At 25.0% G+C, this 72,089-nt stretch overlaps 3 protein-coding genes across 4 annotated transcripts in view; 1 reads left to right on the top strand and 2 right to left on the bottom strand.

The window, feature by feature from the left end:
* The window catches only part of LOC145849949 (ufm1-specific protease 2-like), a 12,001-nt gene extending 1,968 nt beyond the window's left edge, over positions 1 to 10,033 (bottom strand). Inside the window, exons 1-8 of the mRNA XM_082955077.1 lie at positions 9,926 to 10,033; positions 9,218 to 9,347; positions 7,850 to 8,083; positions 6,945 to 7,245; positions 5,856 to 6,063; positions 5,179 to 5,322; positions 1,965 to 2,129; positions 1,360 to 1,561 (exon numbers count right to left, since the gene is read on the bottom strand). Coding sequence (XP_082811203.1) covers positions 1,360 to 1,561; positions 1,965 to 2,129; positions 5,179 to 5,322; positions 5,856 to 6,063; positions 6,945 to 7,245; positions 7,850 to 8,083; positions 9,218 to 9,347; positions 9,926 to 9,958 — 1,417 coding nt within the window. The 5' untranslated portion in view covers positions 9,959 to 10,033. The remainder of the gene's footprint in view (positions 1 to 1,359; positions 1,562 to 1,964; positions 2,130 to 5,178; positions 5,323 to 5,855; positions 6,064 to 6,944; positions 7,246 to 7,849; positions 8,084 to 9,217; positions 9,348 to 9,925) is intronic.
* Positions 10,034 to 20,369: 10,336 nt separating this feature from the next.
* LOC145829301 (uncharacterized) lies at positions 20,370 to 29,366 on the top strand. Of its 2 annotated transcripts, none has more exons than XM_082937064.1 (11): positions 20,370 to 20,608; positions 21,334 to 21,465; positions 21,719 to 21,930; positions 22,146 to 22,383; positions 22,715 to 22,806; positions 23,242 to 23,488; positions 24,128 to 24,177; positions 26,817 to 26,906; positions 27,457 to 27,705; positions 28,454 to 28,588; positions 28,965 to 29,366. In XM_082937064.1, the coding sequence occupies exons 1-10, from the start codon at positions 20,403 to 20,405 to the stop codon at positions 28,582 to 28,584; spliced, it is 1,647 nt and encodes a 548-aa protein (XP_082793190.1). In that variant the 5' UTR covers positions 20,370 to 20,402; the 3' UTR covers positions 28,585 to 28,588; positions 28,965 to 29,366. The 2 variants fall into 2 exon arrangements, with proteins under 2 accessions (XP_082793190.1, XP_082793189.1); XM_082937063.1 differs by having other exon boundaries at positions 28,973 to 29,365.
* A 23,608-nt stretch (positions 29,367 to 52,974) lies between these two features.
* LOC145829185 (aly/REF export factor 2-like) lies at positions 52,975 to 55,779 on the bottom strand. The gene has a single exon (XM_082936911.1). It carries the CDS (start codon positions 55,756 to 55,758, stop codon positions 54,895 to 54,897), a length of 864 nt encoding a protein of 287 aa, XP_082793037.1. The 5' UTR covers positions 55,759 to 55,779; the 3' UTR covers positions 52,975 to 54,894.
* Between the last annotated feature and the right edge of the window lie 16,310 nt (positions 55,780 to 72,089).

Raw genomic sequence — 72,089 nt, 5'->3', positions numbered from 1 at the left:
TATAAATCATTTGGCGATGGTTCTCTGTAGTTTGTCAGATTTCTGAAAAATGTAAGTACGTACTTCGAAGTACGAAGAACAGAACATAAAGATATATTGAGAACTCTAAACAATTGTGCCAGCAAGATAGTATTTTATTGTTTGTGAAATATTTTGTGTGGCTTAAGTAAAGTATTTCATGTGGTACACGTATAAGAATGCTACGTTTAAAATGTTTTGTAAGCTTGATTATTAAATTATTTGAAAATTTATTTACTTTTGATAGTATTAGATGTAAGCAGTTTAAAAATTAATAAATTTTCAACTAATGTTTAAGATCTATAGAAACATCAAACTTACTCAGTAATAAAAAAATGTATTTTAAAATAAAAGAGTATTAATATCTTATGCACGTATTTTTGTTTTATAATGTTTGTTTTTATTGACAACACATTAACGTTTTTTTATTATTGGTTATAAATATTATTGTTTATACTTAAGGAAACTTTATTTAAACATTATTTTAATTTTTAAACTTTTTAAATAATAACAGGATATGTTGAAATAACAGATAAATTACCGGTTTTTAAAGTTTCTTTCTATATCTTTGATTTGTATGATTAGATAATGTGGATAGTTTGAAATTTGTTATTACTAAATTAAAATCTAAATATTCCCAGTGGAAACACAAATAACTTATTGCTTACGTAAGTAAAAAATAATTTATGATAAACAAAATTAGGTACCTTGTATACTTGTAGAAAAAAAATACAATAATGAATATTTTCCTAGAGATAAATTACTAAATTATTTAAAGCTGAAGATCAGTTAAATGAATGTAAATGTTCAAATTTAATCTGGTTAATAAAACGTCACACATTTACGTAATCAATTAAACAAAACCAAAAAAGTTATGAAAGCACTTTTTGAACTATCTAAACTCTAACACCTATAAATTAATGTTCTAATACCATATATTTTTATCTAATAAACATATTACATCACAAACAACTAAATTTAAAAACAACTACAATACCTAGTTTGAAACAACATTAAGTAAAAATTTTATTTATAAAACTTTTACAAATTACAACCAAACCTCTTCTTTACTTTTTTGGCTCTTTATTAACAAACGTAAAACTATTTTTAGTGTGAATAATAAAAAACGCAACTTAAGATTAATGTTTTTTTTTCAATTGTAATAAAGTGTAGGAACTGTAGTTTAAGCTTTATTTTTATAGATTAAAATAAACTGTTAAAATTAAAATGCAAATACTTTGAACTAAAAAAATAGTTTACTTTAAGGGTTTAAATTTTATACAATAGTTTGAAACAACAAAAGTTATAAAATAACTTAAAATAACTATAAAAAATACTAACCAATCATAATAGGGGTCCCCTCAGTTCTGAAGTGCATGAGTATTTCGCGCGCTTTTTCGCTAATCTGCGAACCAGAATTGAGAGTGATTATACGTGACTGCATTCCTGCCCATTCGTCTAGAACTCTCTGAACCTCAATGCTACCGATCCAAGACGATGATTGGATGAAACGCCTTGGTTTGTCTCCGATTGAAACCAATGTCTGTATTGGTGTTTAAAATGTTGATCAAAGCTTATACTTTGAAGTATTTTAAGTCAATCTTTTTTTTATAGATTTTTGTATATACATAGCTTTAAATTTGATACTAAAACAAAGTGCAGCTTAAAACTTAAAGGTTGCAAGATCTTGGTCCATCTAGTTTGTTATATAAAACTTTTTTTATACCAAAGAAGTTTTTATACCATTTGAAACACAGTTTATTCTTATAATTTTACTATTAAAGCAGCCCTCTATTTACGTAAGAACACATAGCAGGATTCTTAAACCTTCTGCCAATCGTGTTCATGTTATAAAAAATCGTAAAAAAGTGGAATTATTATGTATTGTATTACAGCTTCTAAAAAAAGTCATGTATAGTAAAAAAATGCAAAATTTAATTACTTGCCTGCTGTATTTCCGTGTGGTTAGGAACTTTTTTGTTGCAGTATCCATGGTAACACGCCCATGAAACAATGGTCTGAAGACTTCTGTAGGCACAACCCCAACCAGTATCGTCCATTCTGTCTTGTTTGTAGTGGTAATACAAATATTTTCCATCCACAAATGCTTGCTGTTATAAAAATAATTATATTTAATAATTGCTTTCAATCATAACTTTCAATTCTCGTACACAAAAAAGTAAACGAATACAAAAACTTATAAAACATTTAGATATGCTCTTTAACTAAATTAAGAGACAAATAATTACTTTATACCAGTGGCGTAGCGTGGTATTTTGGTCAGGGAGTGCGCAAATTTTTTTCTCAAAAAATCCCATAAATTAAAACTTATGTAATTAGCTATTTAATGATCTTTTATTAAGTAATATAATTAAAATAAATTCATTAAGTAAAACAAGTTCGAAGTAAATGTTTTAAAAATACTTATTTATTACAAAATTAAAGAATTGAAAAAAAATATAAATTTCATTAGAATTACTTATACTTGCACAAATGTAAATTTACTAAATAAAAATTGTTTTTACTACTTACAGTAAACTTTATATCTTTAAAAATGAGTATAAACAATAAAATGAAAGTATCTGTTTCATTTAAGAAAAAAATTTCAATCTCTTTAATATACAATACAACATTGATAACAACACCTCATTGCACATAATTTAAATAAAGTTACACAGAAGTTAAAATACACCAATTTTATAACTATTATTACAATTTATTACAACTTTGTAAAATAGTCAAAAGCATACTTTTTAAATTAAAAATATCTAATTGTTTTTGTTTAAAATAAAAATCACAAACAAAGTTAATTTCTCATAGACCGACACGCTTTTTCTTGTATGTTTAAAAAAATAAAGATCAGAAAACTAGCAGTAGTCTTAACATTATTGAAGCATAAAAAAAACTTGTAAAATTGTTTAATTTTCCTTTAGGCGTGACGTATTTTTGTAAATGTTTTGTAGAAAAATCCGTCATAAGGTTATACTACTGTGGTGCACTAATTAGTTGCGTGCTTTTTGAGTCTAAATTCTTATGAAGTTAATGAAGTTATAAAATTTTTCCTTACGGAGTTTTTCATCGACATCGGTGCGCACTTTCGCTTGCGCACCGAATCAGTATATTGGTTAATTTCCCTAACTTGTCACTAATTGGTATTCAAAATTTCATTTAATTTTTCGAATACTAGATAAACATAGTTGAAAAAAGGCAAATTAAGCAGAAAAAATAAACAATAAAGGATAGAGATTTTACATTCTTTTTTTTACTTCTTTTATTTTTTTTGGGTGGCACGCATGCGTCAGTGTCCCTCCCCACGCTACGCCCCTGCTTTATACTACTTTTATTAACTTTGTACAAATGTGTTATGTTCTATAAACAATGCTTCAGAAATATCATCCTTTTAGTTTTACTTTATACGTTTTTAAATAAATAATTTCCTTTTTGTGTGTACTAAGTTATCGCTTTTTGTTTTAAATACAAAAGTTTAAAATTTAGTTCATGATAAATTCAATTTTGTTTATGTTTATTTTTTATTGCTGAATGTGAATTGACTAATTTTTTTTTAGTCGTTTCTTTTTGTGTGTCCTATTTATGTTGCTCAGGCTTTGAACCTGAGTTCAACATTGCACATTAAACGATAAGATATTAATATCTAATAATTATTAATTAAAATTAATTAATTAAATTAATTAAAAATATATTTTTTTATATATAGACCTATTTTAAAATGTTCTCACTTTTAGATGTTTAGTACGGAGATATCACATATCAATAAGACAATTAAAAATTCATAAAAGTTTTAAAAACTTCATAACATAAATAAAACTATGAAATGTTTATTCTAGCTAATATAAATAATTAATTCATCAGATTTATACATTGTAACAGAATTAAATTCAAATAAAGTTTTAAACAAAACAACATAAACAAATGGAAGTAATTGCAATATGTTTAAATAGGGTAGCAGTCAAATTTGTACGAGCTTACAAAATTGCACAAAGACATTTTGGCACGAGGGGATGAAATTGCACGAAGACACTTTTTCACAGGCTGAATTTTTTAATTTTTCATTTCAATTTATTATTTTTTTTGTTAATTTTGTTTTTTTTTTTAGTTTTTTTACTATCACTGTTACCCCTAGCCCTTACTCTCGGTCAGTAACTTTATCTTAATTTTTTATTAATTATTATTTTTTGACTATCACTGTTACCCCTAACCCTTACCCACGGTCGGTAACTTTATTTTATTAAATTTTTATTAATCTATCTTTTAGTTTTTTTTCTTTTGTTTTTTTTTACTCTCGTGCAAAAATGACCCTCAGTGCAAAATTGTCTTCGTGCAATTTTGGCCCCTCGTGTAGTTTTGTCTTCGTGCAATTTTGACCCGTTCCCGTTTTGATGAGCATGAGTTGTGAAAACAAAGGAAATTTGATTACAAAATTATTTTAATATTTAATTTAAATGCCATTCTGTTATCTAAAGAATATTTTGTTAACCTGAACAAACCTGAAAGTTTGTTATAACAGTAAAGTATATACTTCAGGTTTTTCTCATTAATTAATTACAGGTTAAAAATTAGTTTTAGTTTTAGGATTTAAATAAAACTTCAATTACATTTTACTTTATTTTATAGTAAGTCTCTGATGAAATTAAGTTGAAATATATTAGATTGTTCTAACACTTGAAAGCTTTAATTATTTATGATATGTTTATTATATAGTTAACATTTAAATTGAAAAAAAAAATTGTAATGACGCTTAAAATTTAAAAAACGTTTATTTTAATAATTAAAAAAGACAAATTATATAAGTATCTTAAAGATATAATGCTTTAATGGTCAAACTATTAAATTATAAAACTCTTAAAATTAGTTTAAGTTTGTTTTAGCTGTGATAAGTTTATATACATTTAGTTAAGTAAGTACATTAAAGTTAAAAATTCAATCAGTCAAAATATTTTAAGTGAGTATTCAAAGGAAACTGTAATTTAAGTAATAAAAAACTATCACAATTAAAATTTCTAACAATAGCCAAATTATATACCAATAAAAGATCAAAAACTTTAAATAACTTTATGTTTTTTTTTTCTATCTAACTAGTTTTTTTAATTACATTAAAAGTATTCATCGCAAGAATCACAAGAAAAGCGAATGTCGACTTACTTGATAACCTTCAAAATCTTTTAAACCTAAATGAGGGGTAACTATTTTATTTCCAGCCTCAACCAATTGAGAATTGTTAGTATAAGCGAGATTTCTTCTGAATGTTGGCACTTCTTCTTGCATGAACAACTTATGGAGTGTATCCTAAAACAGAAGTAACTCATAATTGAAAAAAAAATTATATTCATAAAACATTTTTCTAAAAACTAGACATAACGTTTTCTTTTTAACTTAGCTAAACATTGCAATAACAAAAGTATTAAAATATTATACAAACTTTACAAAACTTATACTTTTATAGTCTTAGTATTAAAAAAGAATGAAAAGTATTATACTTTAAAATAAACCTGAACTTTTTTTTGTTACTTTATTACAACTAGTATAAGAAAAAATGTATGTATCACATACTCATTACTATTTGTTTCTATTAAGACCATTATTTATATTGTTAAGAGCTTTTACTATGGTAAGCACAAAATTAAACCAAAATTAATTACAAAATTAAATATCTGAAAAGGTTTATCTCAAACTTTAGACATATTAATTAGATAGATCTGCAAAACCATAAAAAGTTTTAATCCCTATCTTATTATACAATTGGTATTGTAAAATTTAAAACTAAATATGCATTTTACTTCTGTAAATTTGTGAGTAATTAAAAAATTAAGAATACTAACTTTTCTGTATTCAAGAAGATCATCCTCATTTTTGTTTTTAGGATAGCAAACAGTTATAGGATGAAGCCAAGAAGGTAATAAGTATTCAAAATACTCAGGTTTTCCTACTAACTGTGCTTTTCCAGCATTAACAGAAGTGATTAGTTGAGAAGTTTGCTCCAGCATTATCTTTTGTCTAGAGTATGATTCTAGTAACTGCTCGTACAATCTGTAATGCAAAACAAAGTTGTTGTGAACTATATTCATAATATTGAAGAAAAAGTTATGTATTATTACTAAACTAGCTTTTATATTTAAGACTAAAATTTATTTAAATATACAACTATAAAGGCGTATGCAATTATAAAAAACTAATTTTAAATTTAGTTTTAAGAAGAGTATTTAAAAAAAAAGTGTTTGCCAAAAAATAATTTGAATACAGGCTTGCCTATAAACATAGTGTTAAAGATTAAAAAATACAAGTAAGTATGATATTGAAATGGTAATTTTAAGCAATCAAACATTAATAATGATTAAGATTCAGTATTAAAACTATTCTTAACTAAAAAACATTCATTACATTTTGAAGTAACATATTAAAAATCATAAATAGTTTTCAACCCTTTAGTATGCTTTATATTTTCAATTAAGTACACAGTTAAAAATAACAGTTGTGCTTTATGCAAGTTATTAAAGCAAACATTAAAAGGAAAATAGAAAAATTTAAATTTAATATTTCGCTTTGTATGCTGAATAAACTTACAAATATAGTTCAACAAAACGAGAAGTTAAGTAAAATTAAATACAATTTACATTACCTATAAGTTAATCATTAGTACATTTATTAGCAGTGGACCAAAAAATAAAAATAAAATCCACATGATTTAAGTCCACTGTGAGATTCTAAATTAAATTTTTGTTATTTTAACTGAAGTAAAATTTAGAAATAATTTACCAATAAAATATAGTTATCTACTAAAGCAATATGATCACAAAATTTTTGATAAGTTACTTTTACTAATTAGCCATTTACATCTAGAATAAGTTGTAAAAGTATTCTTATTCTAACTAAGATAGAGTTAAATAAATTGACAAAATAAAAGTGCAAACTTTTTTAAGGAGAAATTTTTGTCAACATATAACTTTAAAGTTGATTCTACAGTTGACTGAAAACTTGTTTTGTTTTCTGATAACTTCATAATAGGAACAACCACATCATTATCACAACTGCAATACTCAAATACCTCTATTGCAATAGGTTTATCCAAGTCTCTTTTAAAAATCTCTCCAACATTTTTGTTTGAATATTTAGTTTCAACTGATCCTCTGCTTAAAATAGTTTTATATTCAGGAACATAGTATATGCTTTTTGTTGGTTTAGTCAAACTATTCGCTTCAAGTAGTTGCTCACCTGTTAATTTTACTTTATTATACTAAAAATATTTTACTTAAAAAGTGAAAATTGATGTAAGTATACAATTTTACTATAGAAACTTTAAACAAACTGTTTTTACTTTCTTTGTAATATTTAATTAACTTTATTCGTAAGTTTAAAAGTTTTTTTTTTCAATACAAACAATCAAACAAAATTTCAAACATCCTTAAACACTGATTTTTTATATTTTTTAACATCTATTCAGTGTTATATTAGCCTGTTTAACAATAGATAATAGACTGTAGTGATATTTAGTATTTTTACAGGAAATGTTTAGATAAAATTAATTTATCTATATACAAATTTTTTTATTGATATACTTGAATAAAGTTTCAACCTAAAATCAGTATTTATGTACTAAAAGCTTATGTACACAATAACTAACTTAAAATAGGTTAAAAGTATTGCAAATCTAACAATCTTATTAAAAAATTTAGTCAATCTTAGTTTTAAAGAATTAATTATATTGTCTTAACAATATGTCCATAATTACAACTTTTGTGAATAGAAGAAACTGCTACACTAAAAATTTAATAAATAACTACACTAAAAATCTATATTAACTTATTAATAAGTCAACCTGAAGAATCGTGAAGATTGAGACTTATTCTTGAAGTAATCTTAAAAGAAATAAAAGTTTTAGTTAAAATTTGTTTGGCTTCTTCCTCCTTTAAAGTATTAACAGGTAGTTCTTGAACACTCCCATTTACATATTTAAACCCAGTAGCTTTTATATTCTCATCTACAAGCTCAACTATAATATGAAACTTTGAAAAACTTGTTTTAGTATTCAATGAGAAAATAACATTGACACCTGTGCAAAAATCTTAATTAGATTACTTTTAATATTAGACTTAAAACTAACTAATAACTTATTAAGAAAAATAAATAAAAGTTCTAAAATAGGCAGCAAATATACTTATGTTACAGCTAAAATTAACATACAAACAAATTATATTTAACCGCAAACATTTAAGGACTAACTTAAGATTGTTACTAATCACATTAGCAGAAGTAATACAACAGTAAAAACTTTATTTTAATGCAAAAATAACAAAAATTTAGTGTTTATTGAAAAATCAACTTTTTTTTAATTTTCAAAATTCTAAAAGGTTAAAATAGAATAGTATTTAAAGATTATTTCTGGAGTTTAAGGTCTCTAACAAATAAGAAAGTATATAAATTTATTTGTATTTTTTATAACTTCAAAAAAATGTAATAAAATAATTTAGGACTATACAGTTGTATCAGAAACTTTTTTACAAATGTAACTTTATTTCAAACATTAATTGATGTTTTTTTTAATTCTATAAAACAGCTTTATTCTTATAGTTTGTATTTTTAGCTTTGATCCCCTCTATGGCCTAAAACTAGTTTTTTCCTTATAAAATAAAGATAGTACTAATAACTGTTATTTATGTTTTTTTTGTAAAAGTATTACCAGGTCCAGGGTTTCCAAATGTTTTTGGTAAATTTTCTCAAGGTTCTTAAAATTTCCTGCAGGTTTTCAAAAGTACACATTTTTGGGTCTATTTTTAGTTTAAAGTTAAGTTTAAGGTAAGAAACTGTAATAAATAGTAAAAAAACATTGAGAAGATACTATAAAGGTACTTTAAATGTGTTCTTTTAATAAATAAAAAATGTGATGAAGACAAAAAGTTTTTGTCTATATGATAAATTTTTTGTGTCAAATCAAAATTTTACTACCTAACATCTTAAGATTGATAAAAATTCTAGGTTTTTCCAGGTTTTTTAATGATTTTTGTTCAAAACTTCAAATTTTTTTTTCTTCAAATTTCAGGTTGTTTAACCTAAATTGTTAAATTCCAGGTTTCCAAGGTTTTTGGCAACCCTGTATTACATACAATAAAATCTTATTATACAGTTCCAACTGCTAACAAAAAAAATATGTAAAGCTAAAGCAGTGATCTACTGTACTAAAATTAACCTGTTGGAAGAAATGCTTCTAGATTTTTTACTTCTTCTGCATTATCAGGTGAAGACAAGTAACCAGTTAGCAAAAAATTATTTTCATGTTCTAGTCCACATAAAACCCCACTCGAATTTGATAGACATTTCTAAAAGAAAAACATTGTAATTGTATATTTTTTAAAAAATAAATATTAAATTTATTATCTAGAACATTTAATTACATACTTTGTGTTGTCTCTGCCATTTTAAACTTTTTGCTCATCATTAGACACAAAAGTTCTACACACATAAATAGTATAAGTACTAGCTTACTGTAATATTTTAAGAAATTAAAGTTCTTTTAAATAAAAAATGTAGAAATAACTACTTAGTAAAAAGATATGATTTAGAATTAATATATACCTATAATTAATAAAAGTTACTTTTAATTGGTGGTATTGAAAATCATTAGTTGTTGTTGTAAGTGATATAGCTATTATAGTTTATTGAAAGACAAAAAAAAAAAGCTCAAAAAATTTGGTCCTACGACAAATAAAGCTTTCAGTTATCGAGTCACACACCACAGATACCTTTTAAAGTCTTGTCCAGGACATAGTATTACCTTATAAATTTTAATTTAAATTTGAAATAAACATTTATTTTACTAAAAAGTGTGAAGCTATTGAAAAAAACAATTTAATATTAATTATCAATATATTTTGACAATTTCAATTTAATTTCAAACCTGTAGAAGGGGTTTAGTAATTAGTACAGCCATTTAAAAAGTTTTAACTTGTAACTTTATAATTTTTAAATTTCAATCAAGCATGTTTACGTATGTTTTTCTACTTTTGGGACTTTTGGTACTTTTATAATTAGTTTTCACAAAAAGAAAAAACTGTAAACAGTTTTACTGGTTTCAAACAATGTTTTTCTATAATTTGTTTTATTGAAGAAGTTGACCTTATATATATCGATAGATAAAAAAACAGTTTTTTCTTCTTAAAAGGACAATTTTAGTATTTATAAATGGCATGTATAAGTTTAAATAAAAAATTTCTACTGCATATACACATTTGAAACAAAATGCTTGGAATTTTTCATAAAATTTTATCACTTTTTTTTATTGATGAATACTTTTTACTATAAAGTACATTCACTTTCATATCTAAAAATATATAAAAAAAATTAAAAAAAAAACTCAAAGTTTACTAATTGGTAAAAAATTAAAAATTGAATGCTTTTTAAGCAATTTAAGATTAAGTTGTGTAATTTACTTACCAAACTAAATACAGAGTAACTTTTAAACAACTTAGCTAAATTTAATTATAACATATTTTTAGAAATTAAAATGAACTTTCCAATATATTTTTTTATGTATGTAATGTGTAAAGAAAGTTGCAGTTTTACGGAACTACTCGCTACGCTAAAGTAATTGTGTGGCGATTTTCCTAAAAAAAATTAGCAACTATGTTGTTCAAAAAAAGCGGTGAGTGATGGCGTCATTAAAAGTGATAAAAAAATCTATAATCTAGTCAGTCAAATTTTATAGTAACTATATTTAATAATATAGTTAATGTTTTAAACTGCAAAATTGTTAAAATGAACAATCGGGCATAACAAATATGTTTTTTTTATTATTTAAATTGTTTGAAACTCCATATGACTTAATCACACCTCGCCACTAATGTATACTAGACAGCAGGATAGTTTTATTTTTACTAAAGAAAACAAAATGTTGCTACTTTGGACGAATAGTTTATTTTACCGGCGATCTATGTTACAAAATATTTTTGCAAGTTTATGAAACGGGATTAGTCAATATAAATTTTCTAAAAATTTTAATGCTAAATTGCAGTTTGGTTGTTGTTTTATTTTAATAAAACTTTTTACTCTTTAATAATGTATATTAGTGCTGACAAGCAGACATTTACTTTTTTGATGTATGAAAAGCTAAATCGATTATTTGGATAGTTAGATAAACTAGATTTGTTGATTTTTTTATATTTTATGCAATAACAGTTTTAAAGTAAGGTTTGTTAACTTTTTCTGTTATTTGTTTTTAAAAAAGTCAAAAATTTACTTTATAATTAATACCTAAATAAATTACATAGAACTAACTACTTTTTTATTTATTTTACTATTTTTTTGTACATGGCTAATAAGTTTAAACAATTAAATAAGTTTTTTTGTAAATCAATAACTTTTGACTCTGCTTCTATTTAATTTTGTTTTTTCTTTTTCAATAAATTGACATTAGTTTTAGGGCAACTTAAGAGTATATTGAGGATCATGTGACTCTTAAAACTTCATTAGAAACCTCACCGCCTTTTCTCATATACTGAAAGATAAAATAAGTATATAATAAATAATTTGTAGTTGTTTTATGCCATTTTTTCAGAACTCTTTTTAAGAGTTTTACGTTATCTTTAAACTAAAAAAAAGTAAAAACTGATTTCATTTAATTTTAATAACTTTTGAAATACTTGAAGCAGAAAAAAACTTTGAAAAACAAAAAATTCAGTTCTATCCAGCTGTGTATAAAACTGTATTTCATTAAAAAGATATAAAGTCTTTTCAAGCCACTGTTTATGGGTAATTTTTGTAACGACGGGTCAGATTTGTTCGAAATGTTTTTCCCCAGCCTGGTATATGAAAAAGTATATTTTGGCGGGCCGCATTGTTTCAGAAAATTGTACTATAGAACTTATTTCTAACTAGTTATATAAAAACTAATTTTCAATAAGCAATTTTGTATTCTGAAAATAAAATTAACTTCTCATTTAAAAAGTTTTGTTACGAAAAAGGTAAACTTTAATTGCTTTAAAAAAGTTGTCTATAAGATATTTAGTTTTCTTTCATGGGGTGTATTGTGCTTGCTTAACCTCTAGCTACGTTCTAGCTGATAATTAACTAAAGCAATATGAAAATTCAAATTTATTAATTTTTGATTTAATCAATTATTTAAAAGAATTGGGTCGAAACATAGGGCCTGCGTGAATTGCAAATATTATCTAATAAGCGATTGAATTTTTATGGTAAAAGTTTGTATTAAAAAATAAAACTTAAAAGTATAATATAAACTAAAAAGAGGTTGTAATTACATGGTTATATTTTAGAATCTAGTGCTTAGACACACTAAAAATTGTTTTTAGTAAAACCTATCTACGATCGGTTCTGTCCACAATAGGACTCATCATAGGTAGACACGGTTGCAAGAAACCGCCGTTTTCAATCTAAACAAGCGAATTTAAGTACCCTAGCGTTGAAGCATCCGTTTGTGGGCACAGTTTTGTTTTCACAGCTTTGCTTAAGATAACTGAAGTATTGCAACTATAAGAAATTTGATCTTATAACCTTAGAAAAACATCAAACAAAAAAAGTGTTAATTTAGTAACGATAAAAGTAATGATTAAAAAAATCGTACGATATTAATGTCGTAAATAGTTTACGATAAAAAAAAATGAGAATTAAATATATCTTAAAAAGATAATGATTTGAGATTATTATTGTCAAAAGATATTTTTACATAATTACGATGTTATAAAACTTTTACAAAAATACTTTACAACGTTTAATAAACTTGGTTAACAGTAAAAAAATTTATATTAAAAAAAAAATTTTAAATAAAAGTTTTAAAATAAGTCATATAACTAAATATTTAAACTTTGGTAGTAGAGTACTTCAATACTATTTCACTAGTATTAAAAAAAACCCTATGTACATTTTTACAACTCTAAAAATTTTTAAATCCTTTGAAAATAGTTGCAGTTTTTGTCTCATTTTAACATAGCAGACACTAAAAACTTCTTTATTTTTTGTAAGCATATAAGTTTAATTATTATTGCAGTTGACGTCTAAAAAGTTTTGATAAAATTTTTATTTGTATATATTATGCTTGCTGAAAATATTTAAAGTTCAGTTTTAAAGGTTCATGCAATTTTTAGATATTTTAAGTGAGTACATACCAACAAAAACACTTAAAGAAATCTAAAATAAAAACAAAACTTTTGTTTAAGCTTAAAAAAAATCTAATACTTTTTCTAAAAAACTTAAACCTTTTTTTTGATCAATTTAAGGACGTTGTTATATTTAAGATCAATTAGAAAAAATAAATATATTATACCCTGAAACTTATTTAAGTAATATTTTTATTAAAAGTGATTATAGTAAACTATACAATAACTTTTAAACAACAAGCAATTGATTTTAAATAGCTTAAGACTAGTTTACGAGCGAATAGTTCAATAACCATTGGAAAAAAATTCCAATCAGTCTTACTTGAAGTTATATAGTTGATTACATATAAGTACGTAAATTTGTAGTCTTTCAAAATAGATGTTCAAATGAAAACCAGCATAAAATGTTTTAATAGAGAAAAATTATAAGTTTTCCTTTAACTGATTAATCTCAAAATTAAAGGAAGTAAGCTCGATGACACTATAAGTTAAGAGACTAATGACTCCATCGTTGCGTCATTTTGACTGTCTCGCTTGAACTGAAATACTGTTACTTTGTAAGCTACTTATTGAAAATACACTCGAGGTACTTTATGGGGTTATGCAGCTAAAATTCAGTTTTTATTTTAGTTATAGTGCTTAGTTTTTGTTTATAGTAGTTTGATAAAAGTTGCTAATTCAATAGCAAGTGCTAAAAAATCACTATAAAAAAAAAGTTATTTAATTTTTGATCAAAGTCTGTTATAATTTGATGTTTATTTATAAGTCATCGCATTAAAAAAAGTTAACATGACAGTAAAATAACAATTTTAATAGAAGTAGTCGTTGAGGTAAGTTACAAAATGTAAAAAAAGTTTGTTTAAAAACATAAGTTGTGGTAAAAAAGTAAATGAATTGTAAAAGTATAATAAGCACCCATAAACTTAATTTAAGAAAACAAAATGTTGCCAACTTTCATACGTTTAAATTACAATAAATTATTCATAAAATAAGAAATAGATAAACAGGAAATATTCACATTATGAACACAACCAATTAACTTCATCTTAAATAATTACCTTTAGCACAACAAGGAAAAATATTAGCTCTCATGAGATATGAACTATGACGTCAAGCTACACATTTCATGTAGCTAATTTGCCGCAAAATAAATCAACGTCGGCAACCGCCTCTTTGTACTGCCTAGAATGACACCCGAGTTTTTCGTTGCTAATTCACGATGCATATAACGTTGATGGAAAACTCAGGTTTTTTATTAGCTGCCTAAATGCGTTATTCTCATTTGTTGTCGTGAGCATGTATTGATTCATTGAATTTTAACCGAGGGTTTAAAAGGCTTCGTAGTAATTTGAACTGATTGAAAATAGAATTATTTTGCGTTGCTTTTACTTAGTTCTTTTAAAATATTTCTACACAGTTTATCTTATTTTTTTGTAATCGATTAAGGAATAAGTCTTTTAAGTTAAAATATATTTGTGAAATACTACAAACAAAAATAAAATAAATAAAAGCAGCTTACAATACTTATAGGAATTTCTTTTTTTAACATAATTAAATGTAGCCCAATACAATGAATTAAATCAAAAACAACAGAACCTTGATTAAGGTGCAGCATGATTTCAAACTACAAAACTATCATGTTTATCTCTTATATTTGAGAGCTCTTTAAATGTGAATAAAAACTAAAACAGAAACTTTTGACACATAAGAACTTTAAACAATAAATATTAATGACTTTTTAAACTGTATATACAGCAAGATGCAAATTTTACGAGCTAAGCTTATAAAAGAAGTCACTTAAAGTTTTGAAGTAATTAACTAGAACAACTTTAGAAACTAGGTGAAAAGTTAATCTTTATTAATACATCTCTCGTGGTATTGTCACTTTATAAAATATTACTTTAAGAGTATTACCGCAGGTAGATGTGGTACTTAACAAAAGTAAGTTTATTAAAGTTTAAAGTGTTTGTTTTTCAAATTTTCAAAAAGGAAGTAAAACACTTAAATAAACAAAAGTGTGTGACCTTTTACCATTTGAATAAGTTATTTCAATCGAACTCCCATTTATTTATCTTCAAAACGTTTAATTTAATCGTTTATTTGATACTAATTTGATAAAGGAAAAAATTCGTAGATAAAAGGTGACTATAAAGCTTGTTAAGTCAGTGTTCGAGATCATTTTAAACTGAATATTTTTATTCAATAAACACGTTAGATTGTAAAGAATTTTGTTAATATATTTTTATATTTCATCCTAAAATTTACCTGATTATATACCACTTTGTTTGATTTGTTTTCTTAAGTAATTTTAAAAGGTTTATATTAGTATAGTTAATAATATGCTAAATAAAATTTCTAAGTACGTTTAAGATTCATTCAAAAAAACAAACATTTATTAATGAATAGAAAATTCAATATGAAAATATGTAAATAAATATAAAAGCGAATATTTAAGCCAATAAGAAGGCAGAAAAGTCACACCACGTTGACCTTACGCCTACGAGTCGCTGTAGCCTTGTTTGTGTCAATTTCGACGTTAATGAGTGCCTCTTTTCCACCAGACAGGCGACAATAACTCGTGAGAAAAACCACAAACTGTAGAAGAGCCTCTCATTTACGCTTCTTAGAGTCTTGAGCTTAATTCAGAATTACTTTCTAAAAATTAGTCGCATATAGTTCTTACAAAAGGAAGTTCGCAGTAAAAAATAATATGTATGTTGTAGTGAAGTATTTAAAAAATTATAACAATATGTTGTTTTTTACACAGTGAAGGAGCTTTAAAAATTATAAAAAATGAAATTTACGTTTCAAAAAGTTTTTGTAGAGTTTAAACATTGCGTTATATTAAAATTAACCGGTAGGTTAATATATTTTAAAAACGAAATACTACCTTATTCACAGAATATTACATGATTATTTCAGATTAATGTGCTGTCCAGTTAAACAAAGATTTTAAATCTCTTTGGTTTTACAAATAGAAAATTCATAAATATACTTATTAAAGTTTTAAGAGACTGTTTTTTACGTCTTTTCATTGTCTATGACTAAAGCATCTAGTCTTTTAACTTTAAAAATTTCATAAAAAAAAAATTAACCATAGTGGATTTGTTTTGTTAAAAAGTTCATTTGATACTTAAAATAAACACCTTTTCTGTCTTTTTTAAACACTTAGCTTAAATCAGGCCAGCTTAATGTACTCAATAAGTAAGAGGTGCATAGGAAATATAACTATTAGCTTTTTAATAAAAAGAAAGTTTCATCTGTTTTGATAATTGAAAAAATAAACTTTAAAACCAAACATAAAAGAGTTTTGATTTTGATCAAAGTAAACGTGAAAATAGACTGAAAGTAAAAAGCATTATTTTTAAGTACTATTTTGCTGAACCGTTGTTTCAACCATCAGTTAAAATTATCATCTTTTAAATAGTGTTTTTGTTTTATAACTTTGACCATAATTTTTTTTTAATGAATTAACATCAAACGAATGCAATTTGTTAATTTAAGTACATCAAAGTTTAAAATTAAAACGTTAATTGTAAATAATAAAAGTGTCTAACATATTTGTTTTGCAAAAAGTGAAAGTAGTAATTAATTAAAATATTTCTTCTTTTTCACTTAGTTGACTCTCAGATGTCCAGCTTTTTTTTAATGCACGAGATAAATAAGTAAGCTTATATAAACCCAGGTAATCTTTGTTAATTTAACATTTTCCAAATATGCATTAAACATTTTTGTTCTAATCAGATTTATGAGCTTAAAACTTACAACTTTTAGCCATATAAAGTTGTTATTTTATTTAAAGCTGGGCGGTACTTTGTAATCTGTGTGGGACATTTTTGACTTTTTGAAGTACCTCGTACTGCTATTTTTGAAGAGGTTTTGTTTAGTGTTCAAAGCGGCGTATTGAAGAAAAAGACAGGCAGAAAAATTACGCATTTCACGCCTCTTTTCGTGATTTCAAGTTGTTTGGCGATTCTATGTAAAACTACAAGCGTTTTTTAGTTCTTTTTTAATTTACGATACTTATGTATATGATAGAAGTTTTATATTTCAAATGTAATTTTAAAAGTATCGTTGTATAAACAAAAAACTTTTTTGAAATTTAGGCATTTCATTAGTAAGAATTTATCTTTTATAACTTTTCTTTTTAGAATTTTCGAGATTTCTTTTGAGGTTTGGTAAAGTATATACAAATTAAAAAAAATAGAAAAGATTCAGAAATATCACTAAAACAATCAGTAAAAATAATAAAAAGTTTGTTTCATACTTTAATAAAAGTATTTTGTATAAACAACAAAAAAACAGATCATCTAGAAAACAAACACTGTATTATAGTTTTTAAATGTGCGTAATAGTAATCTTAGCATGTTTTTTTGATTTTTTAAAGGGTAAATAAAAGTGTTTAAAACATTTAAATGAAAGTATTTAAAACATTTCAAAAAAAACTTACCTGATAACTATTTTATTATTTACTCTTTGTTTACAACATAAATAATAAGAAGTACTTTTAGTTTTTGTATTAGTTGTAATAAGATTATAAACTCTGTTTTAAACAAGTTTAATTTTTATAAAATTTACACAATCGATAGTTTGTGAGCGTATTTTACTGTTTAATGAATTTAAAGAAATTTTAAATTATCGAGCAGTTATTGAAAAATTTAATTATTTTCTTTATGGATTTTGCTTTAAGTATATAATTGCTCGGAAAGCATTAAAATTGAAAATTTTCAATTATAAGAAATAAAATTTAAAAGAAATGAACAGAAAGTAGCAGCAGAAATTCCTAAACTCTAAAAAATAACATTTTTAAGCGATTGCACTGTTGACTAAAGACTGTTTTATTAAAAAATTTTTTTAATAATGTTTTTTTATTAAAGATTAAAATTTTTTAGTTGTCACGAATTAAAATCAAGCTATTTTTTTGTTTATAAATAAATTAAAATTTCAAAGAGTTTAAGATTAAGTTTTGTTTCTTTTTGAGGTAGGTATAATTTGCTTTAATACTCCTTATATGTTATAATGTTTTCTGAACACTTCAAGAGTTACTTAAGTAGCAAAAAAGCTTTGAACTCTATTTAAATAATAAATAACGTTGTGATACTTTTATAACTTTAAATCCGAGTAGCTTCTTTACAAACATTTACTGTTTTATGATAATACTTTCTGTGCTTTATACATAATAAGTTCTAAAGTTACATTGTCAAGTATGTTTCATAACAAAAGAAAATATAAAAGGACTTTACGAAATAACAAAGGAGGAGCAAATGTTTTCGAAAATGTTTTTGATGTATTGGTACAAAGTAGCATTCAAGTTTAACTTTTAAACCGTGTTTTTATTCGTCTAAATGTAGTTTTACAGCTTAAAGTTAAGTTAAAGTTTATATTGACTTATATATCACCTTCTTTTGTTCTGTAGGAGAACTTAAAATAGTAAATCACGCCATAGTCTTTCTACATAGTTACACTCTTAAATTTGTTCAAAAGGCTAAATTATTTAAAACTTTTTTACATAGTTTTTATAAATGTATAGTCTTTTTTTTATTGTAAGTATACATTTTATTTTACTTTTCTATACCATCTATCTAATTTTGTATATGAAATTATTTGTTTGTTCTCTAAACTATGAAATTTAGCCTGTTTACTAAAAGAATAGTTTAACAACTTAAAATCAATACTGGAAAATAGAAAAATACAACATTTATATTCATTAAAAAGTCATAGTTAATTTTTTTTTTGTTTATTCAAGTGTTTAATTCATTTTGTAGTAAAAAGTACTTATAGTTTTTTTTTTTCTTTTCGAAGTAAAAAGTTAAATACAGTGTATTTATTCATTTTTAAAGCAACGAAACACCGTAAAAAGAAAAATAGATTGATTTTCACCTTTTGAACAGTACATTAGTCGTAAAAATAAAACTTACTGTATGTACTTAGTGTAGGTAAATACACTTTAGTTTAGTGAATAGATCTGGATATATAAAGGAAAACTTTTACTACGTGGGAGGTTAAGTGACTCATTAAGCAAACTTTAAATTAGGCCATTAGCAGATCTTTCATCTTTAACAAGAAGCTTAAAGTTTTCCCTTGAAGATTAGTCGAGTGAAACTATTTATTTTTTGATAACTTTGATCAAACGTTTTAAGTAGTTTTAAGTAATACATTAAAGTACTCAAAAAAAATTGATAATCAGTTTTTTAACTAGAGATATCAAATGTTAACTACTTTGCAAAAAAAATCTTGATTAATAGTTCTGCGTAAAAGGGGGACGATTGTGTTTTGCACGAAGTTACTTGTGTACGAGTCGTTACTTTTGCAGGCTTGACTTTTATGTATAAAAGATAAAACTAAGTTAACGAAAAAAACTTTTAAAAAACAATTAATCTAAAAACTTTAATATAAATAAACCTTTATGATAATTATCTTTATTGAATTTAGTTTTAGATATTTACTTAATTATTTTAAATTTATTTTAGATTATTTTCAGTATAAATGTATCGTTTTTTTTTTGTATAATCCGAGTTTTAGTTTAGTCAAGATTAAATTTTATTTTTTAATAAGATTAGAAGTCTACTTACCAAATTTTTAGTCTTAGTTTAATTTTAATTTCACAAAACTTATCAAATCTAAGTGTATGCTGTGCTAAAGTGATCACTCGAGCAAAAGTGATGCCGTGCAAAAGTTACAACGTGTATAAGTGTCGACTTGTGCAAAAAACACGGCGGTCTAAAAATTACTTTGTGCAAAAGTCACCCTTCGTGCAAAATAGCTTTTTTGTGCATTTCTGACACCTACTCGCATATAAAATTTTTGTTAAAAAATTGAAAAAATATAGACTGTTTGTTAAAATAATCGACTTTGAAGAATTATATCAAACTTATTAATAAACAAATTAACAATGATCTTAAAGTACTAACAGAAGCGTTTTCTAAATTTAAACTTTTTAAGCACTAAGTCTGCCATTAATGATGTATTAGAAAGGTATAAACTAAAGTATCTAAAGAAAAGTTAGTTGTTGTAAATGATTCAAAAATTGATTAAATAAAAAAAGAAAGCAAACTGTGATTTTAACTTTGATTTATGAATTGTTTGTTTTACAGTATTTTATTTTTAATTGTTTAACCTTTTAAATTTAAAACTTTAAAAGTTAGACTTTTTTGCAAAGAATCGTAGCAAAAAAATGTAAAGTACTTTGTGCATAAAGTTTACAGATTAAACTATAATTTTCAGTTATATACCAAGTAGTACACGTTTCAGAGTTCATTAGATATGAAACTTTTGTTTTTAATACTTTCTTTTGTACTTGCATCATCTGCTGCTGGGTTTAAAAGTCAAAAATGTTCAGTTGCTTCGACTTGCAACTGCCATAGAAGAGGCACAGTTGAATGCAACCAACCTAACTGCATGAATGAGATGCCAACTGAACAAATGTCTGACACTAACAAAAAGAAAATTATCAATCTTCGTATAAAAAAGTTTGTAATCTCTAAATTTGTTGATGAAATCTCTTGTACTTTACCCTTAATTTAATTTATTAAAAAAAAAAATAAGTTTTGAATTAAAACAGCCGTAAAATTTTATTAGTAGTTAACATAATTGTATCAAAACTATTTATAAAAAATAATAACACTCACTTTTCATTTAAACACCTTAACTTTTTTTAAGGTTTTTACAAAAGCTTTTTTTTTATCGACTTGATATGAAACCATAATTATTTCTACTCACATAATATTCGATAAAATTTTATTTTGTATCCTTTTTTACTAACAATAAAAAAACACTTGTTGTTTATTTAAATTAAAACTGCAACATAAAAGAATAAGGAACTTTTATTTCAATTTCTTTATTTAAATTATTTACTAGAAGTTTGTTTTATTTATTTCTTCTAAATTAGGATGGAGTCCTACAAAGTAAATATAATACTATTTTAAAAGTCCTGGACAATGACGTTAAACTGTATCCAAGTGATGTACGACTTGATAACCGGAAGGTTCCTTTGCACACCAGGTATTTCGACCAAATATTTTGAGAGCTTTGTTTGTCGTACAATAAACATTGTATGTACGTATGTATTTAGTAGACTAAATTAATGCAATGAGTTAAGTTTTTATCAGCTTTTTGAACTTGTTTATAACATTTTTTTTAACAAAATACAGTTTATTTTTAACATGATTGAAAACTATTCACTGAAATTTTACAGTCAAAAGGACATAACTGTAATCAAAACACACGAAATGAAAGGACTTGTGAACTTAAAGCTCTTTAGACTTACAAGATGTAATTTAGAGAAAATAGAAGAGGGAGCTTTTTCGGAATTAAAAAATCTTAAAACGTGAGTTAATATTTTTTTCAATAGCAAATGTTAAAGAAACTGATAATGTTTAAAATTGTTAAAATATATGTTTTAGGCAAGGTTACGTTTTTAGTTAGATAGATATACCAAAAACAATCTGCTTCTACTACAGGATTTTTTTCAAAAGGAATGAGTTGTTATAGTTTTTATTAAATTTTTATGTAAACTTTATGTAAACTCTATGTAAACTTTATGTAAAAAAATTGAAAACTGTTTAAAATTTTTAATTAAGATTGGATCTGCAAGCGAACAAACTGAATCACATCCCAGTTGCTTTAAAAAGCTTAGAAAAATTGTATAGTTTAAACTTAGGAGGTAACAGGATCTCTAACTTACGTTACAATTTCCAGTATCACCAGAGTCTAGAAATTTTGATCCTCCGAAACAACGATATCACTGAGGTCCCAGAAAATATACCAGTTGGCATCACAAAACTATCGCTAGGTAATATTTTATTATATAACGAAACTAAATGATTTTTTTTTTATAAACAACAAAACAAGGACTTCTAAATAAACTTATGTTTACAAGGACACTTTCACAATATATTTTACATTTACAAAACATAAAATATATACATATACCTTTAAAAAAAATCATTGCATTTTTGTAGTACTGTTTGAAAATTATTGAAGTAGTAAAACAATTTATTTTGTCAGGTGATAACAAAATTTCAAGAATCAACACTGATCTTAAGCATCTTAGTGAACTCTCTGTTCTACGTCTCGATGGAAACAGACTTACGAAAATCCCCACAACTAAACTAATTCCTGCAAATTTGAAGGAACTAATCCTTTGCAACAACGATATTGATTCTAGTTCGGTCAGTTCTACTAATGATCTTGAGGGCTATAAAAATTTGAGGAAGTTAAAACTGAGTGGAAATAAGGGTATAAGGTACGTTGTATGTTGATTTTTGACTGTTTTTTTGTTGGCGTTTGCAATCAAGAATTATTTAGAAAACATATTTTTTGTTCTCTAACAGTTGTGCTAACAAAAAAAAAATATTTGAAGTTAAATGATTAAACAGCAGAACTACAAATAAATATCATTAACTTAAAGCTTATAAAGACATTGAAAGTATATTGAATAAAGTTTTTTTAACAATCGGTTTTAATAAAACAACAATATCAAATGGTATAGCACTACAAAAAAATTAAAGCAAATTCTAAGAGGTTTTTTATTACAGCTTACTTATAACATCATTTTTAATAACACAATATACTAGGTACATTGGTGGAGATTTCTTAAAATCGGAAGGTTCTAAAAATTTAAGAGATATCGATTTTTCGAATTGCAGTTTGGAAGAAATACCAGAAGGTGAGTTTGAAAACTACTTTTAAAGTTACGTTTGATAATCAAAGATTAGATATAAAAAAGTTTAAATATAATTTTATATGTTTAGAAGAAATTTAAAACAAGTACCTTTTGCAAATTGTCGAACTAAGTTTTTGTTAAAAATTTAAGTTCAATAAATGTTTATTACAACTCTTTATTAGAGGAAGTATTAGAGTATATTTTAAATTAAAACTTACTAACATTATTTTATGTATATGTATATAAATTTAGACTTAGATATTTTTTTCCAACTAATTATACAAATAAACAAAAAATCTACTTAAAATTGGTTCGACGAGTAATTTAAACTAACTTTTACTACTTTTAAATAACATTAAACGTCATTACAAAAAAATATATAAATGTTGATTTAATACTTTTTCAAACCTAAGAATAAAAAATATTCCCTTGTTGTAGGATTGTTCGACTGCCTATTAGACTTGCGTTATATTGGACTCGCAAATAACAACCTTAAACGTTACAATCCTGATACTTTCGTCTACAACCGTCGTCTCAGAAAAGTAACACTCGCGGGAAACCCCTGGAATTGCAATTGTCTGAAGTATGACTTAAATGCAATAGAAAAGGCTGTAGAAAGAAGAACTTTGAAAGTTACCAGAAGGACAAACAATGGAATAGTTGCTAAAAAAGAAGCGTTAGAAACGTAAGTTAAAGTGATTAAGTCTAAACATGTAAAAATTTAAAGACAATTATAACTGTCATATTTAACTACTAAAATTGAGAATTTTATTTAAAATTTTTGATTTTATAAAATACGCACACTTTTTAAGATGTACGTCAGAGGGGTAAGCAACGTACGAATGTGGCTCGTTAAGCAAGTTAATGCGGTCCGATACTATTTTTTAGTGTTTTAAAACTTCACAGCTTCCATAAACTAAAACGATATTATTTTGACAAAGTTTCTAAATATGCCATGAAATTAAATGTTAGTAAGCTTTTATGCTAATTTCATGATTATTTCGTTATTATTTAGTGGTTAGATAAAAGGAAATTCCCTTTTTAGTGTAAGTTTACAAAAAACGGCGTTATTGATTTTGTAAAACACATAACTCTTAGTTTGACTCATATTAATACCTAGACTATTTGAATAGGACTTTTAGTAAAAAAATAAGTTTAAACACTTTACTCCGTTAAAAAACAAGAGTAATTTATTGAAAAATAAATGTTTATGACTTGTTATCTATATCCTTTAAATAAAAGATACAATTTCATTTTTTAAAATGCTGCTAATAAATGCATAAATATTTATTCATTTAAATATTGTAATTTTCACAAATTACAGGTACAAGTTCAAGAACGATTTTGAAAAAGTTTGCAGCGACCACTCCACAAGTATTTTTAACTTTTAATAAATTAGTTGAAGTATTTGTTTTGGTATTACAAAACAAACAAAATAAATAACAGTAAATTTATATCTACTAAATGTTATACAAAACTAAAGTGATCATTTTTATTTGTGCAAAAAAGAAAAAACACTTCAATTTACCATTAGTAGAAAAAAAAACGGTAAAAAAAATATTATGATAGTAAACTAAAAAAAAAAAATTTAACTCTCTATACTTATTTTTCAATTTTTAAATAGTTCATTGTTGTAAGTATCAATAAATTATTAGTAAAAATTTGTATACTATATTGTAAGTGGGAACGGGTCTAAATTGCGCGAAGACAAAATTGCACGAGGTTGCTAAATTGCACGTGGGGACTAAATTGCACGAGAACAAAATTGCACGAGTGTACAAAATTGCACGAAGATACTTTTGCACGATGACTAGTTTGCACGCAGGCACAAAATTGCACGAGGGGACAAAATTGCACGAAGACTAACTTGCACGGAATCTCAATTTTGCACGAGTTACAATTTTGCACGACAGACAGTTTTGCACGGAGGATCAATTTTGCACAAAAAAGTACTTACTTAAAATAACTAAATAAAAAATATATTAAAACCTTTATATTTTATAAAAAAAATAAAATAAGCATGTATTAGTGTAGTTAATTTTAAGTTATTTAGGTTTATATTAGTTTTATTTATTTTTTAATTTATTTAGCTTTTTTTTAATTGAAACTAAATTATTGTGTTTAAAAACTAATAAAAAATGTAAAACGTTTTAAATAAAAATAAAAATAGGGTTTTAATTTAATAAAAATATCCCTTATTAAAGAATAAACATGTATTGATGTAAACTTAAACTAAATTGAAATTATACTAAACTTCAATATAAAATAAAACAAGATTAAAAATAATAATAAATAAATAATATTTACATGGGTAGGTGTTAAAATTGCACGAGCGTACAAAATTGCACGAGGGGACAAAATTGCACGAAGATACTTTTGCACAGAAAAAAACGAGCATGCAAAACACTGAATCAACTAAATAAATTTAGAAAGGAGAAAATCCGTCTGATGAAATTTTTATTGTGCATTGTACAGAAAGTTATGTTATGGCTGTGTACTTCTATAAATTATACTTAAAGTTGTTTTTTTTTGTTCTATATAAAACTTTTAAACATAATTTATATATCGTTATTTTCTATTTGTCTAAACTTTATCTTAGTTGCATTACTATTTGCACGCGTTTTACTCTAATTGTATCTTAAGTTTCTCCTGCTATGTTTTTTCTCTTTATCTAACCCAGACATGCGCAAAAGCACTGTCAGAAGCAATTTTCTTCTTTCTTTTTTAGAAGAAAAAGGAGATACAAGCTTTTGAATAAAATAAAACAAACAAAATAATACAACAGCTAGAATTACTTAATTTCTATTTTTAACAAAAAAAATACTATTAGTATAAACAAAACTCTTTTTGGTAATTATATTTTAATAACGGTTAGAATCTAATTTTATAATCTAGTTTTATTTTTATTTTTATAATTTTTTTTTTGATTGATTTTTGTTTATCTTTTAATTTGTTCATTTTGAACTTTTAAATTATTATTATTTCTTTTAAACTTATTTAATTATTTATTTCATATATTTTAACTCTTTTTTAATAATTTGATTAACTTTTGTTTTGGATTTTTATTAAATGTATTTATTATTTAATTTATTAATTTTTATAAATTTTATTTATTTTTTAATTTTTTTAAATTTATTTAGTATTTAGTTATTTGATTTTTTAAATTCTGATGTTTTTTTATTCACTTTTATCTATTTAACATTTAATATTTATCTTTTACTTAAAAATATTATTTTTTTAAATTTATTAGTTACTATTATTTTTTTGTTATTAATTGATTCGTTTTTTTTTTTACTTAATATTTTTTACTTATTTTTTTAATTTTTTATTATTATATAGTTTTTATTCGTATTTTTCTATTATTTAGTTACTAATTTTTTTAATTCTGATTTTTTTTAATATATTATACAAATTTTTTCGTGCAAAAGAGTTTTCTCGTGCAATTTTGTCCCTCGTGCAAAAATGTCTACGCGCAATTTTGACCCGTCCCTGGGTAGGAAACAAAACTCGTGCAAAATTGACCCTCCGTGCTAAATTGTCACTCGTGCAAAAATGACCCTTCGTGCATAAGTGTCTGCGTGCAAAATTGTCTCCTCGTGCAAAAATGTACCCTCGTGCAAAAGTGTCTTCGTGCAAAAGTGAACCTTCGTGCAATTTTGTCTAAGTGCAATTTTATCTTCACGCAATTTTGTGCTCTCGTGCAAATTAGTCTTCGTGCAAAAGTATCTTCGTGCAATTTTGTGTTTTCGTGCAATTTTGTCCCCTCGTGCAATTTTGTACGCTCGCGCAATTTAGACAGCTACCCATTGTAAGTATATCAGTTAGAAAACTAAATTTATGTTTTAAAACTCAGTTATCATGAGTTGTGTCAATAGTCTTTGACAAATTTGATACTCTAAATAGTAAAAATTATATCTTTAGCACACTAACCTAAATGTATTTAATTCATTTAGTAATTACTATTTTTTATATTTTTGTAGCAAACTGAGACACGGTCAAATTTATTTCTACAGGCTGTAAAATGGAAAAATTAAATGAAACTTGGGATTTCAAAAAGTTATATGGACTTGATAAAAAAGTTCGTTGTAATCACAGCAAACTTAGTAAGTTTTTTTTTTTTACTTACACACAATTAAGTATTGTAATGTGACTAAACCTTCATACATACAACTATCTAAATTTTACAGTAATTTCGTTAAATTTTTAAAGCTGTCGACGCTTTGTAACTATAAACTTGTTGTCTAAAATAGGTGTATGCAACGTACGGCCTGCGGGCCAGGTCCGGTCCGTCAACAGAAATGTTGGTCCCGCGACGTACTTTTAACCGTTAAAAAACTTTCATCAAATCAAACAAAGTTAAACTTTTTAAATAAATGTTTCAAAATGTGCTCTTAGTTTGATTAAAAGTACAAAAAAGAGCTTATAAAATAGTTATTGCGTTGTTGTAAAACCTCTTTTTAAAAAGTTTGTATGAAAGAATTAAAAAACCTTGGCGTAATTGTAAGATTTTTTTTTTAAGTTTGATTTGCAAATGATTTTTCTGATATATCTAGCCCATTGGCTAAAAATGTCGCCACATTTAGTCTAAAGTTTACACTTAGACTCTCTAACAAAAGCAATTTTACATGAAGTTATAAATATTTATTTTTAAAGCTACAAAGGGAAAAACAACAACTACAAAACGGCTGACAACTACATTGCAATCACCGACGACTGAAAAACTAACATCTAAACCAATAAGAACTACTACTCAATTACCAAAAACAACAACAAAAAGACTTAAATCAACAACAATAGCAACAACTACAACTGAAGTTACAACAACTACAAAAGTACCTATAAAGAGTACAAAATCGACAACAGAAATTGTAGCAACTACTCAACCTTCTACGACCAAAAAGGGTAAGTAACTGTCATCATGAATAAAATTGTATAAAATCTAAAAGAATATAAAAACCTATGATTCAAACAGTTTATACGTAGTTTTTTTTCTATTGGCCGAAACGAAATGACCTAGAACATTTTGTAGAATCTTTAAAAATAAGTACAATCTTTTTTTATTGCACTTTATAACATTTATTTTTTCTTATGTGATATGTATTTTTTAAGTTAATTTTGTTATAAAGTTTTGAATTTATAAAATTATAAAATTATTTATCTAAGTTTAACTACTTTTTCAGAATTATTAATTTAATCGGATATAATTAATAATTTTAATACATTGTTTTGAAATTCACATAAGTCTTTAAATTACTATTAATTTCATACAACTATTTTGTTTACTGCGTAAAAGCATGATATAATAATTGTGTTTATGTGTTAGATATATTTACAATAAAAATGTATTTGAAAACAGTAAACTGTTAATGTTTTAACTAATGTTTACTGCTTTAGTTTTAAATAAAATTATCGTAAGTATATCTAACATATAAATACACAGTTTTGCACACTTTTTATTTGCACGTTTATCTTTTACAGAATTCTTAGAGTTGATTATATTTTAAGAGCAGCGACAAAAATTAGTCAAATAAGTATTGCAACAAAAACGGTTATTTTTATTTTATAATGAGTTTTGCTTGTTTAGATCTCTATGGTTCAACGCCTTATAACGTTATATCTTATAATACCTAAAAAATAACAAAAATTTAAGAATGTAACTCTCACTGCATATATGATGGAGTATGTCACGGTGGTACGTGGTATTCCAATCCTTATTGTTATACAACAATTGTATACGACGGCAACAAATATGAATACTGTGATACAACCTGTAGTAATTAAAAAGGTTAGTTTTTAATAAATAGTTGTGTTATACACTTTTTTTAAAACTGCTACTTGTAAAGGGTAAACATTGTTACTAACTTCGGTAGACTGTCAAAGTAATTTTGACGTATATACGTATTTTTATTATACTTTATAATTATATTTATATACATTTATACTTCTGAATATGTTACAAATAATTTTTTTCTTATATAATTTAAAGGATAAACATTATGTTCTTAAAATGGCGAACAGTATTTATGGTAAATTTCTAACACTAAATATAAATCTAAGAAACTACATGTAATTTGAAGCTCAAGAACTTCTGTGTTTTAGATTAGTAGTTTATGGTTACGAACTAGTTAAAACAATAAAAAAACGTTTTAAACGCTAAATAGTTTTTCAGATCTTGAAAGTTAATAGCAGTTTAGAGAGATAAAAGAGAAAAAATAATTGGACTTTGTAAAATAAACTAGTTTTGTTAGTACATTTTATGTTTGTTATTTTTGAGTTTTGTAAAACGAAAACTACAACAATTTTTTGTTTTATATTTTTTTATCTTAACATATGTTTCTGAAAGTTTTTTTTAATTACTCTTAATAATTTTTACCGAAGAATAAGTAAAAGAAAGTTTGCTACATCTATCAATTTCTTTATCTTATTTAACCTACTAATTTGAATGTAATAAATTAAATGTTTTTAATTAAAACCAGCTTAGACTAAAGTTTATTATGAATGTGTAATTTTGTTTTTGTTTTTCGTTAAGTTTTTTTTGTAATTTTTTTATAATAAAAACTAAACGTAAAATTACTTTAAAAGGACGTTATTACTTTAACAGGAAAACTTTTATAGCGTTACTTTAGTGTTTATATAAAATAAACACAGTAATGTTGTTTTTTCAAAAAACTATAGTGCTATTTAATTGTAAGTCACTAACACAAGTTTTTCTCTTGTACATTTGTTTTGTAGAACTTTACAGCTAGGCACATTAATAAGTTCTTCAGAAACTACTTTACATTTGAGGATAAAATATTTTGAAAAGTTTAACTTTAATAACATATTTATTAAGTTTGGTGTATGATACTATTTTTTTCAAACTAACAAATGGTACATTTTTTGTTACATACGGTCTAAAACGTGAAATATAGGTTTCCCTTTTTAAAAAGTTTGTACGCTGTTAGAGTTCAACCATACGATAAAAGTAAATTTTGAAAATTTCTTACTAAAAGTAGTTTACTGAGCTGCAGAAATTTAATAATGCTAGCTCTTGGGTTTTTTAAGGCTAATACGACTTTAAAAGTACTTAATGTTTGAAAATAAATCAGTTTCTTCTTTTAAGTGTTGAAAATTCTGTCATTTAATATATGTCTACAAAGTGAAATAATATACTATGGTTTAATTTGTGTATAAAAGCCAGTAATTTGGTAAATGTTTTAAAAAAAGTAAAATTAAAGTTTTAAGGTTCGATTTCTATGGCTTAAGTTTAAAAGATTACAACTATTCCCTAAAAGACATATTTGTTTAAATAATTCGTTGAAAACAGTTACAAACATAATTTATTAATTAATTTTCATAATTTAAATTTAGTAGATTAAAAATATATTGGGAAATGTTTGTCTTGTAAAACTTAATAAAAAATAATAAACAAAATTAAATACTATACTAGTTTATTAAGTGTAAAATAAGGTTGAGTTATTTTTAAGTTCTTCTAGTGAAGTTAAGTAATAATAAGATTTTTTATGTAAAATATTTTTAGTAAACACTATAGTATCAACTTTCATTGAAAACTTAGTCTTAAAGTAATTAAATAGCTTAAAACAAAAATAAACAATTCAATTTAAAAGTTTTTTTTGTGTACAAAGTACTTACGTGAAAAATAAAACAGGTTACCTACAAAAATGTTTAAAATATAAAGTTATCTAAAGCTAAATTAAAGTTTAAATCAAAACTTTGAATACAAATTAAGTCACATTAAAACCTATCAAAAAAATCTATAAAAAAAAACATTACAAAAGTAGTTAAAAACAATTTAAACTTCAAGAATACAAAAAATTATATGAACAAACTTAATATCAACAAAAAATATTCATATTATGAATACATGCTTAAAACCTTTGAAAAATTGCATCTAAAATTAGAAAAATAATGGGTAACATAACCAATAGGAAAAAAAAGTTCTTACACCAGTTAGATATAAATGTTTTTTTTTCTAAACCAACTGAAACAGTTAATAAACTAATATATAATTCAGTTTGCTAATGTTTGAAAGCAAACCTGCACAAAAACTTTAATTCTTTAAGTTTAACTAACAAAAAAATCAGTGAAAGCTTTTTACTAGTTAGATGTAAATAATATAGAAATATTCAATATTATAAAAACTTATATTCATACAAATACAAGGGAAATTATGGTATCTCAGTGAAAATTCTTCAGAAAGTAACAATTTTATATCTAAAATACTTGGTGAATTACAATATAAATTTAAAGATCCTAAAAGTAATAATACTGTTTAATTCAGGATCAAAAAAATAATTATATTTATAAGTCAATATTAATACTTTTTTAAATCAACAAATTGTTTTAAAAGTAATATACAATCGTTTGTATAGTTTTTTTTTATTTTAAAATATTATCTCAAACAATTCTTAATGCAGTTTTAAAGAAGGCCATTCTACCACCATGGTGTTGTCAGAGTTTGTAGATGGGATTTTGAATGTATCTGATAAGAGAGAAGAAGTATGTGCGGTATAACTGATTTAAGTAAAGCTTTTGGCAATATCAATAGAAGGATTATATATATATAACTTTTAACAGGACAAAACTTTTAACAAATTTTGAAAACGACCTTTACGAGTTGATAAAAAATTTAAAATTCCGAAAAAACCAAAATTCTTTTATCCGCAAACTTAACAAAGACTTAAAGGAAATAAGGTCCACCAACAGTTTCATCGAAAAAATTAATAATGAAGCAAAGGAAATAGTTTTGAAAAACAAAATAAAAGGTAAAATTCCCAAACTTTCTCAACAACAATGTTACATTGCTTTAAAAGATCATAAACCAAACTTCCCAAATAAACTAAGTTGTAGAATAATTAATCCGGCAAAAACTTTTATTGGCAAACCTGCAAAAATAAATTTAGATAAGATCAACAATTTTATAAGATCAAAACGTAATTTAATACAATGGAAAAATACTTATGGAGTATTGAACTAGTTTAATAACTTAAGCAATAAATCAACTTCAAGGTTTATCAAATTTGATATAGTGAGCTTTTATCCAGCTATCTCAACAACAATTTTGGAAAACTCCTTCAATTTTGCTGCAGGCCTAACTAAAATCACGGAAAATGAAAAAGAGCTAATCAGACATTGCTGTAAATCAGTACTGTTCCACAAGGGTGAACCATGGTCGAAAAAGCATAACAAGAGCAGCTTTGATGTACCAATGGGAAGCTTTCATGACGCAGAAATTTGCGAACTGGTTGGCCTATATATTTTAGATATATTGAAGAAGGAAAAGATCTTTAAAGATGGTAACTTTGGTATATACCGTGACGATGGTTTAGCAGTGGTGGACATTCTACCAGGACCAGATATGGAGAGAAAAGCAAACATCTAAGAAAAGTCTTTAAAAACATTGGTTTTGATGTCACCATCGAAGCCAATCTGTTTGTAACTGACTTCTTGAATGTTACTTTAGATCTTCGAAATGAAAGCCATAAGCCGTATAGAAAACCAAATGCGCATACGGTTTATGTGAATAGCAAGTCAAACCATCCAGAGCATGTCTTAAAACACATACAGTCGCAGTGAATAACCGCCTCCAGAAGATTTCTAGCAGTCAAACCATTTTTAAGGAAACAACCCAACAATACCAGGAAGCTATAAGAGAAAGTGGGTACAATCACGAGTTAGCCACAAAAGCGAGAAGGGTAAGAACAAGAAAAGAAGGAGAAGAAAAATTTTATATTTCAACGCTCCATTCTGCAAAAGTGTGGCAACACAGGTTGGGAAGCGCTTCCTAGAGATTGTGGACAATAACTTTACTGAAAACCATCCATATTATAAAAAAGACACTAAAAGTGTCCTACTCCTGCATGCCAAACATGAAACAACTTATAACGGCACACAATCGAAAGATGCTAGACACGCAGGACAAAGAGAAGCGAATGTGTGACTGCAAAAAACAAGAATGCCCGGTAAATGGAAGTTGCCTAATGGAAAGTATTATATATAAAGCAACAGACATAACTGAAAACCAGACCAAGTTTTATGTTGGCTCGACTGGACTATCGTTCAAGAATCGCTACACAAAGCACAAGTACAGCTTTAAACACGAAAAACATAAAAATACGACAACTTTATCGCAGTACATTTGGAAACTAAAAAATAACGAAGTTAGTTTTAAAATTCAGTGGGAAATATTAACAAGAACGAAAAATAAATATAGTTTAAAAACGGATGTAAATTGTGCAATGCAGAAAAAATCGAAATTTGAAAAGTTAATAAATCAGATTCTCTAAACAAAAGAAACGAATTACAAACTGGCTGCATACATTATCGTAAACAATTTATCTAGTAAATGATTTTGGCTAAAATCAACTATCTATTCTATTATTACGTAATACCTAGTTTTGTATAATTTTATTGCTGTACTTACAAGTTTGCTTTTCATTGAATAAAACTTGGCTGAAAACGCGTATCAAACGCAGAAACAGCTGTCCCAAGCAAAAATTTATTTTGTGTATTTTAGTTCTATATATATAAATATATATATATATACATCCTAAACAAATTAAAAAGATATATTGTAAAAAGATTAATTTTTATAAGAGGGAAAATGTGTTGTTAGTTTAACTATTGTAGCTGAAAAAAAAACAGTTTGTAAACTTTGGTGGATTTGAATCAACATGTGAAAAAAATAACGTAGGAATACCACAAGGTTCAATCTTAAGACCTCTATTACTTTTTATAATGCACATTAATGACTTACAAAACAATACTAGCTTAGGAGTTTAAATTTTGCCGATAATAACGTACTACATAGAGCATAAAATAAAATACATAATTACAAGACTTTGACAACCTTAATTTGGAACTTCAAAAAGTCTCAAATTTTCTTAAAGAAGATAAACTTAACTTAAAATAATAGTATATTTACTACTATTTACTACTATTACAAGTACCATTACTACTATTTCATTCAATAAAAACTATAATTTTGAAGACAAAATAGGTAAAACAGTAGTAAAAAAAGGTAAACAGTAAGTACTTGGGATCAATATTAGATATTAATTTAAACTATTCAGAACGAGTTTAAACAGTAAAAAGTATATCATTTTAGGCAATTAATTTTCTTTTAAGTTACGGTTCTTTTTATAATTAGTTTTCAATTCATTTTTCTTAAGTAATGTAAGGTAAGGTCTGTTTAATTTGGGCTTAACTATATAACTAAAGTTAATATAATTCAACTTTCTCATAAACTTAGGAGCTTTCATTAAAAAAATAAAGGAAAGTGTAAAAGGCTTAAAATCTACAAAAAATTATAAAGGGATTGAAATTTGTTTAAACACGAGTTGGGTGTTTTAGTTTTTTAACTAAAAAAATATTCTACCAGTTATTCTAAATGTTATTTTAGAAGTATAAACAAAGTACATAACCAGTTAACAACGTCCTCAAGTACAAACTTTTTCAAACCAAGATTGAATTACAAATATGGTAATAAATCACTAGCTTATCAACGTAGTAAGCTATGAACAGAGCCACCTACCAATTTAAATAACGAAAACCATCTTTAAAGGTTCCAGGTTGTACTGAAGGATTTTTTTCAAAAGATCAACAAATTAAATGAAACTTAAAAAAGATGAACAATCATCATGTTTTTATGAATATAAAGATTAGATTAATATTTTATATCCGAGAAAAGTAAATTTTGAGTGTAATGGTATCGGCTCTAATGGTATCGTTTCAGTCTAGCTAAGAAAAAGTTATAACATGTTTTTTTAGTTTATTAGTATACAATTTCACTAAGTAGTTAACTTTTTTCTTGTAAAACACCATACTAGACTCTATATATATTTTATCGAAAATGTTTACATTTAAACCATAAGCTGAAATTACTGATTACATGTGAAATTGATAATAGATTTACATAATTCATCATTGTTGTTAGTTTGTTTAAATTTTTTTATAGAAATTTTAGTATTATTTGTGCCCGTTTGCATATTTGTTTTGGCTGTAGGTCAATTATAAGACTTAGTTAATTATTTAAAGTATTCAAAACTAATAGTTTTAAATGAAATACTTTTTTTTTGATTGTAAGCATAGTTTTTAAATGTTACAGTTAAGTTTTTAGGAACTTAAAATAAGTTTGTACGTGAGTTTAATGTTTTAAACATTTATTTTGTTTACTACTTACATTTTTTTAATTAGCAATAAATAATATTTGAATTATATGAGGAAAACAATGATAAAATTTAAATTAAAAGATAATTAATATTGTGATTAAACTTTTAAATATATATATATAAATAGATGTTTTATGTGTCCTAAATGTAAGATAACCTTACTTTTTTTATAAGTCTAATTATTGTAATTATTATAACTAGTTTTGGATAAAAATTTCACTTCTATTATAATTTTTTTTCATACGCTTTTTGCTAAAAAAAATATTTACAATACTAAGCTTTTATAATTCTATAAAGATCTTTTTTTCTTTTAAATTTATAATTTTAAATACTAAAGTTTTATCCATTTTTCGAAAATTAAAACATACTTAATATCAGGGACGTAGCCTGGGGACGGACACTGGCGCATGCGTGTCACCTAAAAAAAGAAAAAAAACGAATGTTTTATCTTAATCCTTTAATTATTTAAACTCTTTGCTTAATTTTTTTTTTTCAATTTTTATTATATAGTATTCTAAGAGTTTAACAATTTTTCGAGTACTAAACATTCATAGCCGGGCTCCGGTGCGTAGAGATAGTTGTGTACCAGATTTGATGAAAAACTCCATAAAGATTTTTTTTGTAATATTCATAAGACTTTTACTCAAAAAGCGCACAACTATAGTAGTGCACCACAGTAGTATAACACATTGATTTTTCTACAAGGGAAAGTGCTAACAATTTGTAAACAAACCACCAAGCTAAACCTATCATATGGTGATAATTTTTCTAGAATAAACAAGTTGCAACAAAAGTAGCAATAAATTTATAGTAATAAAGTTAAATAATTAATAAAAAATAATACTTATAACATAGTTTAGCAAAGTAAATTATAATAAAAAAAATATATAAAAAACAAATAATAGTAATTAAAGTAAAACAAATAATAAATAAACAGTTCATACTGTGATTACAGTGTTAATCTCACTTAACTAAAAGTTTTATTTAATTTTCAGTAAACTTAAAATTTTTGTAAAAATAGTTTCTTTTTTACTTAGATAATAAAGAAATCAAATGTTGTTATTCCATCAACCATAGAGTTGAAAATTCATCAACTTTTGTAGCAAATTATTCAAAATTTGTTCAGTCAGATCATATACAAGTTTCAAACAACTTGTAGAAACAGATATTTCTCAAATAACTTTTAATCTAAAAGACAAAATTGATTAATTTAAATTTGTTTAATATTAAATCACATTTAAAAATGGTATTTTTTTTAAATCTGCTTTTATACAAACTGTTTATAACATTTAAAAAATGCAATTTTAAAAAGGTCTTAGATATACTGATTTTAAGATAAAGGAAAAGTTATATGTTTTGTAAGTTTTTAAAAACTTAGAAAAAATTGACCTTTAAAAGTTCATCTTTTAAACATTTTGCTTTGTATCAGAAACTTTAAGTAAACAGTTTCCACACAGTCAGGATAACTCAGGATTTTATGAAGTTTTTGCAAACTTTTAAATGACTCAGTAGAGCTCAGGATAATTCATAAAATTTTCATTTTTTTTAATCAGGCTGACTTAAGAAACTTTGTTTTTTTATAAGAAAACTCAGGACAGTTTTAATGTTTTAAATAACTTTCAGGAATTTTTTTTTAAAGATTATAAATGATATCTAGTTAATTTAGTTGTATAATGTGTTGTTTTCTAACCAATTTTTTTAAAGAGCTTAGTTTTTATAAGTATTAAAAAAATAAAATAAATCTTTAAAAGAACTCAAAATGCTCAGGATGACTTAGGACATTTTTAAACTAACTCAGGACAGTATTTTGACTAAAAAAGTGGCAAATTCTGATTTCCTCAAACTTAATTAGTTTTCTTATTTTATAGAATGTGTATTATAAAATTTAAAAAAATAAGTAAAAACTTGTTTTGAACTTACATCCTTCACTTAGTTCACTCGTGAACATGAAGCTGATGGCTCTTTACCTTTCCTTGATGTCTTAGTTCAACGAACAACTTCTTAAACACCTTCAACAACCTCCTTAAACACATCCATATATAGAAAACCAACTTTTGTAGGCTAATATATTCCTTGGCAGTCTTTTTTTTATCCGTCACCTCAGAAAAAACAATTTAATATCATGCTTAGTTTTTCGAGCACATAAAATATGTTCCAAGGTGAAACTAATTGAAGAAATTAATAACATTAAAAGTATTTTTTGCTCCTTAGATTACCCTTTAGAAGTTATCAAAAAAACAATTAATAGTACTTCACTAAAACTTGTCAGCCCTACAAAACACGGCCAAATAAATGTTCAGTATATTTAAGACTTCCATATTTAAGAAAGGAATATTCCTTTTGGAAAACCAAATTAGAGAAACCGTAAATAACACATTTGGGGCAGTTAATTTAAGAATAACTCATTCCACCAGAAAACCCCCTAATGGTATTGTTAAAGATCACACTCCTGATCATAAAAAAATTCAACATAGTTTAAAAATGCCATTGTGATAGTTTGTATATTTGGAGAACTTCGCAACGATTCCACATAAGAAGGGACCAGCATGTTACCAACGCCTTAAGAAACTGGATGATCTGTGGAACAAACAAGCTAATAAAAATTCAATCGGCAATAGGTGAACATTTGTTAAATAACTTAGAATGCTCAAAAAACTATTACGATAATAATTGATATGTTTTCCATTGTTTGTAAAGGACGTAATATGTATCATTTAAGTGTTTAAGAATCTTTATTAATAAAAACAAAAACTTGTTTACAACTCTAGTTTGTTTAAATTATTGTAATTTTGTTACTAAGTTTCGTTTTTTTTTTTTTTTTTTTTTCAAAAAAAAGTTTGTTTCCTCTTATTAAAATTACTACTAGTGCTTTTAATTTCTAGTACTTCAGCTTTAAACTTTAAAATTTTGATAATTATTTTTCTTTTTTACGCCGTATAAAAACTTTTTAAAGCTGGTATCAACGTAAAATTATAGTAGATTTTTTTAGAAATTGTCTTAAGTTTATAAATTGTAAAGTATCTGATATTTTAGTATTGTGTTTTAAATTTTTTCATTAATAGTTTTAAAATTACTTTATAATAGCATTGCTTTGTTTGTACAAATAATTTTATTTACTTATCACGACGCATATTATTACAATTTTATTAAGTTTACTGATTTACACAAATATTTTTAGTTATCTATATGAACTTTTGACAAGCGTAGATCGAAAAATTATATGTTAAAAAAAATAAATTGCAAAATTAATTTAAATTTTTACTGAAAGTTAGTACCGAAAAGAAGTTATTTAGTAAAGTTTGTATTAATTTGAATTTATTCATACGTCATATAATAAACTTATTTTTTAAACTATTTACTAACCAAAACTTTTTTAAATTCATTTAACATTTACCACTTGACAATGAAACTAGTATAGGAAAAGCTTTGTGAAAAAAAACATATATAAAAATGAGTAATCTGTACATAACAAGTTGCAATGGTATATAAATACGTTTAAAAACCTTTTTATGATAGTACTTATGAAACACTTAAGTGTTAATAAAATTTACTTAGGACTTGATTAAAATATTAAATTGAAACTTTGAGATGTACAACCTGCGTAGTCATTTTCGCATAATAACTAAAACTATATACTACGTTACTTAATCTACTTAATTCATGGGAAACATCTTTAACTATTCCGATTCGCGGGCGGTTGGTGTCCACAACACGTAACGAAACGCTTTTAAAACTCGATTTAAAAGCTAATTAAACTTGCTAGCCAAGATAGCTGAGTTTTCACTCATGCAATGAAGACGAAGTAGACTTGGTAGCTTGTACTTGACATGTACAATACTCTAACTCAATATGTGAATCTTCACCTTGTTTTGATCATTTTGTTTTATGTGCTTTCACTACAATTTAAGCAATGCTTTAATTGTTAAAAAACTAAATTTATAATTTGGAAATCAATCAAGAAAACATAAACAGACAAAAATAAACAAGATAATGGTTTATAATAGTAGTTTTCTTATCATTTTTCTGATCACTATTTGATAGCTTAGTTTTAAAGGCTCTATTAAATAAACTAGTAAAATAAATATGTAATACGAAAAGAATCCCTTTAAAGTTTAAAGCTTAAACTTGGAATTTATCTAAACACAAATATTACGGTTGTTACTTTAACTACTTTAAGAACAAAACAGTTTCATGAAGTTGATTTATTTTACATAGTAAAAATTTGTTAATGTGATTTTATAAAACTAACTTTTGAATTTTTACATAATTTAGCCGCCAAAAACAAAGATAAATAAGTATAATCGCATAAAAAATATTCTTATTTAATTTAATTTTCTAAGTGTAATTAAGTCAAAAGTACATGAATATCTTAAAATTAAAACGAAATTAAGTGCAATCTATATCATTGTTTCTAAGATTGTTTTACATCATTTCATCATGAAAACTACTAGTCTACTCCTTTAGAATTTAGATTATGCGTCAGTAGCTATTAAAGTTTGTAGAACAAAAACTTTGACTGAGTAAAAAAAAAGTTGTCTTGCAATAAATTTCCTTTTATATATTATTTCCTATCTTTCGATTTGAAACTATTTTAAGCTTCAAAGTTTACAAGTGTTGTTGAAAGTCGGTTTATTATTTAATCTCAAGATAATTTACAATGAACATAAATCTTTATATGTAATTTTTTTTCTGTCTATTATGTAATTGGATAAAAGTATGCTTTGTTAGCCTACAAAATGATACAGCTCAGAATTTATTGATTTTCATACATAAATTTTCTTACTGTTATTAAACGAAAACTTTTTAAATTATGAATGATATAATACTTTTTAAGTTAAAAGTAGATTAGTATTTTGTCAGATTTAGGTATTAAAATAATAAGATCTAGAATTCTGGAACAACTTTTTATATTATTGATATTATTTTGTAAATTGTTTCATTCTTTATGTGTAAGCTAGAAGCTACATTAAGTATTTAATTTATAAGTTAAAGTTCGTTTTTTTTTTTAATCTACAATAACAAAACTGAAATGTTTTATTAAAATTTGTGAAAATTTATCTATAAAAAATTTAAAGTTGAGTTAGCATTGGATTATAGTAAAGTCCCTGGCAAAGAAGTAGTAAAGATGGTCCTCAATAAAAAATGCACTATAACATTAATAACAACAATCACCATATAATTCAATCATGTGAAAATTTATCATGAATGTGTTGGTCTTTATTACTAACTGTATTTTCAAAACCATGGTTTAAATGTCAAGGTTTTTTTATAAATTTCTAAATGTTATGAGGAAAAATCAAAATGAAAACGTCGAAAATTGTTATCATGATAAAATCAACATTAGCTTTTTTGCTTTTGTTTAGAGAGTTTTCATAATTATTTTCTTATTAATTGGAAAAATAAGTAACTAGTTTTTATTTGAACATAGCGATTATCTTTATAAATATTTTCATTTTGTTAAATTAAATTTCCATGCATAAAGGAATAGTAGTTGGGTGATCCAGAGTGTTGAAGAAACCCTGGTAAACTTCATTAGGATCGCTTCTAATTCCCCAAGCAATGTTCTCGTACCCTTCAAATTCAAGTGGAAAACCAAAATACCAAACAAAGTTCCAATCTATTGGTTCACCATTCATCAATGACATACTGCCCTCCTGAAATATAGTAAGGTTAGCAGAAATTTTTTGAGAATAATACAATAATACTAAAACTCTATTATAAAGAGTCTTTAATAAAAATGTTTTAAATAGCATTTATAAAGTTTTTCTTCCTAAAGTACAATATATCATAAAAAATCTCCACAATAAAGAACCCATTTGTTGTGTAAATTATTGCTTACTTAATTTTACAAAAAAAGTATTGACCTTGGTTAGACCCAATTTTTGTAAAATACTAAAATTTAACTACTACGAGATAAACACTTGTACTGAAATATAAATAATATTGTTTTTTGACATTTGTTTTTCTTTTTAATTAAGTTTTTGTGAAAAATAGAGATAAAACACTTTATTTAGTTTTAAAAAATGCGATTTTTTTGATTTACAATTACATCTAAAGTTTTTAAAAGAAATTTAATAAAAATCTTTAAAAAAACGCTTAATAACACACAAAGCACTTTAAAATAATGCAACTATGTTGTTTGTAATTTACTAAAACAAAAGTCATTCAAGAATTTTACATTAAATGTTTTAAAAATAATGATCATAAACTTAAACTTAAGAAAAAACAAGATTTTACTGTTTGCTTCAATTAAAAATATAAAGTTTTTAAAATTACTGCACATATCTAAAAGTTATAAATATTAATAATAAAGAAATTTAATAACAACTGCAGTCACCTTCCTCTTGAGCTTGCACTTTGAACAACTCAACGGGGAGTGCTAACTTAAGAAATAGTAGCTAATTTCGTTCACAAAACGATAAACACAATATATTAAAAATTTATAAAGCTCTGAACTTAAAAGTCAGTATATAACGTATAAAAAATAATCCACTTAAAGTTTTTTTTTTTTTTTGAAGCTATTAAATGTGTTTAAACTACGTAGATAGTAGATGTTTTAAATCCATAAACATTTTAAAATCTATTTTTAACTCATAAATTAAGTTTGATAAATGGTTATTTGAATAACTAAATCAAACTTTTTAACAATAGCTATTTATTGTTAACATCAAAGTAATGAAAACAAAAAAAGGCAATTTAGTTTTGAGAATCAGTTAATTAGTAATACAATTTTTCAACTTAAATTATAAAATTAATTTGCATGTAGAACATAACTTATTTTAGGTAAAAAAGCGCATTTAAGAGGAAGGTGACTGCACTTGTAAAAAATGTTTATTAAGGTTTTAAAATATTTTATCTAACACTAATGATAAAATTATCGACTGATGAATTGTTTTTTTCATATTTAACAACACTAAAAATATAATAATAATCTTATTTCGAAAACGTTTAAAAACTAAGTATAATATGTATGAATAGTTCAAATTTCAAAATAAATAATATTTCAAAATTTTCAAAAATAAAAACATTTTGTAGCAAACTAACAAGTGGGTCGTACAAATGTCCTGTCCAGTAATATTTATAGTTGTCCCCATCAGCTCAAGTGTTCTTCGATTTGCCTAAACGTTTCCAAACTGTCAACAAATGCTAATTGTCCTCCATTCAACTTGCATTCGACAACTGCACCTTGAAAGTCCCTTATGACGTCATATAGCGCAAAGAAACAAGTCTCACCAACCATGATTCCGTTCTCACATTCTGAAAAATTATCAATTAATTTTTAACTTTATTAAAATTTAAATTTTTAAATATGCTAAAATTCCTTTTTTTTAACACAATTTTAATAAAGCTTAACTAATGTAATATTCATTTTGACTTGTTTTGTTTGTTTAAATCTTTATATAGTTGGTTCGTTCAAAAATTTATTAAACTAATCTAACCGAACTTTCTACCTTTTATTTTTAATTATGTGCTGTAAGTTTTTTATTTAAATGTAAGTTTAAAATGCTATATAAACATAAAGAACTTCTGTACAGCATTAGTTAACTAAGGAAAATTTTAAAAAATTTAACAGATATTTATCAAGTATTTGAAATTTTAAACTTACTCAAAGGCGAGGCACTTGAAACCGCTGCTAAAGCAACAACCAAAATTAAAAAGTTCATTTTAAAACTCTAAAAAGATGTTATTAGCACACAAAAAACATACTGTTTATAAAAAAATCTTATTATGTTTAGGTTGTAACATCTGTTTAAAACAATTACAATAATTAAAAATATGATAACTAAACAAAATTTGAAAAATTCTCAAAAAAATATTTAAAACGATTTATTTGTATTAAAGTTATTTAAGTATCAAAATGTTTAAAAAGGATATATTTTATAACATTAATAAAAACAAAACTTTGTTGTTTAGAAACGCATACGAACACATTTATACAACCGATAACTAGTATCAGTTGCTTTATAAATCCCATAACCAATATGGCCTAATTCCCATACAACTGTTTATTTGCGCTGGTCAGTTGATTACGAAACAATATCACGTACAAAATGACCTTGCAATTTTGTTTTTTCAGTAACTAAAGAAGAAACAAAATGTATAAGATGATATGTCACTCCTCCCAACTGTTTTATGGGTTTTTACTCAAACTTTGATAGAATCAACTGCTGTAAACTATAAACTTGTATAAAGTTTATGTTAAGTTTATTTGATGTAATTATAAACTTGGGTCCTGCGTAAAATTATGTATTGTGAGCACAAATTTTAAAATTCTATTATAGCAAATTTAATTACTACTACCTTACTATACTAATCTGTATTAAAATAAAATGTTAAACTGTCACAAGTAGTTTAAATACTAAAAATTTATTATAAATTTTTAAGATTACTAGATAACTGTTGAAAGTTAGTTTTATTTTTTCATCAAATAATAAGAACTACAACAAAATACAAAAGTAGAATACTATTTAAAGAGGTACTACATATTCTTTTGATCACCAAGCATTTTAAATTTGATTAATATAAATAAACTACTATAAGTTTAAGCTTAACTGACTTTATTTGTAATAATATGCAGTCTAGTTGTAGCAAATAACTTAAGAAACCGTAAACTAGGAATAAAACTAGTTATGGTAAAAAGAGCAGAAAATTTTAAAAATAACTTAAGTTTAGAAAACAGAAGAACTTTATTAAGCTTGTGAACATTTTCGTTTTTAAAATAAAGTTGTTAGAAGCTTAACTTTATACTTTAATCCATAAAAATGCCAATGGCAAATTGAAATTTAATTTGTAAACTTCTAACAATTTAATCGCTTGTTATAAGAAAATTGGCATTTTACAGACTTAATTAGAGAGTCATTTTACACTCTTTATACTTTTACAATTTTTCAAAAGATTTGTGGTTTACTTCACGGTAAACAAACTTTTTTTTTCTAATATAAAAAAAAGTATAAAAGCTTATAAATATGTTTAAAATTATTCATTTTTAACAGCAAAATGAAAATAGTAGCTCTTGTAATTTTTACAGCTTTTTTTGTTGGTTACGTCAGTACCGAGCATTCACCAAAGCACAAAGACGATACTAAAGCTAAAAGTATAAAATCTCCAAAAGCAGGAAAAACTCCAAAATCATCTAAAGTTCATACTAAAGCTAAAAGTATAAAATCCCCAAAAGCAGGAAAAACTCCAAAATCATCTAAAGTTCCGAAGCTTTCTAAGTTTGAAGGTCTTTAACTAAGTAGATGAAGTGATTTGATTTTAAATAATTTATTTAAACAAACCATTTCGTACAAAAGTTTTATAAATAATGTTTTAGAATAATAGTATCCGGTATAAAACTATTAGTGATAATAAATTATGGAAACAGGTATGACGTTCAATTTTTCTGTAATTTTATTTTATTCTTGTTTGAAAAAAATCTTTGATAACTTGACAAAAGTGCTAAGCTCAATTCAAAAAATTACGATTAACTTGTTGTCCAGATGTATAAATATAAGAGCTTCTTTTTACTAAATAAACCAAGTTTATTTATTTTGGTTATGGTTTTTTAAAAACGCATTTTATAAATGTAATATAAGCTACAACTTTTTTTTAATTTCATATATTTGAATTATTTTAATCTACTTGGTTGAACAGAATTATGCAAAAGTAACAACGGTCATATATCAAACTCGAAACTATGCTATGTACCAGTCACTAATGTGTATATTAGCTACAAAACAGCTGAAAAGTACTGCAATAACATCGGAGGTACAATAGCTTCTCTCAAAGAGATGGATCCATCGCTTGCTGAGTTCATAAGAGGTGTTATGTGGCCTTCATATCTGACTTCACTTTGGGTTGACGGAATTGTACAGGTTAAAGAACTAATGTTTTTTTAAATGCTATAACTTACTATTAATAATAATTATTTGAATTACATAAAATAACTGAAGCCATGTCACTGCATAATAAAGTAATAAACTAGAATTTTTAAAATGCTAATGTTTTTATTCTAATTGAAAACTGAAGCGTAATAAACTTTTATTTGTTTTTTAGTGAAATTTAACGCTCGACCAATTAAGGAAATACGTTTTAACAAGTTTGAATTAAACCTATGTACGGTTTTTATCAGAGTTTTGAACATTTAGTTCACAATTAAAATGGTAAGCTTTTTTTTCGTATACTAGAGCGTTAAAATAAGTCTAATAAAGCGGTTTGTTCAGTTTTGAAACTATGAAGAACATTCTTGTTAAAAAAATAATTAAAAAATTAAGATTTTTCAAAATAATATTTTGTATAACGATATAAGTCTGAGTTATTAATAGCTAAAATTGGTTTTCAAGCTACCTTGTGAAAATTTTAGCAAAAGAAGTATATAGTTTTATTTCTTTTTATTTTTTTAACCAAATTTTTTTCAACAGCTAATATGTTTTTTTTTTACATATTTTAAGTTTATTTTTTACTGCACGACGTTTTTTAGCTCTAAAGTTTTCTTGACCCGTAAAAAGGTTCTGTACTTAAAATTGAAACACCTAAAGATGCTGTTTAAAATTTAGCGATTGAAGTGCTAGTTATTTAATTAAATTTAGAAATAATAACTTTAATACCTTCAATAATACAATAAAACTATTCTAAACTAATCTTATCTTAACGTTCTAGTATAAAATTTAGTAACTATGCAGTTATTAAGGATTGGTTAACGAGCTATATCTACTATTTAGTTTTTACGAAAAAGAAGGCTTATTTTTTTTATTTTTTAAAGTTTTGATTTTTTTTGTAACTACTTGTTAAGGTTTAAATAAAATTTAAGAAATTCTGTATTCAAAATTGAAGATTCAATCCCTATAGAATACTAAATGAAAACACTCTTGTTAACAAAATGAATTACGATAAATGTATCTATCTAAAATTTCAATAGGGCCAATACAAAAATCTTGAACTGTTTGACTTAAACTAAACAGCTATTTTTATTTTAGTTGTGGCATAAATATTATGTTATTGATTGTTGAGTATGGTTTTTAACTTTTTAAATTAAACTAAATATATTAAGTTATCATCTAGATTTTTTTCAAACTATTTATATAAAAGTTAAATAACTAAGTTTACTAACTTCTTTTAAAGTTTACTATTACATTTTCAGTAACAAAATTATTGTTTTACAAACAGTTAAAAACTTTTTTTTAGATTTTATAGTAATCTCGCTTAAAGTGTTTTATAATTAACTCTTTAATTAATTTAGTGTTAGATTTTTAGATGCCAAAAGATTTACAGCTTTTACATTAAATTAAATTTAAAAAAAAAACTACTTAAATTACTTTGTTTTTTGCTCTGCTTTTCCACTAAAACTAATAAAAAAACTTAAAAAGGAAAATCAATTGAAGTTAAAAACAACAGGGATCAACGATAACATAAGTAGTTAAAAACTAATAGAAATTGGTAGAATAAATTGAACTTTGAATAAAAATATAGTTTTTTATAAATTAATGTGTATTTTCTTATATAAGGAAAACGACAAAGTTCTGCTAAAAAATAAAAAAGAAGTTGACCTAGGAACAAACTGGAGAAATTTGTATCCAATAAAATCAATTTACCGCAAAAATATTGTTTATGATGTTTGGAGATCAAGTACTCCTGATTTGAAAAATCTTCAAGGATTTAGAAATGTACCAAGCAGACTAAACACTGCCGTGTTGTGTGAATTAAAAAAATAAATTTAAACCTTGATTTTAGTTAGTGTTTTGGACACACATTTTTATAAAACTTTTTTGTTAATTAATTGAATAAATCGATTTTAAAACTTTAAAATTCAAGTTATGTTAAGTTTTTACTAAAATGCCATGCTTTATCTTGCTTTACTTTATATATCATTTAGTCTTCGTAAAATGAAGACTTTTAAAAAGTGTAAAAATTTATATTTTGAAAAGTTTTGAATATACAATAAAAAGTCTTATTGCGTTTTTAAAGTAAGTACGTTTAATAATGTAATATAATAATAGTAATTCAGATAACAAAAACATTTTTTTTTTTAATATTTTGTTTTGATTACTATATTTTAAAATTTGAAAATATCTCAGGGAAGGTTTTGTAAATTCAAACAAACATACTGTTTAAAACTAAAAGTATTACATTAAAAAAAAAGTAAACTACCTTTTAGAGTTTACTTATTATATAAATAGTAGAATAAGTAAGTTATATTACCTTTAGATACCTTCAAAAATGAGTCATATTTTTTCAAACATTTTAGATCATTACAAAAAGCTAGCTTGATCAAAAACAAGTCTGAGTTTAAAAAAAGATTCAATTAAAAAATTTATATGAGCCAAGTTTGAAAAAATTACCATTAACCAAGCTTAAATACTTAGCAACATCAAAATATTGCTAAAACAGTTAACGAAAAAAAAAGCAATACTAAAATCATAAAATTTTGCCTGAAGTTTATAAAAATATGAAAAGTATACTGAATTGGCTGGGTTTTTAAAGAATTTTAAACTAGCAAGAGTTATTTAGTAGACTGAGTGTGAGGCAACCTTTACCCATATATCAAACATTACAAAATTTAAGTTAACAAACATAAAGTTTCTTGTATTTTGCTTTTAAAATTTAATAGCTATTATTAGAAACTTCAATAGATAATAAAGTGTTATTACAAACATACACAAATAAATTTGCTAAATACATCATACTTATAAATAACTAGATTATACTTTGACATGTTTATCAAATAGTCATCACTATACTACACCATATAGTTAGTGAACAAGTCCTTAATAAAAAATATCATTAGCATAACAGAGTACAAACTGTAGTCTCAATTTGAAACATTTTACCAAAATTTAAAGTTGACCGGTTTGACTTTAGATAATTGGAAATTATTTGTTTGAAAAGAAAAAGTTTTTACTTTTTGTAACATTTATAAAAACAACTCACTACTTATCTGGGAAAGACAGCAATATTTAAGACGTCCATTGCTTAGGAAAGTTATTATGGTAGGTAAGATCATCAAAGTTAGTTATGTAAACAAACAGTTTTTGGATAAATTGAGAAAGGAATATTTTAACTGAGTTGAAACTGAACAAAACACGAGTATTTTTGTAATGTAACCCATTATATTTACTGAGTCAGCAAAATAAAAATCAAGTGATCATATTTTTTTTACTTTTAGTCATTAAAAATAATTTTTTAGATAAGTTTTTAATATGTTTAGGTAAGGTGGGTTAAGGATAATGGTATGAACTAAATTAAAATTTAAAAAAATAACTTTTTTTATTTTGCTGACTTAGCAAATATTGGTTAAAACACCGTTACATTACAATTAAACCCACAAAATACTAGAACAATATGGTGTTTTTATGCCTACACAAACATAAAAAGCCATTTTTAAAAACGCTTTCAGGGTTTTTTGTAAAAATTATAAAAAGTAGGTTTTGTAAAAAAATTATAATATTTACTTTGGCTGGCCGGATTTCAAATAAACTTAAAAATGATTAGCGGGCCGGTCATTTTTATTCCGCGGACCGTACGTTGTCCAGCCCTAGTCTAAATGTTTTTTAAGCAAAGCCTAACTTAAAATAAATATACTAAGCTTATTTTCAAAAATATATATACTTATCAATTTGTCACTAACTTATAGCACAAACGTTAAGTAGATCTGTATATTTTAAAGGTAGCTTAAGAATAAATGTACAATTGTTTTAACATTTAAAATTGTAATTAATTTTATACGATGTTTTTCAGATTTTACTTATAAATTTTATGTTACATTCCGATGATTTAACTTAAAATAAGAAATACTTTCTAATCAAACTTTTTTATACAACTTATATACAATTATAATCAATATTATATTACTAAAAAATATTTTTTATTAAATGTTTTGAAAGATACCTATAAATTCTTTTGAAAACAATTTAAACTTTTAAATAATAACAAATTAGGTTTTAAAGTAAAATGATGCCTAAATAAAGTTTTAAAAATAAAATTAGTTTTAATACTGTTTATTCGACAAAACTTTATTGAAAAACATAACAATTAGTTATAAAAACCCTAAATTCAAGTCTAAAAATTTCAGACGAACAGGAAAAAATATACGACTTAAACCCTTAGGTGTAACCTTTAAAAGTTTCTTCTTAGTTATAAAATATATATCAGCTAAACAAGGCTTGATATAAAGACGTTAGTTAAGTTGATGCAATTTTGAGTGACCTTAAATTTTATAAAATCAAATAAAACAACGGTAGAACTAACCCTCGATAAAAATTCGGATCTAACTGATCTCGATTTAAAAAAATATTTTTATCCAATTCAGATCTTTAATCTAAATTACTATTGTTTTTATAACTTTTATTTACTGAACGAAAAAGCATGCGTTTGGTTTTATTAAAAGTTTAATTTAAGCCTCTTAATAGCCAGCCAGTCAGAAGTTCCAAATTTGGGTTGTCACTGACTTATGATTTTTTTTTGAAAGTTTGTATAGCTATGTTTCATCTGCAAAATTTAAAGCGTTCAAACTTTTTCTATTCTGCAGATCATTAACACATTTTAAAAGTAATAAAGTTTTTAATAAGTACTGATCACTCTAACATGAAAGTTTTTAATGGTCCAAGCAAAACTTGTCAAAATTCAAACTGTTTTCTTTCCAGTTAAATATTGTCCAACAATAAGTGCATTTTTTCCCTTATACCAAAGCTTTATATTTTTCATTAGAATTTATCTCTCAACACTGCAAAAAGCCTAATTTCGTTAGAATTTATTTGTCAACTTTAGATGTAATAACTTAAGAAGCTATATTTAGATTGAATATAGTTTATACAGCACATACTTATCCGTCCTTGATCAAACCCAGACATATTATCAATTTATTAAGACAAACCAAGGTTGGAACTGAAAAAAGCAATGATAGTTACTTCGGTAAAAACTTATATAAACGTTTCTGCAGTTGTTACTTTTGTTACTATATTGTAATGATTATAGTTTCCTGGTAATGCGTTTGTTTCTGACTTGAATCTTGGTACTAATTTTTTATTTACCTTTATAAAATTCCTAGTCAATCAGTTAACTGACAGTTTATTAAACAACAAAAAGAGAGCTCAAAATAAAATTTGGTCCATGAACCTAGTGTAGGAAAAAATATTTTAGTTATAGAGTCGTACACTACTTCGATAAAGTTTCACGTCTTGTTCAGGACGAACTATTTTTATTAACTAGGCATTTTATAAATCTAATTTTTTTTTTTACCAAATTTAACTAAAAACAACTATCCTCTATATTTGCTTTGTTCGAATACAAATTCTTTGTGTATAATTATGTATACGTGAACAATCACATCCAACAAGAAAACCGTTGCTATTATTTTTTAATTACTAGACATACTTATATTGCTACATTTTTTAGACATGTCTTTTCCCAACATTATAGAAATAAGTATTGAATTTTTTTGATAGGATTTTAAAAATTTTATATTTTTAGTTTGTTAGTGTTATCATTTATTCCTCTCGAAATTTTAGATGTATTTTTAATAAAATTTTCTAATATATTTTCAAAGTATACTCTTTAGATTTTTGTAAGATTACTTTTGTATTCTTGTACATTAAAAATTTATTTTTAAATATTTTTGTGTAACTTATTAATGGACTTTAACTTTTATTATAGGCATGAGTGTACATAACATTTATTTTTGGGTGCGCGAGAACATAACTTTAAGGTGCCCTAAAAGCATATAGAGGTGCACAAAATCTACTTTGTAACTTACACGCGTGTTTTGAAATTTACACTAGACATAACGAGTAATTTTCAAAAATGTTACTACACATTTTTTTAAGGTTTTGAGATTAGGATATAGAGTTGTTGTTTTGGTGTTCACAGTATTTAATTACTGTGAATAAAAAAATGCATATATCTAAGGTTTGAATTTAAACTCTAGTTTAGCGTCAACTAATTTTTATTCACTCAATTTTTTTTAATCTTTAACTATTTTTAGAGCCTATTTAATTTCCAGATTTATTACGTTTGTTCTTTACTTTTATTAAGAAACCAGTTTAAGGTTTTGTATTAGTTTTAGCTACTCTTATTTTATTGCAATAAAATGCAATTAAGTTAAATGCAAACAGAGGATAGTAAACTATATTAAAATATAGCAATTAGAGTAGTTAAGTTTTTCTAGATTTGGAAAATCAAAGTGATATACTGTTTATAATGTATTTCCAGGTCAAATGAATAATAGTGAAATACTTAAACTGATAAATTGGAAACTATATTCAACGACTTCTTTAAAAATATATTTATACGTGGGATGAAGAGTAAGAACTTATTTTATGTCAAGTTGATTATTTATGAATCTAATGTTAAATTGTCACTTAAAATTCTGATGAGTTACTGTTTAATTATAAAATATCTTAAAGTAAACATTCTCAAGGAAATAAAATTTAAGTTATAAATGGATAACAACATTTAACTTAACTTTTACGAATTCATCTAACAAATTTTTTCAATTTATATTTAGTTACACTCTTATAAAAATCATAAGTACTTATGTCAACATTACGTTTTAGTTCTATTAAACATGAACATATAAACTTTTTAAACCTTCACTTCTTGCTTGGTGTTAAATTTTTTTGTAACGTTTTAAAACATTAATATTCTAACTTTTCGCGAACAAAAATTAAAGTTTACTTAAGAAAGCTTTTTTTTAAGACTAAAGCCCAAGACTTATTTTTAGCGTTAAAACAAGATTTATGTAAAGAAAAAAATATTGACACTCACAATTTAATGCATTTCTTAATTTTGATGAATAAAATATCGGTGAAGTATAACTCAACTACATTTAGTTAAATGTTAAGTCTTTAACTTAATAAAAGAGTTTTTTATTGGACATGAGATCAGTATACGATTTAATTTGATATAAAACAAAATGTTGTTCTAAGTTTTAGATCTAACAAATCTATTTGAAAATTTTACGGATATTTCGTAGTTAGGTAATTAATTTATTATACTAATTCACTTTTACAATTTGAAAATACTGCGCATTTCGTTTCTTAAACAAGCAACATTGCTTATTAGTTTTAGCCCAATACTTTTCTAAAGTTTTCTTTATGAATAAGCTTTTTTAAGTTCAAGTATGAATATTTATTACGAATTATACGTTATGATGTATACAGTGAAGTTCTTTTTAATAATTTACATAAAAACTTAATTTTACCAATGGACTGTTTTAAATTACAAGTTTAAAATTTAGCAATTAAATCCATTTCAATGAGTAAAAAAAGTTGCTAATACTTTAAATAGTTACACGTGTTAACTATGACCGTTGTATTTTAGACGCGAAAACCTTTTGTGAGATTTTCAAGAGCTTCGCATCATGTATCAAGTGGTTTTCATAAATGAGTTTCAAGTATAATGTTAATTTTCACTCTTAACAATAAGTTTCAACGGTTTTATTAAATACAAATTTACGGCATTCAGTTATTCATAGAACAATGTAGTGGTAAACTATTATTATCTTTATAATTTATTGAAATAGAGGACTGTTTGCTTTAACAGTAAATCTTTACTGCTATTTGGTCAGCTGTTAAATACCCTGGTAACATTTATACGACCCATAAGACCGTGAAATTAAATTGTTTTACTTACTATTAAGGATTTGCCACTATATTTAATTTTTTAAATGTATTTAGTTTAATGGGAAATATGTTAACAGTATATTATGAAAAAAAAATTTAATTCTAATGAACATCATTTATAACTTATACAATGGTTTTTACGTACTTTTTTTAAGTATTTGCTATACTTTTTCAACAAATTTCTAAAACTTTCTACATCACTATTCAATGCTAATTCTATTTAAAAGAATGTGTTAACTAAGCATTACATATTTTTTTATTGTTTTGGTAAGTATACAAATCATTTCTATAAACTGTTTAACACTAGCGAAAGAGTCAATAAACAAAATAGGAGGATACTCACGGCTTCGAAGTAGTAAATAAAGTTAAGCTTTAGAACTTTAAGAGTCGAGAAAAAATATAAACACAGGGGGGCTCACGACAGAGTAAAAGTTTTGGAATTTTCAATGAAGATTGGTAGTCACAGGGTTGCCACCTGTTTTTTCAAAAAATTTTCCAGGTTTTTCAAATTTCTTCCAGGTTTTTAAAAATACACATTGTTAGGTATATTTTTAGTTTAAAGTTAAATTTAAGGTAAGAAACTGTGCTAAATAGTGTAGAAAAGATTGAAAAGATACTGTAAAGCTACTTAAAATGTGTTTTTTAATAAAAAAAATTTTGGTAATGACTTAAATTTTTTATCTATATGATAAATTTTTTGAGTCAAACCGAAACTTTACTACTGAAGATGTAAAGTTCTTAAAAATTCCATGTTTTTCCATGTTTTTTGATCAAAATTCCAGGTTATTCCAGGTTTTTTTCAAAATTTCATAAATTCCAGGTTTTTCCAGGTGTTTTTTGCCTAAATTGTCAAATTCCAGGTTTTTTCAGGATTCCAGGTAAAGTGGCAACCCTGTAGTCATAAAAAGATATTCTTGAATTTAGATATTCAACCTACATGGAGGGTGTGTATCAGGGGTTGGCAAAATTCGGCCCACAAACATGCTTTTATTTTGAATGGCATGAAAAGGCATAACTTGCCAGATAAATTTGGCCAACAAATAGAAAAATTTTGAAATTTATACTAAATATTCTTTGAAGTGAAGTGCAAAAAAATATATAAAAGTATTTATAAGGTATTACGTTAAAACTGAAAGATATAAAATTCAATTAAGCTTAATTTTATAAAGCTTTTTATAGGTTGTTGTTGAATTAATGAAAACAATTTTTTTATGATATTAAAAATTAAGTTTAAATCAATTCTTATTTTTTAAATGAAATGAAATGAAGAACAAAAAAGTTGTTTAGAATTAAAACTTAAAAATATATATAAAATCCATGTCGTGAATAAAAATACTATAATTACTAAGATTTCCAAATTCTTGCTTAGTAAGATACAAATATGTTGAAGAAAGAAGATAAACTAACAGTTTTCGCATATGATTGTTTTAACAGACGAGTGTTGATTATTGTTTCATGATTGATCAATGACTAATTGAGAGAAAAAACCCGATGATTTTTCAAAGAATGATTCTGCTGGAGAAGATACTGAACAGTTGCATTACGGAATATTAACTTTTTGTTTGACAAGTTTTAAGCTTTTGGTTGTAGTACTTGTACTTCTCAATTTTATGAACCTAGTTTTAATTGAGAAACTTGGACATATAACCATATAATCAATATTTAGAGCTTCTTGTTCAAAAACTTGCTAACTAGCAGTTTAGATACTGTGTTATTCTATACTGCATAAACTAATTAGGAATTCATTATAGTTGCTATTGACGTTACTTTTGTTCTGTCAAAACTAAAATCAATAAATTCCTTTTATAAGTTTCACGGAGTTAATCATTAACTACTGCAAAAGGCTGAACATTATAGCTGTTTTTTATGACCTAGAATCTTTAAGCAAAGAAGCAAAAAGAAGATGTAGTTTTATTAACTCTTTTTGTATAGAGTTTGCGTAAGCATTCAAATTTCATATTTTTTCTTTAACAATGAAAATTGCTTCTGTACGCTTTTTAATTCTCTTTTGTATAAAATTATTTAAATATAAAACTTCTCTATACATTCTTTGACTTTAATACTAAAATATGATACATGAGCAATATAAATATAATAAAAATAAGCTTCATATAAATAAACCATTTTCATGGATCACTCTACAAAAACTTGGTATTAATAATAAAGTACATAAATACCATCAATTATTAACTTTGCAATATAAGCAATTCCAAGAGTGGTATAACAAACAGGCACAAATTGCTGTCAAGAAAGAACTATGAAAATGTCTTAAAGATTGTCAGTGCTCTAAAACATAACTGAAAAAATCTATTTAGATAAACAGTTTATGAATCGACTTGCATAATGTAGGCATCAAGCTGCTTGTCTAATTCCTCTGCAGAAATTGGAGCTTTTGGTTCTTTTTTGGCTTTACCACCTCTAGCTTTTCCACCTCTACCTCTTTTGGCACCTCTTCCACGGTTTGTTGAAGCACCACGACCTCTTTTAGCCCCATTTTGAGGCTTTTTTGGTGCATTAGTTACTTTTTTTACTGGTTTTGCCACAACTGGTTTTTTTCCTAATCTATTTTTAGCAAGGAAATTATCAGGGTTTATGGCTTGGTGAAGACTGTTGACAATTGAAATTTGCATTGGCCTACCATCAAGAGGCACTTGGTTGTACTTTTTCATTGCTTTTAACGCATTTTGCTGGTCAAAAAACACAACTTCTGCAGTTCCAAGTGACTTCGCCTTGCTATCATAATGAACAAGGGCTCGCTTAAGCTTTCCAAATTTTCCAAAAAGCTCTCTTATGTCATTATCTGTTACTTTAAAATGCAGGTTGTTGACTATAAGTTTAGAGCTAGATAAAGCAGCAGACACCTTTTTAGTTGTTAATTGAGGTTTTTTTACGGCTACTGTAAGCTTAGCTTTTTGAACTCTGCCATTTTGAACACCCTTTGCTCTTCCACGACCACCTCTAGCACCTCTGCCTACATTTCCTCCCCTCTTTCCTCCACGTGGAATTCCCCTTTTTGAAACAGATTCTCCACGGGCTGGTCTAGCTGCTTTAGCTCCTCTAGTAAGACCTCCTCTTAGTTTTCCACCTCTGCCCCTCCTTGCAGCTCCGCCTCTAGCGCTTCTTAGTTGTTTCTTATTCTGTTTAATGATGTCATCAAGACTCATTTCAAGTTGGTTTGCTTCAGACATGATGCTTTGTTTGTTTTAAAAGATAACCTAAAAAAATATATTGCTTATACGATAGTGTTTATTTCTAAATATCCAATGAATAATTTTTTAATAATCAAATCTTAAACATGATTTTATAATGTTATTAAATTATAAGGGTTTCAAATCAATATATATATATACTTTTGGCTGGTAAATAATGATTTTTAAGCTCAGACAAACTAAGACATCTACAATAATTAAATATCTTTACTTATGACTCTTAGAGTTTTGGAGGCTAAACTCTTATTAACAAATATTATAAGGTAGCATAAGACTACTTAAATGGCTAATCTAAACATAGTTAAAATTCTAAAACTCAACTTATTTTCAAGTCATTTAAGTCACGTTATTACTAATTTGTAAAAAAATGGCAAAAAGGAGTACTTTTACATTTTGTTTGAATTAGCTAAGATTGTTGTAAACTAGTTAACTTTAAAAAAATGGTAGCTAAGATTAGAATAACTAGTTCATGTTGTAAGAAAAAAAGGAAAGTGGTCTTAATAAATATATTTAAATTACTAGCATGGTTCCCATAACCTGAAAAAATTAATTAGCTAGTTATTATAATCAATATATAGAAAGAAAATTTTAGCTTCCAATACAATTTAATTTAACTTTAAGCTTCTTATCATTTAAAAGTTACTAAGAGAATGATTGTAAATTATGGTTCCATCTTCTTTTTACAAAACACTAAAAAAATACTTTTCTTATAGTATAAGAACTATAACATTTGAAATTTCTATTAATCTCCATTTAAAGTAAATACAATAATTTTTTATTTGTATGCAACAGTACTTAGTTTCAAACGGTTTTGTTTTAGTTTAACTTCCAACTTTTTAAACTACAAAAGCAAAAAAGCTGATATCAATGAAACTTTTATATTTCTACCTGTGAATCTAGTTATTTATTTTGTAATAGGTTGGCTATAAAACAACTATTTAAAGCAAATAAATATTGTAATATTAAATATACAATAGAATTAAGCAATATAAAAGTTAGTCTAAACCAGGGTGTCCAAAAGTGGGCCAAGTGGCCTCCTTGGGGCCATGACAAAAATTTAGGGACCAAGAGGTTATAATTTGAAAATTAAACTAGATGTTCTGTAATGGATGATAAAGAGAAAAAAAAGGTCTTATGTGCTTTTATTGGTAGTTTTCAAGCTTACACTAGATGTTCTGGAGTTGATGTTGAACAGGAAAAAAAAGGGTTTTAGGTGTTTTTTAAGTAGTTTTTAGAGTAATTTTGTTGGAGGGAGCAATATAGCTTTTTTATTTCTTTAAAGGGTTATTTTAGAAAACTTGGTCTAAACTTATCTTTTTACACTGACACACCCATACATGGTTGCCACTGATCAAGCTGAGAAAAATTTCCTGACTTTTTACCAAAATTTTCCTGACTTTTCTAAATCAGTTTTACTTATATAAATTGTTCACTTAGTATAATAAAGTACTACCTAAATTATTTAATATAAAATCCTTAAAATTAAAATCTATTAAAAAAGAATATACATAAGTAACTGTAAAAAAAATATAAAAAAGTAAACTATATATTTGTTGTAAGTATAAAATATTTCCTTTTATCATTTAGTATAAAATTTGTAACAAATAAATATACTCTTATTTACTTTAAAAACTCAAGTTACTCTACAAAAAATACAAACAATAAGTAAACTTAATCTTGGCATATACCTCTCTTATAACTTAATTTATAAATTTTAACAACTTTGAAAAATTATAAAGAGGTAAAGTATACACATAACTTGTTACATTATATATGTTACATACAACTTGTTACATAAAATACTAAACTAACTGCTTAGTTATAAAGAACTCAATTATTTAAACAAAAAACACTTTGATTCTAAAATTATGCTGGATAAACTTTTGTGTATATATCACAGTTTCACTATGGAAGTGTCCTTGCTACAGATCATCAATACTAGAAGCTTACAAAATCTGCTTGTTCAAGTAGGTTCAATATGTTAGAAAATTTTTGCAGTTTTATAAAGAATATTTTACTAATTTATACCAAGTGAAGGCATTGGAAACAAAATTAATTATTATTGTAAATTTCTAGAAAATTTTTGGAATTTTTTTCTGACTTTAAATAATTTTTACCATTTGAAAGCTTTGGAAAACAAGGAATTTTGTAAATTTAAACTGACAAAATCTGACTTTTTTTTAAATTTTATCAAATTTCCTGACTTTTTTTCAAAACCCCCCATTTTTTCCTGACTTTTGTTATTTTTTTAAATTTTTCCTGACTTTTTCTGATTTCCTGACTTTTCCTGACCGAGTGGCAACCCTGCCCATAACATTTAAAATTGGAAGAATAACTTGCAGGGTTGCCACTCTTTCAGTGAAAATGCGTTTTTTTTTTTCATATTCATAAAATTAAAAAAAAATGGAGTTCTCCAACAAAGGTGGTTATAAGACAGCAAAATAAACTAAATATTATTCAAAATCTAAAAAAACTGAATTGAGATTTTCAGAATTCTTAAAATTATCTGCGCTCTTTGTTAAAAAAAAATTAACTGTCCAGTCATCCTGAGATTTTCAAAAGTTTCAAACTGCCCTGATTTATCTTGAATGTGTAGCAACCCTGCTTGAAAAGTTGAGTTACACTTGAACTTATTCAATATCAATTTTATACTTTTAGATGATACTCCAGCTCTCTTAGCTACAACTAATTTTAAGGCCATTTACTTTATTAAAGTTTCTTTCAGAGTCAAAAAATATTCTCTGAGTGACCAGAAACTTTCTTGAGTTTTTTACAAATCCTTTTTTTTTTGCTTCTGGCTCAAATTACTAATACCTCATGCTCATTTTTCTTATTTAATAATAAAAGGAAGGTTGTATATGTATGCTTCCGCATTAGATGCTTACTAAACTTATGAAAAAACTGTTTTCAAAATTTCAATGTTAACAGGTTAAATCAATCGAGATTTAAAAACAAAATTTGTGCACAATTTTGTGTAAACTTGTTAGTTAACTTTATACATAATAGAAAACAGTTAAATTTTTTGACATTTAAATTGACAAACTTTAATTACTCTTTAATAATAACTACCACATGAAGTACTCTTTTAAATGCATATACAATAACTTCAATGTATGTCTTTCCTAGCAACTGTTCTGAATGCAGTAAGCAAATTTTAAAAGCTTAACATAACTGTAAAAAAAACTGCTAAAAAAGAAGTTTTAAGAACTTACTAAAGAAATACCTCATATCAAAGTACAACTTAATACCTTACAACTGATACAGTATAATCTAAAAGTAAAAAGTTTATTTTCTTAATGGGTTTAAGATGTTAATACACAATCTATTTTAAATAACTAAAAACATATTTTTGATCTAAAAATAATTTCACATTACTTAATAAAAATATCTTAATATTTACTAAATGTTTTTTAGGTAAGCAATTTTTGAATTAATAGTTATTTAGTTTTTAAGATTGTCAGCATCATCCTTAGCAGCCATACCCCTTTCTAATAATTTTTTCATTGCTTTGAAATAAGATTGTTTGTTGGCACCTGCAGTATATTTGTGATAGTCTTAATTCAAACGTTTGAGTTGCTTTGTTAGTTTACTTTTTTGTTTTTTTAACTTGCTCAAAGCATCACCTTTATTTGGAACATCTTTAACAAAGCGCTGTTGCTCTAGGCCAATCTTTAAGAAAAATGTCAGCCTGACTCCGCCTTATTTTTTTCTATATTTCTATTAGTAAGTCTTCAAACCAAAAAAAATACTGTCAGTCAAGCTGAACTATTGAAAAAAATAATGAACAATACATAAGGCTTTATGTGTAGCATAAAAGTTCTAACTTAAAAAAAAAATTCATTAAGACTACCATGAATTTTAAAAAACATAAGTATAGGTTGGTTTTGTAGAAAACAAGTTTTATATGGCCAAAAAAAAAACCAAACAGTTTTCTGTGGTCTTAACAAATATATCCAATGCTTCCATTATTTTTTAACACCTTTTTTAGTTTAAAAGTTTAGCAGAAACCAAGCATTATAAATAATTTAAATTGAAATATTATATTTTTCTGCTAAAAAAAATTGAGAAGTGACTTTTTTTAATTTTAAGCTCAATTAAATGAATAATTATTTAGTTAAAAACAAAAATTTTTTTAAATTACTAGAAATTTATGTTTACCTCCATTTATAAATAAATATAAATCAAATTTTTAGGAAATGTTCCTAGCTTTATTAATAGAAAAAAAACAGATGTAGCAATAAAAACTAAATTTAAAAATCTTAAGACCATAATAAAAACGTAATTGTTAAGAAAATATATTTTACACTCAAAATTGATAAACTTCTGACAATAGGATTGTTTCTTGTTTGAATTTTTGAAAAGTTAAAAGCAAGTGCTAGCTAAGTAAAAAAAAATTTAAATAAAATCACTATGTAAAAAAGTGCATTATCCTCTTGGTCAAGCTTGGATGCCAAAAAATATCACAATAATTAAGCAGGATTCATACGCTAATATTTCAACTTTAGACTGAATTTTGCTCAAGCTTTGTTTGTCAGGACTAAGATAGGCTAGTAACCAGATTTAATTACATAACCTATTAGATAAGTTGTAGCTGTGTCCACCATATTAGAAGTTTTTTGTACGTATTTATATTTGTATATATTTATTATTTATATTTGTAGTTATTCGAAGTTATTTTATTAGCTATGGCCATTAAAAAATATCATAAGAATTTAAGTTGTTTGAACTTGAATTATCATGTAACCGCTACAGACATATTTAAACATTCTATTTTCAGAAAGCTAGGTCATAGAATACTACAATACACAAGCCAAATACTTAATTAGAAAAAAATCAACAATTTAATAATCTATCAGAATAAAAAAGCTGATTGTCAAATTTATAATTTACTAGCATTCTACTGTCAAATCCTGAAATGCTGTCATAATTTTTTTAATAATGGAATAAGGTTACAAAGTCAATATTTTTTAGAATAGTTCACAATTAACATTTTACACAAACTAGACTAGTTTTCAATTTTTTATGTTGTTAATTCACAAATTTTAAAACATTAAACTGACAAAAACTGATATTTTGCCAATTTTATAAAAAAAATTATTAGTCTGATTTGGCCTGATATTTATTAATCAGGGTTCGTGCGCGAAATTCCTTTTCATTTAGCCTGACAGAGACCTATTTAGCCTGACATTTTTTCAAAGTAGAAAAAATCACCTTCAGAAGGCATTTTGGGTATCGGAGGGTCTTAATAAGCAAATTAACGCAATAAAAGTATTCACAAACACTATTTTTGAAGAAAATTAAAATTTAAATAAATTATTTTCAACATCTATCAATCGCTTACCCAGCAACTTGAATATTTTTAAACTGGTCATTATAATTTCTGCTTCAATGAATTCATACCTTTATTAAATTTTGGGGCTTAGTTACATCCACCGCTTATCACCCATATACAGGGTTAGTGTCAATAAGTACTTGAATTTGTCAATTATAAGTCACATGACTGGACCAGAAGCTTTTATTAAAACAGAAATGTGAATAAGTCTGTAAAAGAAAAACAAAATGTAATTAAACACATCTCTCAAAAACTTTATGTTATCATTAAAGCATCTTAATTTTTAAAATAACTAATTAAACTAATCATGATATTACATAAGTTATTTCAAAGAATCCTTTAAAACGAATACATAAAGATAAGTATTAAACACATGATCTGGACTCTAAAACTTATCTTTTCATTAACAACATAATTTTTAAAATAACTACTCAAACTAAAAAAACAGTTTAAGCTTTTTATGTTACTACATAAAATATTCAAAAAAATCTTTATAAACGAATGAATAAAAAAACATTTATATTAAAAATAATTTTATATTTAAAACTGTTATAATAAATAAATGTCTTTGAACGAAAAATAAACGTAAAATTATCTAAGCTTTATAATAAACTGAAACATTTAAAAAGAGTAAAATAAAAATTACTATCAACTCATTAACTTGCAAAATATGATTCTACTAATTATGAAACTTATATCTTTAAGCTAAGTTTTAGTCTTGTGAATATATCTCTAATAACTTTGAATTAACAGAAAATAAAATATATTAACAAACTGCTAAGAGTATTAATCTAAAAAGTATTTAGTATAAAGCCTTTATATTAGAAATTAAAACAGTTTAACCAACTAAGCTCTGAAAAACAAAGCTCATGTAAACAAATTCAGACAAACAGCTAAACTGTACTTTTTTATGAATTTTTATAATTATGATATATAATCTACTAAAAACAAAATAATGAAGATTCTTAAAATAATTTTAGAGATTCAACAAAAGGTTTAAAGCACTTATTTTTACAAATACTGGCTGATTTTGTCTTTAATAACTAAATCTTTATTTAGAAATAAATTCACATCTCAATTTGATCTTAATTTTAAAAATTTCATGCATTTGAACTGACAAAAACTGAGATTCTCAAATTTTTAAACATAAAAACTGATTTAGCCTGGCGTTTTTCAACTTTTTTCAAAAAAACTGATTTAGCCTGACGCGCACAAACCCTGATTAATCCTGAACAAAAGAACATATATAACTATTACTAAAAAAAGATTCTAAAACCTGAAATTTAGGAAAAATATCCAAACTAATCTGAGCTTTTTAAAATCTATTAACTAGCTGGAGTTTCTCAAAAGTTTCAACATATTTGAGTAGGCAACTTTAGTATTGATAGATTTTTTTTTTAAGTTTGATATTTATTTTGTTTTAAAATTTCAATTAAGTACTTTTATTAAACATATTAATGAAAATATTTTCAAAATTGGATTAAATTCATTTAAATTTTTTTATGAAATTAAAATGAAGTTACAAACTAATTTAACTGTCTGTGCTACTTTCTACCAATTTTTTATATAGTGATCAGTTTGTGAACAAAATATTCAACATTTAATAAGTCCGAATGGAAAAACAAGCAATTCCAGTAAATATTTTCAGTGAAAAATCTCTAAATTTCTTTTTTTAAGAAATTTAGAAATTTTTTACTAAAAATATTTTAAAACAGAACTTTTAATTACTGGAATTGCTTGTTTTTCCATTCGGACTTATTAAATGTTGAATATTTTGTTCACAAACTGATCACTATATAAAAAATTGGTAGAAAGTAGCACAGACAGTTAAATTAGTTTGTAACTTCATTTTAATTTCATAAAAAAATTTAAATGAATTTAATCCATTTTTGAAAATATTTTCATTAATATGTTTAATAAAAGTACTTAATTGAAATTTTAAAACAAAATAAATATCAAACTTAAAAAAAAAATCTATCAATACTAAAGTTGCCTACTCAAATATGTTGAAACTTTTGAGAAACTCCAGCTAGTTAATAGATTTTAAAAAGCTCAGATTAGTTTGGATATTTTTCCTAAATTTCAGGTTTTAGAATCTTTTTTTAGTAATAGTTATATATGTTCTTTTGTTCAGGATTAATAAATGTCAGGCCAAATCAGACTAATAATTTTTTTATAAAATTGGCAAAATATCAGTTTTTGTCAATTTAAGGTTTAAAAATTTGTAACACAAGCTCAAGAAAAAGCCATTCTGAAAAGCAGAAAAACCAGTCTGAGTTTTTTATAAAAGTTCAAACTAGACCGAGTTATCTTGAGCAGCCTGAGTGTGTAACTATGACCACAACTATTGCCTACAAAATTTCTATAGTACAAACATAACATTTTTTTTTAATTAGTCCAGGGTTGCTACTGGTATTTTAGGTTTTTATTTCTTTAGGTTTTTAAGTAATTTTTCTTTATTCCCTTTTAAGTTGAAAATTAAATATAATGTAAAAAATTGTAGTTTAATAATACTGAAAATGTACTGTTAAGCTACTTTAGAATTAGTTTTAAGCAAATAAATCTCTAAATATTTAAAATATTTTATTTAATAATTATTTCTTATCTTGAATTATTCCATATTAAAAAAATTGTTCAAAATTCGAGGTTTTTCTTTTTCAATAAGTAAAGAAACTTTTTGGTTTAAGTGTTTAATTCCAAGTTTTCTCAGATAAAATGGCTACTTAGATTATAAGATTTTTTTTTAAATAAAATTAGCCATTAACTGAAAAAAAGACTATTTTATCAAGCTTAAATACCTAGAAGTACCAAAAAAAATAACATAAGGTCAATTTGAAAAGACAAAATTTTTAAGTTACAAAAGGTTTAAATACATAAAACTAGCCTGGAGATTTAAGAAAATATCCAAACTAGCCTGCCTAGTTTTCAGGGTTGCCACTGGTTTTTCAAAATTTTTCCAGGTTTTTCAGATTTCTTCCAGGTTTTTAAAAGTACACATTTTTGGGTTTATTTTTAGTTTAAAGATAAAATTAAGGTAAGAAACAATGTAAAATAGTATAAAAAGATTGAAAAGATACTGTAAAGCTACTTAAAATGTGTTTTTTAATAAAAAAGTTTTTGGTGTTGACAAAAATTTTTTATCTATATCAGGGGTCGGCAAACTGCGGCCCGCGGGCCAATTGCGGCCCGCGAAGGGTAAATCTGCGGCCCGCGAGCACGTTATTTTTTTGAATGGAATGCGGCCCGCGAAAGAAAATTTTGTGGCCCGCGAGCATGTTAAAGTGGCCCGCTGAGCAAAGATATGTTTTAAGTAAATTTTTTTCGGTAATTCGATTTAATTTGATTAGTTTGGTTTTAAGTCTCTGTATAACATTTAAAAATAATTAGAAGAAGTTACTACTTTAGTCTAAAAATGTGAAAAAGACAGATTAACATTCTAACAGGATATTTTTCTGAGTTTCACAATAATTTTTATTTTACAACAGCAAGTAATTATCTGAAAAAAAGAGTGTAAAGAGTGCTTGAATTTAATAAGTTAGTTATATTATACCTATTTATTAAATAAACTAAATGCAAATGTTTTCCATTTTGTACAAAAGTGATGCACAGTAATTAACTAAAGTGTTATTTTTTTATAGCTTAGATATTCTTTTCAATATTTTTTATACCTAAGTTTCTTTTATATATTTTTTATTTGTAAATGTTATGTTTTTGTGTAAAAACATTTAAAATAACATAGTAGTAAGAAAAAAAGGTTTATTTAAGTTTTGTATTGACACATTTTAATTTTTTAGAAGTTTTCTTTGCACTTAAATTAATTCATATGCACACCAACTTAAAAAGGTGCTCATATTTTAAACCACTTTTTATTTAATACTTTAGTTAGTTTAAGTTTAGTTTATGCATAATTTTGTAAGTTTATTTTTCTACATGTAATATCTAAATTTGTACAGACACATTTAAAACAATATATATGACATAAACTAATATAGTTTTTGTTAGGTATACATTTTCATTTTTCAAACATTGATTTTGTCAAACTAAGTTAACTTTTATGCTTCGCATATCAATAAACAAATTTGCTGTTTGTTGGAGCTACCCATTTAATATAAATTAGACTTAGGGATGGTTTATAAACATTGACACACACTCAGACTATCACTATTTGAAGACGTCAAATCTCAGGCCAACTAAGTAATTTTATAAGTGTTTGGCTAGAATTGTTTTTTGTATACAAAAATATCAGGAATGTTTTTGTTAATTCAGGCTGGCTTTTTTGCTTTAAAGAGTAGCGATATAAACTTATGATGTAAGTTTTGCTCAACCCAAAGTGTTAGTTTCAGTTAAAATATATGTAAAATTTTAAGACTTGCAGCTGATATAACTCAGAATATTATTTATATTATTGTGTACATTTAAGTGTAAACAATCAGTGTTACCAAAAAAATGATTCTCGGAAAAGCTTTGAACTTGAAATTTTATGATTAAAAATTTTGGAAAAAAAAACTTGAATTTGAGAATTTTTGAAAAAGCCTGGAGTTTCAAACAATTTTTACATGTAAAGATGTGAAATTTCGATTTGACACAAAAAATTTAGCAAATAAACATTTCTTTATTAAAAAATATATTAAAGTAGCTTAACATTGTTTTTTATTAATGATATACTTTATAAAACACTTTTTAAACTTTAATTAAACTTTATACTAAAAATAAAAGCAGGAATTGTACTTCTAAAAACTTTTGGTGCATTGCAGCTTTACTTGTAAAATTTCACCGATTGTTGTGCTTCGTGTTTGAACTAAACCAAGAAATTATACTAAAGTGTCAAAGTTAAAAAAACATCTCTAATAAAAATACTCAAATGAGCAATAGATTTTCTATCAGTGCTCTCATGTTAACATATTGATTAATGTCATAGTTTGATTTATGCAACTTTATAACCTTAATGCATTTCCTAAATAGGACTTTTTGTTGTCATTGAAGAAATAAACAAAAGTTTTTCACTACTGCCAACAAAAATTCTTTAAAAAGTTTGCAATTATAAACGGTGTCTCATTTTAAATAATAACTTTTGCTGCTTTATAACTTGCCTTAGCAACTTTTTTCTGATAATTCTGTAGTTACTGAAGATAACCGTGTGCTTTGTTGGAACTGACTTTAGTGACTTTTTTTTTATTGTTTCTCGCAATAACTCCTAACTAACGTTTTCTTTTAATTTTTGTAGCTTGTCTTATTTTTACAACTAACATTTTTAAATGCAATATTCTTATTGCAGATAAAAAATTGCTGTAATGCTTAATAAAAAATAAGTTTTTCTCTTCGCTAATGACTGAATAAAGTTTTATTTTGTTAAAAATGTTTATGAAAGTTAATTGATCATTCCAGATGACTTATATTTTTTTGGCATGTAATTTGTTTACTGTTAATAAGTTTCGTTATGTCATTATGTTGTGAACTTGGTTTTAACTGGGTTGCTACACAAACAGGCTATTTTAAAAGCTTGAAAATTCAGATGTGTGTGAAACTTTTATTTCAAACACTTTAAAGAAATCTTAGAATTCCCAGAATAGTTTTTATGACTGTAGTGTAGTTTACTAATTGTAGCTTTTTCTTGTTTTTTTACACATTGTGTACTTTTTAATGATGATGATATTTTTACTAGGTACTTAAGCTTGATTTACAACGGTTTACTAGCTTTTTAAACTTTTAATGAACTTAGGCTGGTTTGATACAACTCAGACATTTTTGCTTTTTAAGTGACAACCATGTAAAAGACTAGTTACTAATAAGATATTTTATTTAAGTATTCGAGAATTAATTATGTAAAAGAATTTGTTCTAGCTTTCTATAATACAAACAGGTATTAATTTTATTAAGTTAATTAATTACTACATTTTTTATTAAATGTAAACTATTTAACACGCAAAAACTTTTTTTTGAAGTTAATATTCTTAGAAATATGGAAAAAGGGGTTGATAATATAACTAATATAGAAAAGTAACTAATAAATTGTCCTTTAAGTTTGGTTTTTATAGAGAGTTAAATTGTATGTAAAATTACAAAAGTAAATAATTTAACTTGTTAAGTGCTTATGAAAGTATATAGTTTATTAACACTTAAGTATATTAGTCAATGTAAATTTTATTCTAATTTTATTTTATTTAATTTAAATAGTCATTCTATGTATAGCTAAAAGTCATTTAAAATGTAAGGTGAATAAAAGTTAAATTTTCTCTAGTGTGACTAAGACTAAAACCAAAAGATTATTAAAATGTCACTAAAACTAAAACTGCGGCCCGCGAAGACTTTGTAAACTTGAGCAAAGACTTTGTAAACTTGAAATTTGGCCCGCGACCACCAACTGCCTGCCGACCCCTGATCTATATGATAAACTTTTTGAGTCAAACCAAAATTTTACTACTGAACATGTTAAAATTCTTAAAAACTCCAGGTTTTTCCAGGTTTTTTGTTCAAAATTTCTTGAATTCCAGGTTTTTCCAGGTTATTTTTGCCTAAATTGTCAAATTCCAGGTTTTTTTCAGGATTCCAGGTTAAGTGGCAACCCTGAGTTTTACAGAGTAACATAACCAAAAATCCTTAGTTTTTATAAGAGTTTAAACTAGCCAGAATTTTTTAAAACACATTCAAACTAGTTGGAGTGTGTGGCAACCATGACCTAAGAATAATGACTTGAAATTAAAAATTGAAATATTTAAATATTATGCTAATAATATGTGGAAATCTGTTTAACCATTACCTTACGGACTAAGTAATATTAAACTGACTATTAACTATATTTATAAAATGGTAGTTTCAAATATGTAGAAAACAATTAGTTAACATTACTATGTATTATTTTATTTCTAATTACTTTTTTTTTGTTTTTTTTTATGGTAAAAATGAATTTAAATGTAAAAATTTAATGAAAAAAAACTTATAAAAATATATACTATAACTACTACAATTAATAAAAATTATCTGCTCCTTATATCTTTTGGCTAAAATACAAGTCAACACAGTCTGTATGAAATTATTTATCATCTTTATTAATTTACATGTAAAAACATTTGATAACTGAATATATTTTCTAATGCAAAATTAACTCTATTGTTATTTAGAGAAAAATAAACAATTTAAAGTTAAATTATTAGTTGAAAGAATAAAAAAATATCATTAGCAATTTCATTTTACATAAAAATGATCATATTGTAACTTACTCTAGTTTTTTCAGTTGTAGATTTATTATTTTGATTAGGACCTAAAGACAAATATACTAGCAGTTGTACTAAAATGGTTTTTTGTTTTGGATCAGGTTGATTTGAAATTTTACTTTAACACCAACCTAGTACAAAGTTTGTACTTACTTTGTACCTTAGTAAGGAGTACTGGTGCTATTCATAAAAAAAAAGTTTAACTCTATAATATAATAAAAGTATTAACACGTTGACTTAAATATCAAGAAAAATAAATAATTTTTGAAGTACAAAAAAAAAAACAAGTAATAGTATATGTGCTATGAAAGAAAAGATTTAAACAGTTAAGTTGCTTTTATTAAGCTAATTAAGAAATACATACGCTAATAAAATGCAGGTTAAAATTAATATTTAGGATTAAAAAGTTTTTATACTTCTACGCAAAAAAAATTTTTTTAGCAAGCATTTACAAACCTACATTAACTATCAATAAACTAATTTTAATTTTGTAGTACTATATTTAATTCTTAATAAAATAGTTGTGATACTGACTAAAAACTTATCGCCACACAGTTACCCGAAAGTGACATTTATAGCAAAAAAAAAATGTACGTTATTTGTTGTTATTGTTAAAGATATGAGAGCTTAAAAATTCTAGCAAATCTGCTTTAGCTACTTACTTGTTTTTTTGAATATGCGTTTTGTAATAGATGTAGTGTTGTTGTTTTTTTAGTATGTATGTTTTATTTCTACGATATAATACGGACTTTTGCTCTACTTAATTAAACATATCCGGGTCTATTTTTGAAATCAAGATCTTGTTGGTCACTGCTAGGAAGCAGCCAGCATAACTTTTACTTAGAAATATCAGATTTTTTTTGTACACACAACAATTAATTAATCTTTTTTTTCATATAAAACGATAGGATAAGAAGTTTAGTTAGCTTTTAGCTATATCTAAACTTTAGATATAGCTAAAATGTAACAATTTTCAAAATAACTTGTTATAAAAATAAACTCAATTGATGACTTTTATTCAAAACAAAGCTACCGTTAAAGATTTACAATGTAAATGTTGAAGTTAGAAAATTTTAGAAAATTGTATTAATAAGTTTTTCAAAAACTTGCTTATCGTGATTTTTTCATTATAAACTGTATAATGATTAATTTTAAAATGTGACTTAGAATTTGTGCATTCTACTGACTAATGATATTGTTCTAAATATGCAACGATTAGTTAGTTTGGGCTTGCTGACAGTTAATATAAAAGTATTAAATATGCCCTTAATTTAATTTATAACTAGAATAAGACTTATTTTATAAAATTAAAAATTTTAAATTGTATGGCTGTGTAATTTTAAAACAAGTGTTGAAAATGTATCAATAAATTGTTATAATAATTGAACTTTATTTAGAATAATTTTATAAAATTATTTTCTTTTAGATGTGATCTATCACAGCTTTTTAAACTAAAAAGTAGTGATCTACCGAATCCAAGATTTGGACTCGAATTTGGACGAATCTGTCCTTTTTGGACTCGAATTCGGTCGAATCCTAAATTTAAAAATAAGATTTTGTTTCGGATTTGGCCGAAACCTAATTTCAAAATAAGATTCGGTTTCGGCCAAATCCGAAATTTGGGATTCGGTGGACCACTTGAAACTTTTTGAATGTTACTTAATTGTTTGACAAAAGTTTAATTATATGTAAAACTAGTTAATGATTTCACGCTTGAGTTGATAAAAAAATGTTTTTTTACCCTTATAAAAATCTATTAATTTTGATTAAGATTTTTGCACACAGTATAAAAAACTATGTTATGTTATTTTTTTTAGACTCTCAAATAAAATTAAGTACATAGTTAAGGCATTTAATTTCAGCTTTTTGGATACCCGCTCTTATTTATTCATCGTATGTTTAGCTTTTTATGTTTGCTCGTTGTAATAATTATAAAAAGAAAAAAATGCAACTTAAATGTGTAACATTAAAGCAAATGCTTACATACTTTTAGCTTTATAATTTTTGTTAATATTTTATTATTTATTTAATTGATAAATTTAATTATGACATATATGTTATAAGTTCCAAAATTTTGGTATTTTATCTAAAAAAGAATGTTCTAAAGAAAAAATACCTCTTAATAATAAAATCTTAATTAATTTGTAATGAACTGCTGCAACTACTTGCATCATTAATTGTTGAACCCTGAATTTTCAAGAGAATATTGAGAGTTTGCTGCAGTTATGAGAAATAAGGCATAAAATCAATAATAAAACATTTTATCAAAAAGCCTAGTGATTTAAAAAAGTTTTAAAAACAGTTTTTATTTTTTAAGTATGAAATTTTGTAATATTGTTGTTCGTTTTTTTTTGTATAATAGATACATCACCCAAAATATCTTGCCTAATTCATATAAAGTAGTCTAGAATAGTCTTTAGTATTAAAAGATAAAATTCACTGATACATCATATTAAGTTAGTTTAAAAAAAAAATATATTTGTTTTGTCAAATTTAAGAATGCCTGCAAAGGATCCTAAGCACACACGTGCTAGAAAGTCACCCCGTTTACAAGAAAAGTATGGGCAAAAAGGTCAGGTTGACAATTTACCCACAGACAGACAACCAGACCCAATTAAGACTTTGGATGTTGGCCCACCAACATCCATAGCTCACAAATTTTTAAATTTATTTTCTTTTTTTGATGGTCTATTTTTTGGAGTAAAAAATTGTTATCAAAACAAAATATTAAAGTAATTGAAGTTATATCATTCTCTTTACAGGGTTACCAAAAACCTGGAACCCTAGAATTTGACAATTTAGACTAAAAAACCTGGAAAAATCTGGAATTTGAGAAATTTTGAAAAAAAAGCTTGAAAAACCTGGAATTTTGAACAACTATCACTAAAAACCTGAAATTTTAAACAATTTTTACATGTTAAGTAGTAAAGTTTCAATTTGACACAAAAAATATATTATATCGATAAAAAATGTTCGTCATCATCACAATTTTTTATTATTAAAAAATACTTTTAAAGTAGCTTTACAGTATCTTTACAATGTTTTTAACAATTTGTCACGCTTTTTAACCTTAAACTAAACTCTAAACTAAAAGTAGACCCAGAAATGTGTACTTTTAAAAACCTTTAGGAATTTTTGAAAATCGGAAAAAAAATGCTAAAAACATTTGGCAACCCTGTCTTTAGCAATAAGTGGAGACTTGAGAACTTTGTTTGTTATATATCTTTAAAATCAACAGCTTTGAATAAATGATTTGGCTAATTTTATACTGTTTTTAGTGCGTAAGTATAGTTTACAAAAAAAAAAATTTCAAACAATTTGTTTGTTAGCTTTTATTAATTAGAGCAATCAAGGGTTGCCAAACACTCAGGGTACACAAGAAAACGCAGCATTTTTTTTTATATTTTAGAAAAGATTTAAGTTAATGTTAAAAAGTATATCGGTGTAGAGGCTAAAAAAGTTTTGATTTTTCTATATTGTCACCAGAGAAACCAAAACCCCAACACTCTGTAAAATTTGAACCAAAGAAGTTTTTAACTTACTATTCTTTGTTTAAAATAGAAGCAAACAAAGCTACACAGGAGGCCGAGCAACAGGATTCTATTGATAAAGAAATTGAAGCAGAAATATAGTTCTTTTTTGTTACAGAAAATTCGAATGAAGAAACTGAAGAGGATAAAGTCTTAAACTGGTGGAACTTGAACAAAATAAAATACCCACATTTTGCCAGTTTCGCAAGGAAATATCTTGCTGAACCATCATATTCT

This window comes from Thalia democratica, chromosome 2, assembly GCF_965202585.1.
Source record: "Thalia democratica chromosome 2, ktThaDemo2.hap1.1, whole genome shotgun sequence".
In the NCBI taxonomy this organism is placed as follows: Eukaryota; Metazoa; Chordata; class Thaliacea; order Salpida; family Salpidae; genus Thalia; species Thalia democratica.
This window is presented reverse-complemented; position numbering and strand designations above follow the sequence as displayed.

What these genes read in the sequence shown, in the direction of transcription:
- LOC145829301 (XM_082937064.1), top strand. Translation starts at nt 20,403, where the DNA reads ATGAAACTTTTGTTTTTAATACTTTCTTTTGTACTTGCATCATCTGCT. An exon ending in TTGCAGCGACCACTCCACAA is followed by an intron (nt 24,178 to 26,816) that starts GTATTTTTAACT and finishes TTATTTCTACAG; the next exon opens with GCTGTAAAATGGAAAAATTA. An exon ending in TTGTAATCACAGCAAACTTA is followed by an intron (nt 26,907 to 27,456) that starts GTAAGTTTTTTT and finishes TTATTTTTAAAG; the next exon opens with CTACAAAGGGAAAAACAACA.
- LOC145829185 (XM_082936911.1), bottom strand. Translation starts at nt 55,758, where the DNA reads ATGTCTGAAGCAAACCAACTTGAAATGAGTCTTGATGACATCATTAAA.